Source organism: Lepeophtheirus salmonis, chromosome 6 (assembly GCF_016086655.4).
Source record: "Lepeophtheirus salmonis chromosome 6, UVic_Lsal_1.4, whole genome shotgun sequence".
Taxonomy (NCBI): Eukaryota; Metazoa; Arthropoda; class Copepoda; order Siphonostomatoida; family Caligidae; genus Lepeophtheirus; species Lepeophtheirus salmonis.
This window is the reverse complement of record NC_052136.2, coordinates 25,953,582-26,020,180: the sequence shown is the minus strand read 5'-3', so window position 1 is coordinate 26,020,180 and position 66,599 is coordinate 25,953,582. Positions and strand designations below refer to the sequence as shown.

Below are 66,599 nucleotides of genomic sequence, written 5' to 3'. Positions count from 1 at the left end.
GACTAGAATTATGTAATCAAAGACTCGCAACAGCGAATTATAGTTTCAAAAAAAAATGATTTGAATTTAATAATGCAATAATAAATCCTCCACAGTTTGCTAGGCCCATTTATCAAGCTGTATATGCTTCCGTGCCCTAAAAAATATGCCTCTCTCTAAGTTTATCAAATAATTATTGGTGGCAACTCAGCTTCAGTAAATTAATTACAAAATGATACAAAATGCCAATTTACGGAGAGAAAAAAACTTGCAGGAGGTGTACGCGGAAGTATAGAAGTGTTTTAGGGACTCTCATAGAAATGCTGGATTTTCATTACTTAAATGGGGAAGATCAATTTCACGACAATTATGTTTAATGTAGATAAAGTATTAATATTTCACCCAGTATATATTTTTTTTCAATCCGTTGCCTTGTTTAATCGCAATATTCACTGGAAAATAAGTAATCTCAAGATAGTTTTCGAAATTACAAATGAGGTGTAATGGATCAAATAAATAGTAAAATGGACTTTAAAAAATTTGTTTATCTAGTATCTTGTAAAGTTTCCAAAAAATTTGTTAATACGACGTAAATTAATTTTAACCTTTAAAAAAACCTTTTTTTTTTAATAATTCTCATTTATTGTCTGGAGAGCGTGGAACGATATTCATATACTCGAATTTCATATTATACAATTCAAGTGCATCTATTTAAAAGTATCATCTTTTACACAATACTGTACTTTTTCATTCCTGATTTTTAAAAAATTTCTTGAATTTTAAGAAAGTTGAGTTGTTTTATTGAAATATCATATTTTATTAGCGGACATGCATCTACTATACTATAATATTATATTGTTGTATGTTTGTTTGAGAGTTTGTCCGCTAATAAAAATGCCTAACCAGGGTTTTTATTTCAGAAATGGATGCAAATACAGGCCGTAGAACTCTGAGTTACGTACCTATGTTTCATTCTGATGAGACTAGATTTCTAGACTCTGGAGGGCAAGTTTGCTTTTCGCTAATAAGTTATTTTTTTTTTTTTTCATAAGACAAGATCGATTCCACGCGTGTCAAAGTTCTTTTAAAGATATAGGTTGTCAATTCGAAAATGCACTAAAAAATTAAAAATCCAAAAAAATCGAATTATTGTACTAACAGAAAAAGAGAGAACGTACATGTATTAAATACGAACTATAAAAAGGGAATTATGAAGAGGATTGGCAAGTTTGTCTTGGTATGTATGTTGTCTATCAATAAGCTTTACTAAATTCTGGAGTTATTTATTAATCATTAATAAAATAATTCTTAATAAATAAAATATATAATACGGGTACGTCCACCTACAACTAGAATATTACATTATAGTGTAGATGTTACAAACCTTTTTTTTCGAGCTGTTTATCCTATAACCTACACAAAAATCTGGGATCTAATAAAAATAATATTTCAATAAAACAACACAACCTTGATAAACATCAAGAGAATTGAATGAAATTTTCAGAAATTACTGAGAACAGTATTGTACAAAAGATGATATTTTTAAATACATCCAATTGAATTGTATAATATGAAATTCGAGTATTTGAATATCGTTCTACGCTCTCCAGAAAATTAAAGATATTTATTGAAAAAAAAAGGAGAGGTTAAAAATTAAGACCAAGTACTTTCATATTGCACAGTAATAAAGATTGAAGGTGCTAATGTCGGGTTAAAATTGATGTACATCACATTAACATATTCATGAAAACTTTATATGAGTATAGAAGAATAATTTTTTTACAGTCCATTTTAACTTTTATTTGATCCGTTACACTTTATCTGTAATTTTGAAGGCTATCTTGAGATGACTTAGGTTTTCTGCTGAAAATGGTGCGATTAAAGAAGTAACGGATATAACAAAATAAAAAAAAACTTGGTAAAAGATTTAAAATTTATGTATATTATATCTAAGTGATGTCAAATTGATTTCCCCAATTTAAGTAATAAACATCGAGCATTTCTATGGAAATCCACAAAACACTTTTCTCTCTCCGTAAATCGGCATTTTGTAAAATACCTAATTATTATCATTGTAATAGAAATATAATTAGAATGATCTTTCTCGACAAACACAATATATATTTTTTGATTTTCTCTCCATGATGCTTCTCTTTTCCTAAAGTACTCAAAGGAAAGGGAGGGCAAATAGTAGAAGAAGAGCATGCTTTTTACTTCTCTTCACTGATTGGCTTAAAATTATCAGCTGCCATTAGGTCTATATTAAAGGTCTTGAAGGCAATTTATGTACTACATTGTGAGGTTAATTTAATTATTTATGATAATTAGACAATACTCTATAATTGCAATATATTTTCCATAATAGTATCGAAGGAAGTTGTGGATAAATGTCATTAAACGTGCGAATTTGACTCCCACTAGAGATTCAAGAGTTTACCAAATAATACAATCAACTATTTTTTTACGCTGTGAGGTATATGAAAATTAAGGTAATGGGTTGTTTTATAAGGATGTCATTGCGCTCCATATTCTAATTATTCAATTTTTAATTTTTTGCTTTAGGCGGACTTCGAAGTATCAATGTTTCTGTGGAAGTCTCCAGAAGGATGATGGCGTTTGGTACATAATGCAATTACTACTTTATTTGAACAGGCTAATATAAAAAAAACGAAAGCTCCCGTTTAACCGAAAATTTCCTAAAAATATTATTTAAGTTTATAGTGTAAAATTCATTTAAGCATTTAATATTTAAAAAGTAAATTCGGCTCTTTCTTAACTTTATATTTATTTAAAAAAATTAATTTTTAATTGAATTCTTTAATAAAGATTCGCAAAGTATTAACAACTATTTTATAAAAAATAATCATTTTTAATTATGAGAGAATAACAACTGTATATCTGTCGGTGCAATAGCTGTAGATTTAGATCTTATTTATTTACTTTATATTTAAGTTGTTGATTCTTCAAATCGTAAAGGTGACCAAGTTAATTTTCGTTTTTTTTAGCACACTGTCAGATCATATTATTTTCAACTATATACTATTATTAATTAACATAGTAAAAAGGTGTCAGGGAAAATTGGAAAGGGAGAAAAAGACAAAGTGACAATTTGGGAAAAATAGGAGATATTCTTTTGAAGCTAATATAGTACTCATCACCAATATTAATATAATCATACATAATAATGAAATCCTTTATGTGAGTGTGTTTGATTTCCGTTCGTCCCACTTGGAAAAACAATGATAAAAACTTCAAAAACAGAGACATATAAAGACTTTAGACATAAAATAAGAGTTGTTCAAAATTCCATAAGTTACATATATAGGACTATGTTTCATTTTGATCAGACCGAATTCCTGGGCTCTGGAGGACAAGTTTGTTTTTTCGCTAATAAATTGATTTTTTTCCGTATAAAAAAATCAATTTCTCGTGTCTCAAAGTTTTTTTTTAAGGTTTGGGTTATCTATTCGAAAATGCACCAAAAAATTAAAAATCCAAAAAACGAATTATTGTCCTAACGGAATAAGGTTATTAAATATGAATTAAAAAAGGGAAGAAAGAAAGCAGAGGATTAGCGAGTTAGTATTAGTATGTATCTTCATAATGGTTGAAGAAGGAAAATTTTATATAATAATTGTATTTATTCCAAGAATCACCCTTACTTCTGATGGCGAGGAGTTTCCATTTTCACTTGTAGAAAACAGTTTTCAATTTAGTTAGCAATGGCAATGACGATAAATAAATCACAAGGCATTTGAAAAAAATTACTTTATATTTACCAAAATTAGTATTTTCGCATGGCCAATTATATGTTGTATTTTCAAGAGTGTCAAAAAGGGTTCAGCTTTGATTATATTTATATCAAATGGAGAGAACAAAAAATGTTTTATACAAGGAAGTTCTAGAATAGAAATTGACCTATTATCAATTTATAGTAGATCGTCTTAGTTTAGAATTTTCACATACACAAATGAAATATATATAAAATATTTTTAATTTTTCATTGGGTATCTTTAAACTAATTTGATAGCGGATTATTAATATTGGACAAGAATTATGGATTGACGAATAAGCATTAGCATAATATTAGGCAAGAGCAGAAATTTCTACTTTGTTATGATCCGGGATGTGTCAGACGAAGCGACGGTTTGTTAGTGGCGCGACAAACCACTGAGAGGATTTGGAGAGTCAGTCCAAGGTCGGGTTGTTGGAAAGCTCGAGGAAAATTATACAGGTTAGTACAGTTGGAGCAATTTGAAATTGCAATATAACGATGGTCTTCGTCTCTTCATAGACATTCTTTCTTTTCTAAAGAGAACAAAACAGTAGCCTTTAAGTCACTTGTTATGGTCCTCATAATTTGGCTTGATATCCATTTGGAGTATGAATTCACAATCCTAGGTATACAATTTCGAGAATTTGAGTAACTACGTAATGCAGCTTGTTTCGTTCTATTGCAATTTCAAATTGCTCAAACAGAACTGAGTTTTACAGTTTTCCTCGCGCTCTCTAAAGCGGCTCATAACAAAGGGGAAACCACTGTTCTTGCCTAAAGCATTAAACCATGTAGAACATCGAAAGTAACGTCATTATTAGTGGGGGAAAAACAACACCTAATAATCAAAATTTACTTTATCTTCCGCTAGAGGTACCATTATGTTAAGCATTTTGGAGAATCATTTCCTATTCTCTCGTAAATGAGTCAAGTACTGTACTGTTTCTACTTTTATTTACTTCATTATTCATATACTTTTTGCTTGAGCAATTATGGAAAGGGAATTATGATTCAAAATGATTTTCACATACAGAATGGTCTACAAGTTTCCAATTATAAAGATATTTAAGATTTGATATCCATTTTTTTTCTTCATGCGACTTCTTTTGGATTTGTGAGGATGAGAAATTTTAAAAAGCAAACGTTTCCTTGAAGCTTTTGGAAATTTGACTCAGTTCAATTTTTGCATCCTCGGACATTGCCCCAGTATTTTGAAGTAATTTATTTCAAATTTTCTTTATAATAATATGCAAATATAAAATATTTGAGATAAAAATAAAACATATATATAATTTAAAAGGATTATTTATTCAAAATTATTAAAACACAAGGTACTACTATTTAAAACAAATCCCTAAATTTAAAAGAAATGACAATCATAACAAAATATAAAATATTTGAGATAAAAATAAATTATATATAATTATATTACTTATTCAAAATTATCTTGGGAAAATATTATGACAAACATTGACTATACTATTTCCTCAGACTAACGGTGCTCGATGCGCCACTTGGTTTAATGCTTTACTCTTGTCTAATATTATTTTAATGGTGGTTCATGAATCCATGAGTCGTGTACAATATGAATATATCATGTTCAATATATTATAGCTGAGAACGGAGAATTAAGTGATTAGCACTTCGAATCTCTGTCATGTATGTTTATTTGTCTTAATCTTAATAATAAATATACACGAATTATATTGGTGATAATTATTAAGTCGGTTTAAAAGATTTTTTTTTCATTCCAAGTTGATGACTTTAATCACAAACAGAAGTCTTCTTAAACCTTGGAGGACCATATTGGCATAGAATATAACATTTATGTATCCTTCAGTTTAGTAAAAGTAATAAAAAATGACTAATTTAATTTAAAAAAATAAATTATCCCCGTTTGGTAATCATGTTCAATAATGGGGTAAATAAATATTTTCCCAAAAAATATTTTTTTAAATCAATAGTCACCATTCAGTGATGTAATGAGCAGTATTTTTTTAAGTAGTAGTATTTATCAACACTTTTAGTGGTGAATCATGCATAGTCACTGAAATCTACTCCGAATAACAAATCCTGGATTACAGCATTGCTGATTGAGAGGGTTTTTTTTCATTAAATGTATTTTATATTAGTTAAAACACTAACAAATAAGATATTGGATGTCCCTTGCGTATGTAATGAAATATTCAATATTTTTTTAGTTCTGAGGATGTAATTTGAAACGATATTAATAGAGATTGATTCACTCATAAAAAGCAATATCAGACATGGTTATACTTATTGGTTGATATTTTACTTAAATTCTACTACACGTACCAAAGGTATGGTATAAAACTCGATTCGAGGATTTCTCTACAGAATCAGACTTCAACATAAAGACTCGAGATTTCAACATAAAGACTCGAGACTTCAACATAAAGACTCGAGACTTCAACATAAAGACTCGAAACTAAACTCAGACTCATTAACACATTTGCTAATTAATTAGTTAATTTGGATTGTAGAATATTTTTCATTCTTATTTTTTAACAGTGCTATACGTGGTATGTTTATTATTTTTTTATTTTAAACTGATTTTATTTCTTTTATAGAAATACAATAATGAAAAATAAATTTTCCCAAATAATTAATTTGTATGATTTAAAAAAAGTATTTATAAGACGTTATCTGCATCAGAATTTTCAAATATTATGTATAAAAATGAAATCTTCTTTTTTTAGTGAGTATTTTTATGCAATCTACAGATAATGAGTTCACATGATCATTATTTCATTGTATAATGATGTAGTTTTTGTTTCATTTTTTTCGCTTTAAAAACTTTCTCCGGGATTGGAGGAGAGAGAGAAATAGAAAGATAAAGAGACTGTCATTCGAAATAACTGTTTAATAGAAAGAAAGTACTTTATAATATACAGCATGAGATTAATACAATATCAATTAATAATACCTATGAATTTTCCTCCTGAATCCTGTGGACATTACCTATGTTGATCCCCTGTTGTCAAGATTACATACATAATAAAATGTAGGTACTCATTATTTTTTCAAGAAATTATCGAGTAAAACTTTACTTTAGAGGAGTATTCTTATTTTTAAACAAGCTAAAGCCTGAAAGACCTTTCATAAACATAACTATAAATTGTTTTCATACTGGTACTAAAAAGACAAAAGTTGGAAATTATAACTAAATCATAGTTCTAGATACTAAATAAATAAGAATTTGTACATATTATATGAAATTTGAAAAGCAGTTGGTTAAAAAGAACTGAGTACAAAAATAATTCCAGTACATACATACATTATGACACATTTTGTATGCTTAAGTGTAACGATAAATAAATTCTCTTTACAATTATTTAATTTAGTTCTAGAATTTCCTGGAGATATTCCAATTGTATTTTTTCTTACTGCATATATATATATGTACAATGTACATTATAGCAAGGTTACGGGTCGGTAGAGTATTTTTTTAATACATAGTACATATAATCTTAACCTGACACGTCGGTACATATATGAGAAAGGGTCAGGTCTCTCAAAAGCTCTCTCTCTTATCGCTTTTAGGTTTTTTATAAGGACAAAAACCCTAATCTTAATCTTTTTGTGAGTGCACTCAAAAACAAGAATCAGTTAAATTACTTTATACGAAAATTAGTTTTGATTGAATACAAGGGATCCTAGGAGACTTCCCTAGTTTTGTTTGAATCGGTATTAGGTATATAAAAATTTATTGTGATAAGCTAACACTTGTTGACATTTTTATAATTTATATTAATGCTCTAAAAATCCATCTAAACGTGTGTTGGTAAGATATTTTACTTTATGTTGACCTTGGATAATTAAGTTCACTCCAGGAGTTTTATTTAGTATGTATTATTAACTATTTATTGCATATTAAATGTTTTATTCCACTCACCAAAGATTAATTTTTGAATCTATTATGTGTTATTTTTCTTCATTGTAAGACTTAAAAATAGTAGAGATGTAAGGAAAGTTCTTGGATAGCAAAAAAGAAAGTAATTTTTATTTTATTTTATGCATATGTATGCATGAGCCTATATTTAAATATAAGGGAGGATCCTGATTTTTAATCGAAGAATAAGATATTATGAAATATAATAATGAATATTCACACTCATTCCTTCATTCTTAAATAAATCAAAAAACATATTTGATATAATTCTTAAACATCCTACGGTCAAAATATTTTCTCACGTTGTCAAAGTTCCAGGTTTTTTTTAAGTCACAAAAAAACACCCCAAATTCCTATTCGTTGTCCTTGGAAGTGTAATTATTGGGAAATAAATTAATTATTTTTCAGGAGGGAAGAAAATGGAGAACGCAGAGGCCTATAAGGTGATGACAGATCACTTTGAAGGGATCGATAAGCTCGTTCCTGAGGCCCCTCATACAGAGGGTGCCCCCAATTTCAGACGTGTAAGTTGTAAAGCACTAATATACATATGAAATAGCTAAAATGAAATACCATTTTATAGCTTCCTGGATTTCCAGTCTTTGGAGCGGGACAGCCTACTGTTGATGGGTTCAAAAAATGCTTAGAGCCAATTCTAAAGAAATACGGGGATGAAAAACATATTTTCTGGGTTAATCTTAGACAAGAGCCCGTCATTTATGTCAATGGAAAGCCATATACTGCTAGAGATCCTGAAAAGTAAGGGACTTACATTCAATAAATAAATCACTTTATTTTGTGTTTTTTTTGTTATTTTTTAGTTTAAATCAACACTTGGAAGTTAAGGAGGCTGATAATGTTTCAAAAATGGAGCAAACTTTTGCTGAAATTATCAAGAAGAGAGGAGATGAGTTTGTTTTTTTCCAGGATCAATATGGGGAGCATCCAGATGAGAGAGCAGTCAAGAATGAAGAATCCAAAACTAAGCTAGAAAGTGTTTCAACTTTGACTAATATCTTTGTTGATTTAAAGAACGAGGTAATGAAATAACAATATTAATTACTTTCCATTAATTAATTATCATTGTAATCATCATTCTTGCTTTTCCAATGCTCATTATATCACTTATATATATATATAATTAATTATGATGTTTTATTTTACTTTGCTTTTTTTGGCTATATTATAACAAAAATCTAAATATCTTTTTTGTTACCCTTTAGATGGACAAGAACGGAATTGTAAGATCTCATAAATTTAGGTTGATTTACTATATTTACAACTCTTTTAAATTCTAATCATTATAACTGCATACAATCTCATCCCTTAAAATCCCCTTATTTGGATTAATTTCTAAATTTAAATTTTAAAAAGCATGTGTAAATGATTTTTTTTAGAGAGATATAATCTGAAAACTAAATAATGGTTGTAATTTGTTTTCTTTTAAACAGATTTTTGCCTATAAAATGATGTTTTTTAAAGACTAACTTCTTAAATTTTAATCTCTTTCCTCAAATAGGACACAATAGTTTATAATTATTATTTCTCAACCTTCTACTATAGAGAGGGCATATTATCTAATTATATATTATGTATGTTGTGTACAAGAATAGAGTAATTATATGCATCTTGGAACACATCATTAAAATTGCATGAATTTGGGGAATTCCAATTCTTTTAAAACGTAAATTAATAGTCAATCGTAGAAACTTGTTTGATTTATAACCAATAATAATTAATCGTATGTTTAATACAATTCATAAAGGACAATTGATTAAAATAATATGCCTATAATTCAAAGTCATATTTATTATTACGAGAGATAAGTAAGAGAGAAACGGAGTGTAACCTTCAATTCTTGCTTTACTCTCCAACAAAGAAACAGTATATAAATGAATAAATACATCAAGTGTACATTCAAAAACTTGTACATGTAGAACACAAAAGAATTAAACACAAAATAGATTTTTTTAAATTTTTTGCTCCTCAATCAACTGCTCATTATTCATGTACTTTGGGACAGAACATGTTAATCGATGATGCAGAAACATATTTTCTAATTCTTCTAATTAAAATTTTCTTACAAAGGTATCAAAGGTGGATGCTCTTCGAATCCCATTGAACCAAGACACATCTCCTGACGAGAATTGTTTTGATCAAGTTGTTTCTCTACTTAAAGATACATCTGCTTCAACTCCAATTGTTTTCAACTGCCAAGCTGGGATTTCCCGAACTACCACTGCCATGGTCATGGCTGCTCTCATGAAGGAGTTTCAACTCGCTACGGAATTGAATTGTATGAAGGGAATAGTTCCTGATGATATTTTGGAGGCTCTCAAGAAGAAAAAGTTGGGTCTGCCCGGAATTGATTCTGATGCACCCAAAGAAAAGAATGCCCTGACGATGGGTGAATTTGAAGTTATCAAGGAATTAATTGCTAAATATCCTGATGCCAAGATTGCTAAGGCCCAAGTCGATAAATTGATCGATCTCGCTGCTCCTCCACCAAAGGGAACCGGTGTTCAAAATATTCGTGAGGTTATCATTCAAGATAAGATGACCTTCGATGTAGCTTCTGATGATTGGCAAATCTTTTTGAAGAACAAAATTATGAACAACATTCAGAGATATTTCTATCTAATTGTATTTGCTCTCTATATACGTGAAGTTGGACCTAAACAATATCCCGTTACTTTTAAAGATTGGATGGCTAGCCACGAAGACTTGAGTGCCATGATTGCCGAAGGACGTGGAAATCTTGAATGGGAGAGAAAGATTCCAGATGAGAAACTCACTGAACTCAAGGAACTTCTTGCCCATGCTGACTTCAAAAAAAATATGGCTAAAGTGATCAAGAGGATTTATGAACTCGCTTGGGATCAATTCAGCGATTTACCTCGTGGCAAGCATAAGAACAATTCTATGCACAAACTTGCATCTAAAACCATGATTGAAATCCTACCAGAGAAACTTTCTGCATATGTTGAATCCAAATGTGGTAACCTCGCATCTACACCAGACTTTTATGATGTCATTGGTCAAGTGAGTTGGTACGAAGAGACTGTTGCAAAATAATAAGACGCATCCTTACTGCAATCATTAAATCATTCAAAACAAACACAAACATTCTTTTTTTTTCGGAATCATCAACAGGTTAATTATTAATTATACTTTATTAAGGCATGATTTTTGTATCTCTACCTACCTTAAATAAATACCTATATTATTATTTCCATTCATTATTAATTATCGTATTAGCAAGAACCATACATACTACTTTGAGTATCCTCATAATAAAATCTCGCTGTCGATATAAACAATACTCTAAATACACACATAGCCTTACTAAATTTCCAATACTTCTTGTGGAGTTTAGAGCTTAATTGTTCCGGATCCGTGCTTCATTATGAAAGGTGGACCCACATAGGGTAGATTATTTTAAATAAAAAAATAAATGTCTATTTTTTTTATAAAAGCTCATTAGAAAAAAGAAGGAATGTCTTTTCTAAAAACAAAGTCATTTGAAAAAGTATTTACCAATTTTTTTTTTACAAATAACACAAGAAAGGACCCTTTATTTTATTTTACAAACAAAAAATATTTGAAATTTCTTTTCTAAAGGAACAAAAGTCGAAATTAAATTCAAATTAAAATAGAAAGAAAATGACCCGCAAATTTATCTTAATCCTCGGGCACCACTCAAGCTATAAGCCACCCCTGCCTCTCTGTATTATGATTAAATATCATATCACTTTTCAGCCACATTCTATAAATGGATATTTTTAGGACTACGGATCCGTAGTTGGTGCATATTTAAAGGGATTAAAAAAAATTGATATAAAAATTGTCATGCAAATAATAAATAAAACATAGACATTACAAAATTTAATCCAAAATACACTATTAGGCTTATCATTGAAGAATATTAAAAAAATCCTGATTGTTTATTGAATGTACATAGGTAGTATCTAACACTTTCAAAATAAAGCCATTGAACCCTTCCAGCTGTAAGAGAATTATGAATATATTATTTTTGATTCTAGGCCAAAACGTAAAAACAAAATTCCATGTGAATTTTGTTTTAAAACAATAATACTTATCATTTCTTTAAGAGTTACGTTATATTTTAATAAACTATATCAATTTATTTTAATGTCAGTATTTATATGAATTAATTAAAATTAATCATTCAATGGCACAATACAATTGAGTATATTAATGAATAATGAGTAATACTCCGTTGTATAGAAGTTGAATCTTGAGTACGTGGTTACTTTTATAGTACCTCGGAACTTTTCCAGCTGAAACAAAAGGTACAAAATCTGTTGGTAGTTAGCCAATTATCCTAACTATGGAATTATAATTCAATCATTACTGATAAATAATTCTAATTCGACTAATCAACATTCAGAACTCTGATTGTAAATTAAATAGAAATTTCAACCACAAACAACAAAATACTATGTGAATTTTTGTGTACGTGATGTAATTTCGTGTGAGAAAGCCAAAAATAAGATGGAGAGCTTAAAAGGAAGAGTTAAATACTATATATTTGTATCTAATAAAAGACCAATTGAAATTTTATTAGATGCTTTATTTGACATTTCTGATGAGCACTACAAATTTTGCCTGCTGGTTCATAATATAAATAAAAAGTCAAAATAAAATTATAATATGAATATGATTCCATTCATAGCTGGTAATTAAAATTACTGATGAGGGATGTGGCTTTCGAAGGAAAAAAAGTGTATATTTTTCTTAAACTTGTTATAAATATATTAAATTTCAGTAAAGGAACTAATTAGGTTCCAAATATGAATTAATGAAGGATACTCTAAAATTGAAGACGCACCTTTTTTCCTTTCTTTTTTTGATCAACTAAGGGTAATTTTTTAAAGAGGATAATAATTTTGAAACGAATTTTTTGCAAATAAATGTAGTTTTTTCATTTAAATTTTTAAATTTTTTTCACAAAAGTTAGATTTTTAATTTTTTTTTCACAAAAGTTAAATTTTTAAATTTTTTTTCTCAAAAAAATTGTAATTTTTCAATTTTTTTTTAGAAAAAATCCAAAATTCAAGCTCTCCCCAAAATATAATCCTGCAGACGCCCCTGAGTATAGAGTTGTATAAAACATGAGCTTACTTTATGCCTACAAGATTTTATTCACTTTTACATACTATTTTTATACAACTCTAATCATGCATACTCCTTTTTCTTTTCTTTTTTAATATGACGTACATGCTCCATTGCATTATTATTTCTTAGATCAATTATCTACGGCGTCCCAAGAAACACTCAAAAATGTTTGTACAGAATCCAAACAAAAATCCAAGGATATATACAGCCAGACAAACTTTGCTCTATTAATATAGATGTTTATGATATGTATGAGGGAGTGCTATAAACAGTGATCCTTTTATACATATGTCCTTTTTTGTTTTATTTTTTAATATAACACAATGATCAATAGCTACACATCCTCGTAGTTAAAAATGAGTTCTTTTGAGACAATCAAGCAAACCAGCATGCACATAAACTTTGTTTTATTGATATAGATTAAATAGGGTAATTTTTATTCTTCTGATTAGGGATGAAAATTGCGTGTATTTTTTAGCTCATCAGGTTTTTTTTTGTTTTATTTAAAATTGGAAATCTGAAAATAAATGATATTTTCCTAAGACCTGTAAAACTTGTAAACTTCCTTAGCTACTACATTAAATTATATTCAAAACGTAATTAAATATTCATGTGTGCTCATAAAGACGGACCTTCAGGATTTGTTGCAGAAATATAAATGTAAGTCCTTGTTGAACTCAGAGTAGAATTAAGGATCGAGATCGGAGTAATTCTTGCCCATGTCTTTGTTTATTTTCTTCTTACCTTTCTCCCTCGTCACAGCTGATTGTAGCTGATTTAATGAAGATCTTAGCTGCTCTCCTCGAAACCATTCTTCAAATTTTTAGGGTCACCATCTTGATTTTCGCTTTCTTTTTTTAATGTCGAAAATATAAGGGATTTTCATTACTTTTACTGATAAATATCGCGTACTTTGTTCAGATTTTCAGCCACTCCATTGATTCTAACTTGTACTCTATATATACAATAATATCTCAGATTGTGAAATGGTTTTTTAATCAGGGTTTTTTTTTTGCACCCTCAGCAGTTTTTTACTGGAATGAAATAATGATTTATTGTTTGATACGTTAATGTCTTATTTTTGTAAATTTTTCCCTCCTAAATATAAAAAGTGGACAATAGTTAATAATATTACTGTTGATTATTTTCTTATGTAATAAAGTAAAGTTTATCTGAGGAAGTCTCATTTTTAATAACGAGCCTGAGTTACTAAAGCTCAGAGCCTTAAATAAAGAAAATAGAAAAAAATATATTTATGGCTGTAAATCCTAAGTATTTTTAGGGTGGAAGTTTTCTTGTTGTTGGAAACCTGAAAAATGTTTATTTTATTTTCTTAAACTGTCATAATTATTTTTTTGCAAATTTTGTCCATTTGTCTGCCCATAAAGTCATTTTTAATGTGGGATTGTTATCCAAAGGTAGTTTCACGGAATTTATTGCGGACATCTTTTCCTTTTTTTTTTTTTTTTGTAAATTAATATTAGACTTTATTTAATACAAAATCTCGCTCGAAATGCATACATAAGCAACTCAGTGAACCCACTTTAAGAAAAGCGTTGTAAATCGTAAACATTTTGGGCATGTATAAAAAAAGAAACCGAAAATCAAGATGGTAACCCTGACAATTTGAATAATGTTTTGGAGGAAAGCAGGTTATCTGTCATTACGTTTAGTTATATAAGCTACAATCAGCAACTATGATATAGAGGAAATACGCACAAGCCCTATTCTGTATCAAGTAAGTTACTCTCCTTCATTCATTCAGACAAACTTTGTTTTAATCATATAAATTTGCTTTATTGATATAGAAGAAATTTCCAAAAAAATATCATTGTTACTCTATGTTTTTCATGAGCACATACACACACACTTGTGGTTAAACTTTATACTTGGATGCTATTTTCCTGAATTATTCAAGAAGACTAATGATAATAGCTTTAGAAAACGAGAAAACACTGTTCAGGTTGGCAAGAACAAAAAAATCGGCACTAAAAAATGCTTATGATTTATAACTCTATGCGTGACTTCTTGATCTAAAATAAAACTATGTAGCAACGGGCGTGTGTAGGTAAAGGCACTCAGCACGTCATAATAAAAAATAAAAGGAAATGGGAGAACATTGTATATTTAAGGCTGGAAATCCTGAGCACTTTTTAAAGTTGATAACCTGGACAACGTTTTTTTTATTTTCTCAAGTGGTTATCATTATTCTTTCTTTCCTGAAGGCCAAAAACTTTCACCTCAAAGTGTGAACCAGTTCTAGGACAATTGCCGAGAGGTGAGCTCAAATTTATATAGGGCAACTTCTAGCCGGATAATTTCCTGGATTCAAAGCAAAGTCACAAAGTCTTTGGATGAAGATTAAACCTGCTCTTGCGAGCTGATGCAGTTCCCTCTTTTTTCCATTGTCAAAAGTGAAGCAGGGAGACTCAGCTCGTCATGATAGAGCAGAAAAACGACCTAGTATAATGGAAATAGACACCAACTTTTTTAATATTCAACCAAAAGAAAGTCAAGCTGAAGTAAGAGAGTTCTCATGTATAACTATCTTTTATTAGGCATATGTCTATGATATTCAAATGGGCGATCTTTCCATGGACGTGGAGACAGTGATGTTATGACTGAAAATGAGGATCAAGCATGTTCTGATAATACTCAAGACAAAGTACTTTCACAACATCAAAAAACGTTCTAACCTTCATTAATGGAGAAAATCTCATTTGACCCGTTTTTCCTATTGAAAATTTTGTTGACGACTCTTCTGGTGCGTAAAACAATTACAAGTTTGTCTTAAATATTGAAACTGTTATTTTTCAGCATTTTCTTACTATTCAAGGATGAAAGACATTAATTATTTTAACTGTCGATCATTTGAACTATAAAAATTATGATTTAACGCAAAACGATGAGCTTTTCTTGACCTTTATGAAGCTCTGTAAGATGATTTGGAGCTTTCAATTTTCTTCAAAATACATCGAACTTCAGTTAGGAAAGTTTTGAAGATGTGGCTCAATTTTTTATATTAGAGTAACAGTTAATACACCAACGCCAACACAAATTGCATCTATGCGAATTCATGTTGAGTGAGTCACAGGACTCACTAAGACATATAAAATTATCCAAGGAGAATTTGATTGCAATAAAACTATAAAAGGAGGACACATTTTATAAGTCTGCTTCGTTTTATGTAACTTTTTGGTATAATATAGTAAATATTAGTTCCTAGACAGTCTACAAGAAAATCAGAGTTTACCTATGGGTCTGGGATACGTACTGAACTGTTCTGAGAGAAGAATTCACAATCTTATTAAGATCACTTACTCCTTAAAAATAGATAATAGAATAGTATTTTTCCTTACTTATAGGAAGCTGCCCTTGAATCTGGTAAAAGTAATTATGACTCTTTTTCATCTTTCTTTCTCCATTTTGAATTTCTAAGAATGAACATTTGGGGCCTGGACTATTTTTTTAATTTCGTTCTGAAATGGTTAATTTAATTTTAAGAATAGCTTTTTTACTGACACATCCATCAGGAGAGCCAGCCAAAAAGTTATTTTCAGGATTAGTCAACAACCCACATTCCTTAACTTTGTTATCGGTAGCATAATAATATTTTATTTTGGCTGAAAATTCATGAGTAGACTTAGAATTTGTGAGATATCGCTGTATTACTCAAAAATTGATCGTTTTACCTTTTTTTTGTACTTTTGTTTTTCAACACTGGTATAAAATAAATAAATAAAGTTTGGGTTCTAGTTAGATTAGACTACAGCTTTTGATGATATTTTTCGAAGGAAAATCTACCTGCCAAAACCCACCTTCATCGGTTATATTTTGTCCTGTTTTTCTTTGATTTATACCTATATTATTATTTTAAGATCTGAATAAAACAATATTTTTAGAGTAAATCCTTTATTTAAGGAAACAAAATGAAAGTTCAAAATATAGAAGAAAATTTATCAATTTTTATCAAAAACTTGCATAATCACAATAAGAGTGTATGCTACTATTAGCCTCATTTATGAGATTTTTGCTAGATATATTAAAATATTTAAATCTAACATTAGCAATATAATTAGCAAAATGATGTTGTTTTTTACACTTAAGTTTCGATGAGATCTCGATCTCCGCCAGAAAATTCACACAACATAAGTTATTGATTTCTCGGAAATCAAATAGGTTCACAATCTTCAATTTTGAAAACTTAATTATGGAAGAGGCCATGTATCCGGATATATAAAACAATAGATTGATTTGAGATTCTATTCTTCCATAGTAAAATTAGAATTAGAAGAACTGAAAATGAATATATGAATTTGGAACAATTGGATCAGTCCTTACAAATTATATGATGTTTTTATTTTCACATTCATGCTTATTATTTGATTTTAATTTAATATTCTTAAGTTTCTAATTTTTTATCTTAACGTATGTACTAAGGGGTAACCGTTTATCGGTAATCTGATTTTCTATTATGTATTGATGAAAAAGATATATTAGAAAAGGTTTAGTTTTCCAATGACATTTTTGTAAACTCTAGTCATTTGAAAATAACATATTTTTAATAGAAACTATATATTTGTAAAAGGAATTTAATCTCACGGGGAAATTTGGGGAAACCTTGTGGACACCTGAGGCAGTGTGAAGGTCCTTATGATACAGCTCCAAAGTTCTTATTGCTATGATTGTTTCGTTCACTATGCAGTTTGACACGAGGGCATATAAAAGGTATGAAAAAAATAATTTACATGGTATTATATCCACACTATTTGTTGTCTATTAGAATAAACTCTGCTTGAAAGCAATCCATAGCAAGGCATCTTCCGATGGAGACGAATCCGAATGGAATATGAGACACAGGATAGAAATTCACTTGAGGAAAACTTGCTTTTGAACTTTTCTATTTGATCAAAAAATTACTAATGTGTTCACAACTCATCTGCTGGCAATGCATACTACTCGCATAGGTAGGCAGTAAACAATGATAATTCATCCATCCATCCAGGGAACTCTTGACGAGTTGATCTCGATCTAGGAATTAGGGAAGTGACTGAGCGAATTAAGTGGGCTTCTCTTATATTTGTAATCCACCTACCACATGACGACTGCTCCGATTTACAAAAATGAATCCGTCAAAATCTTTGATTTGAATTGAACGATTCGATTTCAAATTATTGTTATTGTATTATTGTTTTGCTTCTTTTCTCCTTCTTTCTTCCTGCAGCTGCTGGACTCAAGTCCTTGGGTCCTTTAGATTAGCCCAATTCTTCCTTCTTTTTTTTTTAAAGTTTACGCCTCGAACAACCAATTTTATCAATATTTTTAGGACCAGTATAAAATGATTTGATTGGTTTTCCCCATATGTGTCCATAAAGTCCAGCTAACCCTTCATCAGCCTCTCTTTTTTTGAGGTAAAATATGTATATAAGGAAATCAAGGTTATGATTACATGATCGGATATGTGAGGGAGCCACATTCCGACAACAACCAATTTGAGGACGAATAAAATTGGCACAAAATTGACTGTTGAATAATCCCAATTGAATCTTGCAACAAATAATAAATACTTTTGCGCCAAACTCCCTTATTCTGATCTTCCACTTATACAAAAGGTTAGACCTAATATCAGTGGTGGTGGTGATGATGAGATGCCTCCGTCTAACAAGATTCCTGAAGATCTCGCCAACTTCATTTTTTTTCAACTACTAATGTTTAAAAAAACTTGCACTCTTTTTTTGCCAATTTTGGTCCAAAAAATAGCTTAAAAATCCTAAGTCTACTCATGAGATTCACCATGGAATATAGCGACAGAAACAAAAGTTGGTATTCGAAAAATAGACTCAGCTAGTGTATTGAAATCTCATCATCCTGTAGACTTGCAAACGTCGCCAAGTCAGGATGCAGTGAACTGCTACTTTTTTTTTCTTTCCATAAGTTTGGTATTGATTGCTGCCTTGTTTCTACCTCAATACTTAGGATTTCTGACTCATATAATTTAACACAATCTTTATCTAAAAATGAGTAAATGACTGTATTAAATAATCGTGAACAGGTACGGCTGATTGGAGATCGGCAGATCCAAATGTATATCTCCATGAGATGTCGACGCCTGAACAATAGCTGCAATTTATTGTTTTAATTCGCAGCTCATCCGAATATGCTTTTCTATTTCGGAAGCCTTTAGGGTTAGGATAATCATCAACGTGGGTACCTTATATGTAGATTGCATTAATTAAGATATGAATTTTTGAGGGTGATAGAACTGTAACAAAGTTCAAACGATTTCTTCTATTTAAATAGGTTCCCCATGAGCTAATTTTACTTTTGAATAATTGCAACTGTTCTGTACAAGATTCAAGCACGTTAACGGTCCCATTAGAGATAAAGTCTTCCAAAACTATGAGGGCAGATACTATGTCCTTGCACATAGGGTGAGCCCCAATCCCACCAGCATATTCCCAGTTGCTGCTTAAAACCTCTTTTGATGTTGCTACAATAAGCTTTATGTTGTGAAAAACACTCTTCATTTCGGTTCCTACGATTCCCGTAAAGAACCTCTTCTCATCATCAGGGTTAAAAAATATCATAGCCATTACTGAGCTACATAACTTAATCCCTTTGCGTATTGAAGCCAGATCTTGGTTCTGAGAACAACTTCCCATCTAGTGTTAGCTAACATAGTGGCAAAAATGAATATTTGTCATAGGGTGGATGTCCAATCTATTGCATTCAAAGATAGTTCTGAAGAGTCTTGCCCGAATGGCATTGAATTCTCTTCAGTAATCTGAATAGATGAGCCGACGAAATCATCATTCTAATCCTATGATGGAAGACCCTCAATCAATTGGGTTTTCCTTCCATGAGTCCGGGCACCTATTCGTGAAAGTTCACACTTCAGCTCCGTCGATATTCAGTCAGAATAACTTGTTTTAAAGTCCATATTTTAAGAGATTTTAATCCTCAGAGCTTATCATAAGAAGTATAAAAGAAAAAATATAGGGCTGTTACAAATAACGTCATTTGGTGGATTTACCTTGAACCTCTTTGTTTACTTTAACCCCCTATTAGAATTATTCGTTAAATATAAAATTGAAAGAAAGAAAACACAATGACACTGTATATAATAATTAATGAGGACCGTCAAAACAAAAGCAAGCAAGGATAACTTTTTTCTATGGCTTCGTGGACTCAACAACGTTTTTGAAACGATGCTGTATTTCTTTTATTCGGATTCAAAAAGCTTCGCGTACACAAGAGGAATAAATCTTTTACATCTATGTCGATCAAGAATGTTGATGTAACTAACGCCCAAATATTACTATTCTTTACTTTTAACTCAATTTGAATTTTCAGAGCTAAGAATAAAAAAAAATCCTTTATAAAAATATATCTGCCTTATTGGAAAAGGATAAAATCCTTAAGTTTGAAGAAATCAAGGAAAAACTTGATAGTTCATGCTTGCCTCAGTGTATTCACTAAAACTATGACGGAGAATTTGCCATGTTTTTTATGCTATTTCAACTCCTTTATGGCCTTCAAGGCAAAGTTATTTGTCTTTTAACATATTTTTCAATGGCTAGCCAGTTTCCATTAAGAGGTTGATCATATTTGTAGGACTGAATTCATTCAGTGATTTTCCTATATAAGCACTATTCTTTCTTTTTTAAATTAAAAACCAACTTTTCTACCCTCTCTAACATCAAAATGGTGAAAAAACTTTTGTAGTCAATGACAGAAGAGGAAGGATCATTTTATCCGTTTTATTATTAACCAGCTATATTTTAATTTTAATTTATCCGAAAGTAAGAAAATTTTCTTCAAAACTTTTGTGAATGTCTACTTTATGGCAAAAAACTACTCCAGCCCTTCACAATCAAATTTGAGACTCAGCAATGATCATCTTGTTATCTGTAAAACATTTTAAAAAACTGACGATTGCCTTTAATTTTAAAGGAGAAAAAAAAACGTGACCTCCTATAAGGGTACTTCAACTTCCATTTTTTTTAAAATATGAAACGCACGCTGTATGCTTCATACAAAAAGTCTAATTTCATCAATATGACTACATTGTTATTATTTAAATCAAAAATGATTTTACTGCTTAGAGATACATAACAAACTTTACTTTAATAATATAGATTAAAAATTAAAAAAAACACCAAAAGTAAGGAGGAATTCCTCATTCAGAGGGAGATGTTAACACTGCGACGATCTATTAAAGAATGAACCAAAAAAGGAAAAAAAATAATAATAATAGGGACGATGAAATTTTGATAAAGGAGAAACATAGTTTAGTGATTGGAAATGGAAGTGCGTTTGTTAATTCTTTAATATATCTATGTGGTATTATAATCTTCAACTGAAAGAAGAATTTGCCCCTATCTTTGGTGTAAATTGTTTTAAAAATACTTAATATATAGGTAAATATACTTATAATATTTTCCCTGTACTAATGCTATTTTAAATGTAGATGGTTCTCCTCTATGTGCCATATTTATTAACTCTACAACAATCTTTTTGCCTCTGTTTGTTATTAAGTTTGTTTGTGTTGTATCTTGACGAAGTTGATAGACATAAACTATTTATAACCAGGGATCCAGGAACGACCGAAGAGAAAGAGGTGTAATAGAGGAATAATACGATAGACGACTTATAAGGAACCCATATAGCAGGATTAAGCTAAAAGTTAGTGATCGATTTTGATCAAACTTGTTACGAGGATTATATATGGTCAAAGTAGATGTCCATTAAATTTTGAGAAGCCAAGGTAACAAAACATAAAAAGTACATAATCGACCATAATTTTTGAATTTATTGAGATTACAACTCGATTTTATTTTAGGGAGAGATTTTGCGCTCTATCGAGCGCCCATTATAGTATTATATATATAATATAATGATATTTATGTGACGTAATAGCACCGCCACTGATAGTCGGGACATCATGCGTGATATCATCAAAATAATAACTTTGATCTCTAAGGAGCTTTTTTACTGACGTCATAAATTGCATTATAATTAAAGGAGACGGTATCTTAGGGGCTCAAAGGTGATATTTTTACTAAATAAAATGGACAAATTTTCAATAAATTTTGATAAAACTTCATTAGATGGTTTTTAGAATACAAAACTCTTGTAAATAATATTTCTATGATTCATAGCTCATTGAAAAACAATAAATATATTTTTGACGCAATTAGACTACCCTTGACATTTAATTGGCATTGGAAATACATTGACTAAGAGGGATTTGAATATCTAATAACTAAAGAACATAAAAAGAGAAAGAGGTCATGGATTATATTATTTAAATTATAATTTGTACTTATCTGACATTTAATAGATAATAGTTAGCGCACGAATCTCTCAAGGACACAAGGAAGTTTTTGATGCCTCAGAGATGTAAATTGCCAAAAAAAATGTTATTTTTTTCAAGTGCATTTTTACTCCTTTATTAATAATATTATAATTGAAAAGTATTTAAGATATCTAAGAATTGTATCTATTACACAATCTTTGGATTACGAACGCTACATCATTAGCTAGGTCGAGCTGTGTATTAAGTTTTTGCAATAATACCTACTCTTAAGTACTATTTATGTCACGCTTGTGAAGTAATTTGACTCTATTCAAAGAAGTCGTCAGATTGGGTCCTCATAACAATTTAATATCATAATAACAACATATTGTGTGTACAAATGCAATGCGTGATTATAATAATAATTAATAACCATATGCTGGCTAAAAAAACCTTCATTTTTAGATATTAAATAATAAATACGTATTTATAGGTACTAGAGACAAGATAAAATAGTGTTACGTCTCAAATTTAATCATAGAAATTAAAATATAAAGGGTACATAATTATTTTTTATTATTGAACTAGTATTTGACTTAATCAGGAGATTCAACTTTACTATTATTATTATAATGATTTAAAGAATATTATATCAATTTACTAATTGTCATAAAAAAATCAGAGATTGGAGCAAAAACAATAAATAAAATTAAACAACACGTAATTAAAATATTAATAATGATATAAAATGAAAGCATGAATTTCCTGGATCCTGCTCCAGGAGAATCTCGTTTGAGTTCATCATAATCAGGATAGGACCCACGTCCCAAAAATACTTCATTATTTTTATCTCGATTGCAGCAACTCAAAAAGTTAAAAATGAGATGAACAAAGAAATGAAATCCAACAAATCCCACAAGGATCCAATCCATTTCCTTAGGTAGCTGTGCTTTGTTTAAATCAACAGCAAAGAAAATAGTAACGATGGCAAGAATATAAGTGGAGTTTCCAACTAACCAATGAATCCAATTAAATATGGATCTCCTAGGATGTGTTGGTCCACATCTCATAAGTGCAATACAAAGCTGAAGCAAGCAAAGGCCTGCGGTAATAACGCCTAAAAGGGCGTGAGGATTCTCTTTAATTGGAACTGCAGACCATGAAAATTCTAATTCCATGAAGATAAAAACGACTGCAACAATGGTTAAACTGATTACGATTATCATGAGGAACCAGTGACATAAGAACCAAGCGTCTTTTTTGATAATCTTTGTAGCTGTCCATGTTGTTTTAAAATATCTTGAAATTATCATTCCAATAGGAGCAGCGAAAATCCAGGCTCCAATCATTAAACTTCCATGCAAAATTAAGTATAATCTCGACTTTCCAGAAATCTTTTCTGTGAGTCCTAAGGCTTGCTTTTCTCCTGACGATAATTTTTGATTGTGTTGACGAATGGATCCGTCTATGTAAGGGCCATTGGCAATAAACAAAACATAAGCATCTTTGAGAAGTGAATATGATTTCTTAGGATCATTGAGAACTATTCTTTCTTCTCTCTCATAGGTACATGATATAAAACCATCTTCATAAGATCCACTAAAGCTACCAGGTACAATCCCCAATTGAGGAGGCTTCAAAACTTTATTCGAATATCCAATATTATATCCACTAATTACATCAATTTTATCCAATCCATAGTCATAGAAGCATGAAGTCGTTAGGTCATCTCCCATTCTTGAATCTTCGGACAAAGCAACTGCTACATAACCGGAGCTCTTTCCAATCATACTGAACTTTAAATTAAGGCCATTTAGTTCGTATGCAACTATAGAAGAGCAGTCCTTTGTGTTTACGCATCCTCTAGGCATTCCAAAACAGGATTTCATCAGCCCACAACCTTCGTAAATTGAATGGTCAGATTCAACTTTTGTTTTTTCTGTTGTTGTTGTAGTCGTTGTAGTCGTGGTAGTAGTTGTAGTGGTTGTGGTTGTTGTTGTAGTTGTTGTTGAAGTAGAGGTAGAAAGGGTTGTTACAGTTTCGGCTGTATCAGCCTCGACTGCTATTCCAGGGCCTTTTTTATTTTTTTCTATTTCTGCACTACTCAAAGTTGTAATTGGCTCCTGAGTTGTTTCTTCAACTTCTCGCTTAGAAAAAGTAACGGGATCACTTTCCATCCTTACCCAATAGGAATCGTAGAGGACCAAACCACTGTATCGAAAAACAATTTGTTCTCCTTCAGATACATCAGAAGGAGCGAACCATTTAGCACTCACTTCAGATTTAAGATTATTACCTTGATGAGTTATGGAATTATGAATTCCCTTTCCACAAGTCATATATTTTGACTGACCAGACTCTGTTTCAAAACTCCCAACCTGGGTACTTAAATCTGACATGTTTCGTGCTTGAATAATGAAACCTTTAAATGGAGTGGAGGAACGCAATTTCAATTCCAATGAGCCACCAGGTTCCACGACATTACTTGCTAAAATAATTTCAAACGGAGACTCATTTAAAGGCTTTGGGTCGAAATCATGCCCTGGTTGCATTTGTTTGCACGCACTATCAGGAGCACCGATCGTGTATCCTTTGATAATTTTAATGAAAAATAGAAGGCCTAAAATTCTTGGCAGTAACATCTGAAAAATGATCAAATCATGAAAATGACAGTTGTATTTTTATACTATATACATATACGTGTCATGCTAAAACATTTTTGTTTTCAAGGTTATATTGGTTTAACTTACACATACTTTAGCGAAGTAATTTGACCAAGAAATGATTTAAAATAATGATTAATAAACCATGCATGATATAAATTAATTTATAGAAGTCTGGTTAGCTCAACACAAATGAAAATTAATATGAGTGCGTGAATATAATTTACCTCTAAACTTTATAGATGATGTTACTATCCAAAATAAAGATGGTTTTGGTCAAACTTGGCGAATTAAAATATTATCAATATTTTAGAGAATTGTACTCCATTTGACCATAAGTATTCTACGTAATTATTGTACTATGAACCTAGTACATATACATACACTGAAAAATATCACCTTTTGCTGCCCTATTATGACTGTTTACAGGTAGAATAATTTTGAACTGTGATGGTTCTATCTTTCTTCTGTAACTATGTATTTCTTAGGAAAGTAAAATGAAGGCGCGTGTGGGTTGATAACTGTTAGTTTATTTTACTTTTTTTTTCTCTCGAAAAGGCGCGTTCATGCTTACATTATGGGCTCCATACATGTATCATCATGTATGGTTGTATTCACTTGCCTGAGGTAGGGATTTTTTCTGTAATTCGTACGAACATGAGTAAGAAATAAGCATGTACCTGTGTAACAATAAAATATTCAAGCAATTAATTAATTATTGATTATTATTTAAAATGTTTATAATTTAAAGAAAATTCAAAAATCTCTGCTGTTCTCAAATAATTTAATTTTATGGGAAAAAAATTTCTAAAATTATATTTTTAATATTCAGATATTAAATTTTTGGAGAAAAATTTCAAACATCCATAGCTATTCACAGAAAATTAAATTTTTTGGTAAAAAAATTTGAACAATTAAATTAAATTTCAAATAGTAAATTTTTTAGTAAAAATCAAAAATTCCTTAATTTGGTGTGGGCTACAACCCTTCCAGCCCATTCCAAAAAATATATGTAATATTGGTTAGATGAATATCAAAATGATTTAAGGAGTATTTGTTCAAAAGTGTACATCTAAAAGAGAGATTGTGTGTCTATGTTTAGATGCCCTTTATACGTTCCCACACCCTTGAACCTAGGGGGATGAAATTTTGCATGGGCCCCTCTTTTGAGCTGGGACGTGCTAAGACGGGGTGTCAATTTTTGGGCGTGTCATATAAGGGGGTTTATGCTATACCCAAAACACAAAAACCTTTTTTTTGCAGCTCAAGGGGGTTGAATTATTTATCAATAAGTGATTGGAGTTTCAAAAAACAACTATACGAATAACTACGTTTTCTAAATTTATTCAAAATCAAAAAAGTTATAAAGAGTAAAAAAAAGAAATTGGTGAAAATTGCAATTTCGTTTATTTCAGGTGCAAAAAAAATAAACTTTCAATGGAATGTGGGATTGGTAAATAGAATAAAGTTTGAAGAAATTTGTTTGGAGATTGGTTTGCATATGCATTTGCCAAATAAAAATCGATTTTGAACTGAAATATCTGTCATTTTCTGAATAATTTTTCAATTTTTCTCTCTTTTGCCCCCATTTTTTCATCAAGCGTCCATTTTCAATATTTTTAAAAGAAATGCCATAAAACGATACATTTTGGACATAAAATTTGAGGCTCTAACTTTCCGCTGAAATATTTTCAATTTTCGGAATATTTTGTAACATAATTTTTATGTTATATATTAAAAGATTTGCAAAAATGAACCAGTTATCTAGAGTTATTTTTTCGGCAGCATTATTCTTCAGAACTTTTTTGTTTTTTGTGTTCAATAAATTCTATTAACTATTTTTTTTTTCAAATTTTGTGCAAAAAAGGTTTTTTCAATTTTCTTCAATTTTTTGAAGTAAATAGAAAATAGACTTCTCTTCTAGACAATTTTTAGATACATAAATGTTGGTATGTTATTTGAAGTTTATAGCACACTATTTTTTATATATTCATAATAATAGTACTAAGGTTACAAAAGGCATAATAAGAGTATTTTTTTGAGGGGAGGGGGTTTGCGATTATGAGACTTTGTAGATTCCTTTACTTCACCGGATTGATATAGTGTGAAGAATCCAAGAGAAACAGAATTATCAGGATCTTTTTAGACAACAACGAAACATTCATATTATAATTCTTAGTATATAGAATTATTTTCTGAATAATTTTTTAATTTTCTCAATTAATTAGAACATTTACAACGTGATCTCCCTCTCCCTCCTTAGCCCGAGGAACGCCGGATAATCCTTAATTAGTACAAATATAATATTCTTTGAATCTTCTTTCAAATATCAATAAACAACGTCAATAGTGTAAGTTAATATTTAATACTGACAAGTAATTGTTGTAGGTACATAAGAAGAATTCGAACTATGAAAGAACTGTTAATTTGCTAAAAATTGCACAAAAGTATAACATAATCTTTTAAATCATTTCATTAATTAGCAACATTTGGATATAGACATGGTCTATCACTGATGATTCATATATATCTCTTAAAGCTAAAATGTTTTAAATCTTTATCACATAGTGATTTTAATGTTATGAAAGTTTTCAGTTGAAAAAGAGATTTCGTGAGCACAAAATCACGAAAAATCTGTAAATTAGTATTTTATAGAAATATACATGTCATTGTGTTACACGTATTATATCCCACAAACTTTCATCAAAAAAGAAATAGAAAAAAAGCAAATTCTTCTTAATTATGGAATTACTATTTATTTTTTAATTTTTATTTATATATTTGGTTGGTTTGCTAAAAATATATTGTCGACTCATGATAAAGTATAATAAAACAATATTATAAAATATAATGAAATAATATGTTAAAATGAAATGATATAATGTTGTGTGGAATTAAAGTAGATGTTGATTATTTTTTAAAAGTCTCTTAAAACCGCAAGGTGAATATGTTCTTCTCACCTCTTCGGGGAGGCTGTTCCATATCCGTATAGTTCGATTAAAAAGGCTATGTTGGAGGTAATTAGTATTTGCCGATGGCTGAACTAAGTAAAAATTGGAAGACAGCCTAGTGTTGTATACCTTACTACATACATTGGGCTTGATATTACAATGACAGAGCCCATTAATAACTTTTAATATCATAACCACATCCTGCAGTTTCCTCTTCTTTTCAAGCGACAACAGCTCAAGTAGATGTAAACCAAACTCATAGGGATATATCGTCGCAAACCATCTTAATCAAGCGTTTCTGTACATTTTCAAGAGCTCTAATTTCCTTTCTATACATTGGATCCCACAACTGAGAAGCGTAGTTTAAAATAGGCTTAACATATGCTTCATAAAGCTTCTTCATCAGCTTCATATTTCTGGTTTTAAAACTCCTTTTAATAAATCCAAGCGCTCTGTTTGCTTTTCTAACAATATTGGAAATGTGAGTGCTGAATTTCATATTAGAAGATGTCAGCACTCCAAGATCCTTAAAGACAACCACATTCTTCATTTCTCCAAGATCAATAGCACCGCCAAAAATCATAAAGAAACTCTTCTCAAGATTTACAGGAACTCTCCAACGGTCGCTCCATCTCAGAAATTATCTGAGGTCATGTTTGGCCTCCTCTTTTGAGTGGCAAGCAAGCTTTGTGTGGTCAGCATACATATATATTTTGGATCTGAGGTTATCACAGGGGTCATTAAGATAGACAAAGAAGAGGACAAGTCTAAGGACACTACCCTGAGGTACAGAGGATGGGACTTTCTGAAGCTGATCCAATGCCTTTTATCAGAGCTCGATTTTCTCGATTTCTGAGCCAAGATAAAATCCACTCCAATAGTTCACCCCCAATCCCAATACAATATAGTTTTTGCTCGAGCCCATCATGCAGCACCTTGTCGAACTACTTGCTGAAGTCAAATTATAAGACATATGTATTCAGTGAGGAGTCCTTACTTCGAGCAACATCATCTCAGAATGATAACAGGTTTCTAATACAAGACCCTTCACTGCAGAATCCATGTTGTCTGGGAGATATCAAATTGTGTTTGTACAAAAAGTTTCACACTTCAGAGTTGATTAACTTCTCCATTAGTCGAGAGATCTGGCTTGTGATGGAAATTGGTAGGTAATTACGAACATCCTTATGGCTTCCTTTTTTGTATATTGGGATAATATTGGCGCATTTCCAGTCAAACGGCACCACTCCCTTCTGCATTGACTTGTTGAAAATCATTGTAAGGGGGGAGTAAATAACATTACTAAGCTTCTTCCGGAAGAAAGCACAAATACCATCAGGAACCTACGAGAAAGAACTATTGAGGGATGAAATGTCTTTTAGGACAACTGATTCTGCAAAGAAAATCTTGAATAGGTGAGGACAGTTATGTGGAGGGGTTGATCAATGTAGGAAGTCTCAGAATCTGTTGAGTAAACTGAGTGAAAGAAGTCTTTAAAAGATTTGCTATGCTATGGTCGTCGTTCATTCGAGTACCGTCAACCAATTCAAATTCGTTAAAAGTCATATTGAGAGGCCCCGATTTGTATTTCATGTAAGAGAAAGCAGGTTAAGGTTATTTTTATCAAAGTTAAATAACAATTTATCTTCAAATTTTACGTCTACTCGAAGACACCAGAAGTTTAACATAATTTTGGAGAGCTTTATACTTTTCTAAGTTTTGAGGACATAGGGGTTTTTTGTATTAACACTAGGCTTTTCCTTTCTTCTTTGCTAATAAGATGATACTCCGATTAGTCCATGGAGATCCTTTATTATTATGAGATTTTTTTTGGGAACGTACTTATCAATAAGGGAGTGAAGTATATCACGAAATGTAGAGCACATATCCTCGACACCTGGTACCATGTTCGTGGAGATATTCGAGGCGGAGAAGAGTGAAATACAATATATATACTATATAGCCTTTGATTGGGCAATATTGAATTCTGGTATCAACACTTTTGAATACAAGAGCTATCAAGAAAATCAAAAATCTTCAAACAACTGTAGAGATTCTAGGAAGGAGAATGAGATAATTATTCTCCCTTTGTTCATATAATCGTATTATAAATTACACAATTGAACAATTAGGGGGGGGGGAACAAATGAATTCAAGACAAAAGAAAAATTTATCTTGTAGCACATAATCCAAAACTGATGTCCGTTTATCTCTGAGTCGTCTGAATTAGTTTCTATAACCTTTTTTTAAATTAAATATAGATCATTTTTCTATAATATAAGCTATGATATTTCTCATCACTATATATTATGAATAAGTTATAATGATCTAAAGAAGAGTGTCGTTTTTCATCATTTTTCAGCCTAAAAATGGAAATATGTAGAGTTCAGAGCAAGGTACAGAAACAATAAAAACACTTTTACCTAAGTTTGATTCATCTTACTTTTATTTTGCTGATTTTTTTAAGAGTAAAAAAGGATAAAATTTTTAACGCTCAATTATAATTCGCTGATTAAATTGGAGAGAAGGGTCCGCTTTATTGAGACTTCTACGACATCTTGATTACCCGGGCATTATAATATTGCCCCATACAAGGTGTTGTTTAGTAAATCATTTTGTTTTCTGGACTTTTATCTAACTTTCAGTGCCTTCAACAAGCAACTTTCAAATTCGAAACACGAAGTCACACTGCTAATCAACAAGAACTTCAGACCAACAGTTCAATTTCGAGAATCGGATGCGAACCTTGTAAAGGTATCCTCCAACCTTTCGGGAATTTCTTTTGATATTCTGGGAATTAATGGCCCAAATTCGGACAACAATAATTTTTATAGTAAAACACTTTTGCCAATAATTATAAGTGGATACTTTAATATAGAACTGGACACTAACAGGCGCTTTACAAATCCTAAGGGAAGCACGAATTCCTGCACAAAGAAAATACTTTGATCAATCATTAAAGTAAATTATCTCTATGACGCAGCCGAAACTGTAGAAGATTATAGCCCTACTTTCTTTTCATCTGAAAAATCCTCCAACCCCGTGTCCTCAAGAATTGACCTATTTCTATTCAGTGGTATTCAAAAGCAATCAGTCACGGTATATAAAGCAATCGATACCAAAATATCCGACCATAAGGGACTACAAAAAAATTAATTTGATACATTTCCCAAATCATATACATAAAAAAGCCGGGAAACTCAATTCAACCCTTTTAGATCTACTCAAAGTCAATGATGGAATCGTGGAAACAATTGAGACCACGGGATGCAAAGTCTTCTAAGAAGTACAAAAGATACCATCAAAGATCTAAGCTATATGCAGACAAGCTGGAGCCCGAGAAGCTTCCAATAGGAAAAGGAAAATTGATATCATTGAAAATATAATTAAAGAGGACATTTCAGATCGTGAAAAGAAATTCAAACTGGATCAAATCTTTCGAGTTTCTGACCAAGCATTTCGAACCAGATTAAAATGGAACAACATCGAAGACTTATCTAAATTGAGGATAAAATGTGATATAATGGAGAAAAAAGAAACAAAAGCAAGGATTAGTAATTCATGCTGGAAAGTGGAGAAATATCTGAAGATCCTACAGAAATATGTAAAGAAATAAAAACCTTCTTCTCTGAGCTGTATGTACTTCGATTGTACAGCACTTAAGAAATCTTCAGATGTAACCATCAATCTGCATTCTTCTGCAAAGAACTGAGATGTAATGCGAACCTTGGATTCACAATTCTTCCGGATGATAATAATTACATTGAGAAACATTTAACGATACAAGAAATCATAACTACTCTGAGAGAAAACGCTGAATCTAAGAAAACTCCTGGACCATTTTGGTTTTTGTTTTGAATTTTACAAAAAAATATTTACTTTATATTGCTCCTATTGTATTACAATTTAATGAAAAGATAATGAGCGCCCGATATTTTCCTGAATATGCGTAATATCCTGATATATCATACTGATTCCTAAAAAAAAAAATAAAGATGCAAAATTCATAAAAAATTTGAGGCCTCTTACTATGCACAACTGTCTTTACAAGATTTTTACATACATTATTTAAAAATGGATAAAATTTTACATGAATCTCAGTATGGCTTCTTGAAACATAAGCTAATGGACTGCATTCCTTTCACTCTACAAACGTGTATAGAAAGTAACAAAGAGCTGACGTAAATGGCTGTGGACTTCGCCAAGGCCTATGATACTTTATAACACGAATATATTATCAAAACCTTGTACAGAAAGGTTCTTGAAGACTATATCATTCGAATGGTCGGCGTAACATTAGTAAGAAACAGAACAGCCATAAGGTATGGAAAACAGTACAGTTATTTTGAGAGTAAAAGGGGTGTCCGTCAAGGAGATTCACTGTCTCCAACAATTTTCATGATATGTTTAGACAAACTTTTTCGTGATGTTCATTCAGAAGCCACGATAAAAGGACTTCAACTATCTGACTGAACTTTAAAATGTCTGCGCTATACAGCCGACCTAACTATGGTGCATTCAGGAAGTCCTATCAAAACTTTAAAATCAACTAAACATTTATACGCATACTTTAAAGTTTTTCCTACAAATCTGGTCTTTTGTGAATGGAGAGAAAACCGAACTTTTATGTCCTTATGGACCCATAATATTCAAAGAGTGGCCACTATTTAGTTTTGGAAAAAATCTCAAATTATTAGGATCATGGGTTGGCCCGATAGTATGTTGATGAATTATAAAGAAATCTTCTAAAGGATAAAAATAGCTTTAAGCCACTACACCTACCTAAATATATGCACATAGATTAGAATAAGCGTATGGAACACGTACATTGTGCCCAAAATCACCAAATTGTTGCGAATATCTCCTTTCTTTCCGAATATAGCTTATGAGATTAATTTAATTGAAGTCTTTCCTTAAAATCTTAAAGAAGAAAAGTATGTCAAGTCAAAAAAACATAACTGATCAAATGTGGTGGCCTAACGTGATATCCTTTGCTAATTTTTGAAAAGGCCTCAACTCCTAATGTATCAGGAAATTGTGGGACACACAACACTTTTGGAGCGCCCAATTGCATCACTTTCTGGTTACAAAATGATTAAAATATACAGAACGCCCATATTCAGGGATATCCAAAGCCTTCGAAAAACTGGGCAGATTTTCGGTTCGACTCAAGGGATTTTGTGATGGGTCTTCCGAAGTAATCAAAAAACATGAAGTCTCCTTGGGATGGGGGATTTTTCATTGGAAGTAGCCGCAGATTTATAAGAATCAAAATCGATTTTAAAAGGAAGTACTTTTAAAATCTAGATCAGTACTTTTTGTACCTGGTACTGGAAGTAAAGAAGTGAGCCTCACCCCTTTTGAAAAGAGAAACTAACTACGTTAGAATATGTGTTTAACGTAGTTTCCTTGTTTTTAGATTGATTTGTTTATTTTTCCCTTGATCGATCTTTCCCTAGAGTCCTTTAATATTAACAAAGGTTTTCATTCAGGAATAGAATATGTCTCGCTCCCTCCTTCTCCTCACGCTCTTACAAAAAAAAACATATCTAGTTTTGAGGGCAATATATATTTTATATATTTACTTTTTCGTTGCTCTTATTTTTCATGCCTTATTGATGGGTCTTCTCATGTACCCACGAAACCTCAACTTATATAATCAAATATTACAAGTTGCAAATTCGTCGCCTTAAAATAAATTACTTTATTATTAGATTTGTAGTTCTAATGACAGTAGAGCTAAGAGTTAATAAATTTCATAGAATCATAGTGTCATAGAATCGTCAGCTAACAACAAAATATATAATAAATTTTTGAGTGTATGAATTTTCCTAATTTCATTAGAAGAATTTAGTAGAATTGACATTTACAAAAAAACAATTTGTATCAACTAACAATTAATTAGTTAATGAATCAATTTATTGTGCAGTATGGAAATATAATTGATTGATTATTATTATCTAAACGCGAAAATTATTCTTTTTCACATCCTTTGAACAGGATCGATACCAAGAATATGGAAGCACTGGGCTAAAACTTTAGAGGTTGCGTGACATAGAAGAATCCTTTCCATATTAATTTTAATAATTTTACCAGATTCATTCTTTTCAACACAATAGCAATTATCATAGAATTCAGTGAACACTCCTGCAACCTCATACATGTACTCACAGAGGGTATGAATACATAAGTCATCAGCAATTTTCTCAATTACATCCTGAAATCTAAGCAATAACTTTGATAATTTAAATTCTTTTTCATGAGAAAGAGAAATCTCTGTGGATGAGGCCGCAGATTTAAGATCATCATCACTCAAATTAGCGTTTCGAGCAATGGATCGTATACGAGTGTAGGCGTATAACATATACACTGCTGTATTTCCTTTATCTTCGAGCATACGATCGAATGAAAATATGTAATTATGCGTTCTGTTATGACTCAAATCAGCGTATTTTATGCATCCATAAGCAACTGCATCTCGTGCCTTGTCCAATTCTTCTTTCGATAACACCTTATCTCTTTCTTTTTCCAAGAGTTTAGCTTCAGACCTACGAATACCCTCATCCAGTAAATCAACAAGTCTCACGGTGTCCCCACTCCTTGTTTTAAATTTCTTTTTGTCCTCGCCAAGAACAACTCCAAAGCCAACATGGTCAATTCTGACCTTAGAGGGATCATACCAACCAATTTTTTTAGCACAAGCAAAAATAGATTGCAAGTGAGTAGCTTGACCGAGATCAACAACATAAATTAACCAATTTCCACGCTCTTCTTGAATGCGATGGCGGATTGCTGCCATGTCCGAAGTATCATACGTGAACCCTCCATCGGATTTAATCACTGTCAGAGGGATATCTGCTCCATCAGCAAACATCACTTTGCGACCCTCATCCTCCTCCAGCATGTTAGCTGCTGTGAGGTCCTTTACAACCTTTTTCATCAATTCCTGGTAAAATGATTCACCCCGCTCAATTAAATCTTTCGTACCGAGACGAGCATATACTTTTTCAAACTCTTTTCTGGATACATCACAAATTGCATGCCAGGCTGTTATATATACAGGATCCTTGGACTGTAGACTAACAACACATTGATATGCTCTCTTCTTGAAAACTTCATCCTCGTCAAAACGCTTCTTTGATTCTTTATAAAACTGCATCAAATCTCCAATAGGGGGTGATTCTTTCGTAAAATTAGGGAACTTGTCTTGAAGGTGAGCAATGAGCATACCAAACTGAGTCCCCCAATCTCCGATGTGATTGATTCTTACTACTTCATGTCCTAAAAACTCCATAAGACGGCTTATAGATTCTCCAATAATAGTAGAGCGAAGATGTCCAACGTGCATTTCTTTAGCAACGTTCGGAGAGGAGTAATCAATCACAACCCGGCGAGGAGTAGTGTTGGGCGGGGGTTTGATACCCTCTGTTAGGATCTCCCTGACACTATGTGATACTTGTTTTCGATTAATTTTAATATTAATAAATCCAGGGCCAGCAATTTCAGTTGATTCAATCCACGGGTTGGGAGTTTGAAGATGTTGAAGGATATTTTGAGCAATTTCACGAGGGTTTGTTTTAATATTTTGTGCCTTGAGCTTCCCATTGATCCCCATGGCTCCATTGAATTGATAATCGCCAAAGTTATTGTTTGACAACGTGATTGGGCAGGGGAAATCTTGGCCATTTGGATAGGCACTTAATACTGCGGCTATAAATAGTCAAATAAGTTATAACTTATAATTAATGAATAATAATATCTAATATTGAATTTAGAAATAATATTATGATCAAATGACAAATACCTTTAAAAGCAGCCGTTAATTTATTCAATATGGAGCCATTTCCTTCCTTGACAGGAGTAAGAGAATGAGGATTTGAGCCCTTTTCAACTTCTGAAACGGATCTTTCCAAAATCCCTTTACGATATTTCAACTTGGAATTTTCATTTCTAAGTTTCTCTAATTCAGGAGGAATCTCTTGAATTTGAGTCTGAGCCTTGGTTGTTCTATTCGTAGCCTTTTGAAGAGATTCCAGTTCCTTCAACAGAGTCTGTAATTCCTCTTCTGCTTTATCTGCTCTATGAGATAAAGAGTCTAATTGGGATTCCATCCTTGAAAATGATCACAGAAAGAGAGAATTAAGAGAGAGAGTCAACCTCTTGCTTCATTCACGTGTAATATTAGTTATTTTATCATCTTAAAAAATTGTACATAAATAAAGAACAAGACTTTGTACGTCATACATTCCAATCTAATTACATCACTTCAAAAGTTTTCTAATATCTAGTTGCTGCTGGAAACCTAAATAAATAAATAAGAAATTCATCAATGAGTACTTTCTGGAGGAGCACAAGCTCCTATCACGCAACCTGTAGAGGTGATAAACATCAATTTTTATGACAAATTCTTGTTGGTAAACTCATATGATCTTTGTCTAATTATAAAAGAAGTTTTGAAGAAGTTTTGTCGTTGTTGTAGTTTTTTAACATCATGTGGTGTTTTATTTAACTCTTACATTTTGGGTTAACATTTTAAATCCCCAAAAATTTGTTTTTGGGCCAAAAAGGATGGACTTACTTCACGTTCACTTCTCAAAATTAAAGAAGATATTTTGTAAAAGGTTTTCTAAAGTAAATCGTCAAAAATAATTGAACTAACTATTTAAACAGATAAATTTGCCCTTCAATAATAAATTATCAAAAAATAAAGTTCTTGTTTGTAGAAGATTATGTAGTATCAGTTTCACTCACATGGTATTTTATTTATTTAATAAATATTAATCTTGTAATAATAAAATAATTCATTCATTACCGACTTTATAATTTTTTTTTTTAAAACTTAATTTTCTTCTCCTCGCAGACATATCTGGTAGAATACGAGTATGTTTCTGTAAACTTTAGGATTTTGTCTAACAAATAATAAAATTTTGAGAAATTATATTTACTTAGCAAAGACATTATAGGACTTCCAAAAATTGTTTTTTTAGCAAAAATTAAGTAGGTTAAGAGACTTAAAGAACTAATTTATATATGATTACGAATACTTTTTTTGTCCGCTACAACTCTGTGTAAAAAAGGTTTGAGTTTAGACACTCTTAATTACTCTTAACACTCGACTTTTTAAAATACGTTTAAAAAAAAAAGTTAATTTTCCTCCACTTCTGGACATCTCCGTTATAATACCTGCAAGATTTCGTAGACTTTAGGATTCTGTCAATCAAATAACAAAATTTTAAAAAATTATATAGATTTGAAAAATTATGTTTTTTAAGCATCAATCATGAACTATAAAAAGGGAAATTTACATCTTATTTTCATACTATACAGACTCTAGTAGCTATGAAGAAGCTAAAAAAGGGAACATCTATCTGGTAGACTACCATAAGGAGTACTTTATTTATTTAAATAACGTACTCCTAGACTATTATTAGTGACCTTGTAACTTTCAACGACGGCATTTAAGCTATTTATGAGTATTTTCCAACAAATTTTCTTTGAATAGAAGATATACATCATTGTCTTAACAATAAGGTATATTTTTATAGTAAAAAAACCATTAATAATAAGGAAATCAATAATATATTAAGAATAAGTATTATACACTGAACATGAAATGCTCATGTGAAAAACATAAACTAAAAATAAGATCTTAATTTGTCATTTATCTTGAATATAATATATATAGAGTTTAATGTAATTATCTTGCTAACATAACTGAATATGATGACTTAAATAAACTTTTTTTGCCTTGTGATTTTGACAATTTTCTCTAGAGAAATATATATTTTAGTAATACTCGGGCAATCAAATTTTCTACAACATCCCCACTTTCATATTGCTTGGAATAGTTTTTAATACAGACCAATTTAATAGTTCTACAACTATTAATAGGAAAGATTTTAAAATTTCTACTCGCCTGACAAAAATCATAATAACAAAATAAAACTGAACGAATCAATGACAATAAGATAAAAAAATAAAATAACAGGAAACCTCATAAATAGGGAATTTAAATATAAAAGAATATCATTGATGTTCTAATGATTTTTATTTGTTCAATTAATATTCAAACAATCATATTAGTATTGATACATTTTAACTATTGTCTTCAATCAAACAACTTTTAATTATATCTCGTATGTCACACATTAAGTAATTTTTTATATTTTTGTAAAAATGCTATCTCTTCGAGAGTAATAGTCCAATATGCTAACGATCAATTTAGCTGTTCAGAAGAACACTTCTGAGTCAATAAGTGTGGGAATTCTAACAAAATTCAGATGTTCCAATAGAAATCTACAGAAGTTAAGAGGTCTCCTATATTAAAAAACAACAACAACATATAATCACTTAACAGTTCCCAATAACTATTTATAAGTAATAGCAGAATTTAAAACGCTTTACAGACCAACATATCGAGAAAATAGAAGCCCATTATCTTTTACGCGTCTAGAATCATATTCCACTTGTTTTCTAATGACAAAAAACACTGTAGTAATAAAGAAATCAGGCATGGGATTGAAGTATCCAGATTATATAATTATCCGTATAGACCCTACATCACGTTACATTACTGGGTCTTTGAGTTGATTATTCTGTCGTTTTATGGAACTCCTTAGTTCTTATATGTAGAAGTATACGATGACTCCGTAGAAGATCTAGAGCAATTCATATATAATGACAATGATTAACGATATCAGTAGTCATTATCATTGACTTTGATATGAAGAGTCTCCTGCACAATGAACGATCCTTCCATTAAAGGAGATCCACTGAGTGAAAGGCCCGAGATCTTTTGAATAGACCATAAGAGAGTTTCAGAAGACGTGTAAATAGGATATTCCTAGGAACAGGAAGGATGGATAGAGGCAGATCCATATATCCGATTGCTCAGTAAGAAAGATCCATCTAAATGCCCATGAATGAAATATCAAATATCTTTCCACGAAGTTCCAACTTTTCTAGAGTAATTTATATAATGAAAGCAGAAATGGCAAGTGCTACTTACACGCGTCTCAAGGTTTAGTGAATCAAAAAGAAGTGGTGAGTCCCCCTTCACACTCTAATCCCAATCTTAGAGAACTTAGTACCAGTATAATTCGAAAGAACAAGAGTGACGTCATTTTTTGAGGAAGCGTGAGAAAAAATTTCGTGTTTAGGCTTAGAAAAAGTGCAATAATTCAGTGCTTATTTGACAAATAAAAGTCGTTTTGCATCAACAAAATTCTACACTCAATAAACATAACAGAGACTTATTTAAAGTACTTGATTAAGTAATTTTTGAATTTTTTGTAACCTAGCTACTAGACCCTGAATGAATCTTGAAAGTGAGTCAATGAAGTCTGTCAAGTGAATTCTCAATTCTGAATCATTCCATAGAATAAATAATAGAAATTGGGAATTGTAATACATTCTTAATTCTACTATTATTCTACTATAGGCACTAGTGTATACTCCTCCTACTAATCATAATTTATATTTAATATTTGATATGAGTGAGTGAATGGAATCACTCTTCTTTCCCTTGGTACTTAAGTCTCTAGTCTGAGTATGGATTTAAAGAAAGGAGCGGATTTGGGAGATCTTCTTCCCCAATTTATTAGTCAAGTAATTGTATGATTCAATCCCAACATTCAGTCACTTATTTTCAGTTATTTCATACTTATGTAGAATGAATCCTCCAAGGAATTTGATTTGGAGTACAAAACTCAAATGTGGGAGCTTATGGTTCAAGAACTGTCTTCTACTAAAGTTCCTTCCTACCATGAAGAAGCACTGAAGTCATTAAAAATTCTTAGGTAACTTCTAAATTGTCCCAAAGTTAAATCCAAAAATCATTTGCTTTCGTTATCATTCAAAGTTTTTAATTTTTCCTATAATTTATTTCTATTTATAGCCGAGATAAACAAAATTTAAATGAGCTTATCAAAGAGGAAAGCATTGGGGTCCTTCTTAAATACGGACTAGAATTGCCATACAAGGAGTCCCAAATTCAAGCATTGAGTTGCTTAAATAATCTCCTACTTCAAAATGAAAAAACATCTGCCATTTGTTCAAACTCTGCAGTCCTCAAATCGATTTTGCATAAAATTGAGGTCTCTTACTCCTCCGATGAAAATAAAGATAATCCACCTCTACAGCACCTCCTTGGAATTACTGTAATCATAACCATACTCAAACCCATTGCAAGAGAAATCATAGTTAAAGAGTGTCGAGGCAATGAGATTCTATTGAACTTGTATGAATTCCTTCTATACAAAGACAAGTCCAGTAATAATGTGGGGGTACTCTGTGAAACGAGTAAGCTCTTGTACAATATTTGGCTTCTCGCAAATGGAGATAACTCCAAGGATCAATATGAAAGAGGAGTCAACCTAATAAGAAATGTATTTACAACATTTGGATCTCACCCCGAGAAGGAAAAGATTATTAAAAATAGTATTAACTTACTCTCTGCTATCCCTCCACACTTATACAGCAATCTCCTCATCGTTTCGTCTGAAGAGGAAGTATCAATGACAGTGCCCAAGGAGTGCTTAAACTATTTACTTAGTCATTTAGATGACGTAAGAAATTCGTTTAACTTGACATTTTTTCGTTCTCTTTAATATACACTCATTTATTTTTTTAAAGGATGAATTGGAATTGGAAGAGAGTATCTCACCAACTCTCATGTTCTTATGTCAATTTTCAAGACAAAATCGAAATGTCAGAAAGTATTTAAGAAGGGTTATTTTACCCCCCCTCAAGGCTGTTCAAAATCGTCCTGAGATTGGAAATGAACCTAGAAATAAGCTTTGTAAGCTCCTCACTTCTCCTACTACAAGTATAGAAACACTTTCTTCTGAATTTTTATTTGTTCTCTGCAAAGAACAAGGTAATGTTTGAGTCAGTCCAGTACTTATTACTGTACATATAGCTAACTTTTTATCCCACTTAGTTGATAGAATGGTCAAATACACTGGTTTTGGCAATGCTGCAGGCTTATTAGCTCGCAAAGGTCTACTAAATAGAACAGGAAGAAATACGGATTACTCAGATGAAGATTCTGAAACTGAAGAATATGTATCTAATTCTCACAAAATAAACCCAGTTATAGGATGCATTGACAAACCACGTCCTTCTCCATTTGAAGGTATGTCTGAGGAACGGAAGGAGTATGAAGCCATGAAACTAGTCAGTCTAATCGACAAACTTAATGGACAAGGGTTGATCCGTCCAGCAATGCCAGGCCCAGACGGACAACCTGTTCCAGTTGATCATATGATGCAGATTACTGAAAGAATCCAGGCACAAGACTTATCAAATGACGAAAGCGACTAGACTTATACACTTAAGGGAGTTCGTTAAAGACGATTTTTAAAATTTTATCTTAACTTTACTCATGCAAGATTATTTTAATTTGAAGCATAATGTATTTTATACATTGAGAATTAAAGATGACGAAATAATATATCAACCATTCCATTGAATTTTCCTATACCCTGATCCAAGTTGTTGCAAGAAACTCAAAATTCAATTATAGAGCGACGATCCTTAGTCTTACTTCTATTTTAATGTCCAAGTCCTTTACAAACACTATATCCTTTTCATTGAGACAACACGTCGAATCCCTAACTGTCGATACGACGGCAATATAATTCAACAGATTAACTTCCTGTTTTTTCTTCTTCCATGATTAAGATTTTAAGCCGTGTTGGGTCCTTAGATCATTCATAACGGGCGCAATAATTGATAGATTTTAGTTAAAGCGACCAGTCGTCATAAATTTGATAAATAATGCATCTTTGATATATACAAGGAATAATGTTTACCAATATAATAACCCTGTTGAAAATGTAATAGTTTTCATTAATTTATTAAGATTTAAGATGAGTTGGTTTTTTTCAGTTTACAAATTATTAATCAGAGTGATTTTAATCGTTTTAATATGTTATATAAGAGATGAGCATAGATGGTTGTTTGTTTTAACAGTGTCCTCGGTCTACATCTCTTTTGCGAGGCGCAGCCTTAATGATATCATCGACCCTGACGATCATTTCAGCTGCCTCAGAAGCAGATACAAGTACTTGATGCTTGACACTAAATGACTCGGTGATACCCAAGTCCTTCATATTTCCAACAGACCCCTCATTCATGTTAAGTCCCATCTCTTTGTTTCCTTCGGTATGAAGAGCTCTAAGTTCGGAAACGAGTTGGGCAGCATCATATCCACCATTCTCAGCAATAATGGAAGGTAGTTGACGTAAAGCGTGTGCGAAGGACTCCATGGCTCTGGACTCTTTTCCAGGTGTTTTAGCGGCAGCTTCCATAACAGCATTTGCCATTAACATTTCGCTACAACCTAAGAAAAGTCATGAGATTAGTACAAATTTATCAAATGGGAAGATAATATAATAATCACCTCCACCGTAGACAGTTCTCGTTTCTTTGACAGTTGAGGTAAGAACGCAGAGAGCATCATGTAAAGATCGCTCAGCTTCTCCAATAATTTGCTCTGTTGCACCTCTGATGATGATTGAACAGGCTTCTCCAAGTGGGACACCACTGAATTTCAAGAGGTTTTCTTCACCAATCATGACTTTTTCAATGAGATCGCAGTGGCCGAGTTTAACCAATTTAGGATTTCCAAATGTGGAAACAATTTCACCTCCAGTGACAAGAGCTAATCTCTCAATACCATCAAAGTCAGCATGCTCAATGGCCATGACTCCCTTATCCGCAAATAGTTGCTCAGGATAGTTGTAAATCAATTGTCTAAAGAGAAAAAAATATGAATAAGAATAAAAGATCCGCTTGATAATGAGAGAAAGACCGACCTGTTGATAAATACGTTGATGCCATGATCACAGATCAATTGAACCTTGTCTTTCATTTTTTCCTTTTCTGCTAATTCAATTTCAGCCACTTTGGAAACAGTTTCAACGCGAACTCTTGATCCAAATACTTTGATTTTGTCAGTATCCATCGGAGTATTGGCAATGAGGATTTTAGCATTTTCAATTCTTTGGGGTTGATGTATACCAGGCATCTTACTCAGAATGAAACCTTCATCGAGGAAAGAATCTTGGAGAGTTCCACCAGGGACCTTAATTATTTGAATAGCATCCAGATTTCCAGATTTTTTGAGTCTGAGAACGGCATCCACGGCCATTTCAGAGAAGAAGTCCTTGTGTTGAGAAAGGATTTTGGAGCTGAGAGTGGTTTTGGCGATGTTGAAGAGGTCTTGACGGAATTGCACTTCATTATCCCCGTGATCCAGAGCAGCTGCTTCCAGAGCAGACTTGGCCACTTGTGTTGCCTTTCTCCATCCAGAAACGATCGTTTGAGGATGAATACGAAGCTCCACGAGTTTTTCCGCCTCCCGAATAAGCTCCGAAGCCAAAACAGTGACAGATGTGGTTCCGTCTCCGACCTCGTCATCCTGCACCTTGCTCATCTCCACTAAAACCTTGGCAGCAGGGTTGTCCACACCCACGGCCTTCAAAATTGTGGCTCCATCATTCGTTACCTCCACACGCCCTTCATTCCGTCCCATACTCCACAGGATCTTATCCATACCTTTGGGTCCCAAGGTGCTCTTCACAAGATCTCCAATGGCCATGGCTCCAACAAAGGATGACAAACGGGCCGTTTCAGCCTTCTCTTCATCGGCTTCATGCTTTAAAACTCGAACTGGATTCAGGGATGTCATTGCGGATGGATCCTTCTCTTCTCTTCTCTGATCTCTAGTACAAACGACGAGGGGAATTCAATTGGAATCTTCCAGAAACTTCCCGAAAAACACCTTCTATCACTATTTCTATCTCTTTCTCTCTCTCCTTCTATCAGCTACCTCTTCGTTTCTTTCCCGGCCCTGCTTCCTTCTACTAGCACGAGCTTCACCCGGCTTTTTAAACACATGTACGTACGTACTTTAAGAGGCTTTTTTAAAACTATTTTTTCAAAAATAGTCACTCAACCTTGATACTAGTGCTGGGAATTGTTACTCTTTTTAGTGAACAGAATCACTTGAATCAGCTCTAAGATACTCCCTCCAATAAAAATAATCTTCTGCTATTTTTCTGAATGATTCAAATTGATATTTAAAGAATCTGTTTTGAATCAATATAGCAAAATTTTAAAGATTAATTAGTAACGGAAAAATTGTAAACCATTAGATATCAATTTATCTAATATATATAAAATATACTTAAAAAAACATTATGGTATTCATTCGGATCGAACTGCATTTAATCCAATTTAGTACTAAATAATACAAGCTAGCTGACTTTAGTTGTACTTAAACAACTTCTGTGTTCAGAGATTACTTGTCCTATCTTGCAGAAGAATCGTTCCGATGGGAAATTTTTTTTCATTAAGTCTAGGATAAATAATCCGTCGACTTTGCCATCAGACTAGAGGGTCCGAAGTTCTTGATATAAATAAACTACTACAAAAACGACGAACTTTTAAATTTGCATCTGAACAGGGATTACAATATTCTAAAGTCTAGGTTTAACTAGTTCAAAATTGGACGACCTCACTAACATGAATTTGAAGGGATGAAACAAGCTTGGGAGGTTTTAAATCCCTCTTCCTAATGTTATTCTATAGATTTTTTTCTAAAAAAAAAATATATTATAATAATATCTTGAAATTGGGCCCTTTTGTTCGTGGGCTTTGTTAATTAGCCTCTTCCACCTGCTATCTTACTCCAAAAATGCCTACTCAATAGGATAATGTTACCTTCCAATAGCCATGCATTTCTCAAAGGATAAGGATTAGGGATGCTATTGAATAGAAATGGAAGGGTGCCGAGGCTGCTCCCAAAAAAAGGGTGCCCGGTAAAATTATTGTGTTAAAAAGGTTGGGATAATATCGTTGCGTGATAATATTCGGGTAAAGCAAACATTTGAATGAAAAAAAAATCCATCTTATATACTAAAACACGGCAGGTTAAATTCTTGCATAGAAGCTACTCTGAACATCAAGGACCCTTTGCAATATCCCATAATACAGTTCGGTTCACTAAATAGCTTGAGGTAAAACTTCAAATGTCACTTCAGCATTCCTTATATCCTAATACTTCAATATTGCACGAATAATGATATAACATCTTTAACTTGTCCTCTAGTTAACCCATTATGGATGTACGAGTTCATTTCACTAATAAATGATTATAAGTCAAGATCATCTGCACATCCCGTGGGCCGGGGTGTATTATAGCATATGAGAAGAGGTCCTTTATGCTTTAAAACGTGACGACGGTGGAGTTTAAACTACCTTGGGGCTCAGCACTTCACTTGCACAACCTGTGGGCGGGGTTGTATTTTTGGAAATTATTATATGTCCTATGGCTATTAGTGAGTTATTTCTTTTGATGATTTAGTTCTTTTGTTCAGGAGCCCATTAAGAAGAGATATGTCACAAGATTTCAGTGCCCCCTTGTGACATATATCAAATCACCCAAAAAGAACTTAATACAATATATAAATACAAAAAAAAATAATTTTATTGAGCTTAATTATTATGAAAAATGGAATAATTACTTAAATAATAATTTTTTTTGATAATCGCAGTTCGTATTCGTAAATTTATGTGCATTCTTATACTCAGACATAGTAAAAAATAAAATTTTATAACATTTGGAGACATTTATAGACGACTTAATTAATGGAACCGCTACTTCAGTTATTGAATTTACAATTTTTTCCATTTTTTTGAATTGATTTACATATGATTTGAATAAAGCCTCTATTTTTGCAAATTGATCCAAACAGTACGAAGTCGCAATAGATTAATTGGAAAACATATAGTTACTCAACGAATCTTAACTGAATTGAATTATCGAGGGTTTTATTAGACCAATTTTTGGAATGTGAAGACTTGCAACTTAAAAATTTTATATGGTTTGAATTAAATACCGAAGAGAGGCGCATTCTTAAAGACTTAAACTTTGATTCTGCTTCTCAAATTTTGACATCTTTCTCCTTCAACTTCTTATTTAACTCCTTTATAGACTCCCAAGTTGGATTTATATGTTGATGTTTATTTCGTTTAGATGTTTTACCTCAGGAGAAATATCTGTAATACAACATACAATTATAATTTTCTAATAAGTAACTAATACAAAAAAAAATATAATTATACGAAGTTTCATCTTCTATTGTTGATGAAATTAGATTAATGTCCACTAAGTCTATTTCTCTATTTTCGGAATTAGGAGGTTCCAAATAAGGAGTAAAGTATGTATGATCCTGAAATTATGTAGATCTTTTTTTACCTAAAATTCGAAATAAAAAAGTTCCTTGAGATTTCCTTAATTATTAAATTTCCTTAGGATAAGCATTGTTCTCCCGAATGAAAATGGGTTTGTTTGAGTTTTTTGTGAGGTTTGGAACTATAGATTTTAGATGTTTAAGCAATGTTGGAATGGCGTGAGAGTTGGAATTCTTTATTTCTTCAAAATGTTTAGAGCACAATCAAGAATTATATTATGGTTTCCAAAGATTTCATTTCATTTTTAGGACCCATTGCCTTCCAAGGAATTTGTTGCTTGGTGATGAAAAAAGGGTCATCCCCTCAGCTCAAGAACGATTCTTGTAATCCACGGCGCACGACAAGAGGGCATACTTGGGGTATTTTAACAAAATATATCGTCTTTGTTGGGTTCTTCACCTAAAATATAGTTTTTTTGGAATATTTTGGGCCGTAACCCAAACACATGAGATAGCCAGCTATCGTCAACCCGGATAGCCGGTGACGTAACTCTACTTATGGGGGTCTGCTTTTGTTAAAACAGTTCAATTGGTGACTTTGTGGTCGTTCGTGTAGGCGAATTAGGGAGCACTCAAATTATCAAGATTCAAGCTAATGAATTACTGTGGGATACTCGAATATATCCCTCATGCAACTGAGACGTTTCAATACGTTAACTAAAAAGATTTCAAAAAAAAGAGATTAAAAGTAATTTTACTTTTACTTTTATTTTTACGAGTAAAAGATTTTACTTATTTTAATCATAATAACTTAACAAAAAGGTCAACATGGATAGAAATATTTGATTGAGGTTGAGTGATATATTCTATATATGGGAAACTTACGCTATAAACGAACAAATCCCTCATGCAACTGAGACGTTTCAGTACGTTAACTAAAAAGATTCGTTCAAAAGAACGAATCGTTCGCGAACGACACAATACTACTTGATACTAGTCTGCTTAACAAGGAATATAAAGCAATAAACTTGTTCTATTTCTTATCCTTTTTGGAGGGGGTATTTATCCCAATTCTCTTATTATATGCAAGGTTAATAGAAATACATTATATTTCTATTAACCTTGATTATATGATAGTCTAACACTAGGACAATTTTTGACTTTGTCGTGAAATATATTATAATGTTCAAATCCAAGCCTGAAAAAAATTTGTACTTATTAAGCATGTAAATATTATCTCTAAAATAAGTTTTGGAGCCATAGTTTTCTAAATTATCCTTAAACAATTTATGCTACCTCAATGGACATTTTTTCACCTACCGATATTACTCCTTAAAACATGTACACAGTCTCATATATATCGAAATTCATTCTTTTGATGATTTTTAGCAAGTTAATACACTTATTAGAAATATAACCGAATTAGTTATGATATGAGAAATCCGCGAAACGAGATAATAAATAGCGTTTTTATGTGAAGTCATGTTGGCCATTTTAGGACCCTATACAATCAATAATGCCCAATTTTCATATATATTAAGAAAATAGTGAAATATTGGATGTCAAAACATGATCCACAAATAAAAGGACTTATATTGTCTTATCAAAAATATATGTACTCCTCTAATGCCTTGTTTTATAAAACATCAGATCCCAATGTCTATCAAAAAATCATAATTGTACAAATTTAGCCATTTTTAGGGATTAATTCAAACTTCACTGTTTATCATTGTATCAAGTCGTATTCAATACAAGTGTTCCATCTTTTTTAATTCTTAAAGTCATATTAGAAATTGGTCTATTTTATGTAGTAAAAATATCAACTTTAAGGCCAAAGATGGGGTCGCCTTCAATTATGATGCAGTCTATTACATCAGTATCTCTTTATACAAACATATTTTATTTCTGGACTAGATTTATTTAAATATCTTATAGAATATTAGAGACTGAGTAATCCAGATTAAGTTTCAAATTATGTCAATTTATTTCTTTTGACGCCACTTTTGATCTGGCCATTCTATAAAAATCTTTATGGCCAAATTCTTACTTGTAAAAAAAAAATATATATATATATAAAATGACAGATTTACAAGTTACTTTGTATGCTTAGGATTTTATATAGGAAGTGTTTAAAATTTATCAATCTAAGTAATTAGATTGACAAGGCCAATACTTTAAAAAATAGGTATCGAGATCATAATTGATCTCAAGAGCTATAACACTAAAGTTAATTCCAAATTTATCTAATTTAGGGTGGTCGTATGTTCATTTCTAAAAAAATGACATTTGGCTTTGAGGAGAAGTATGTTCCCATATTAAATTGTAAGAGCAACCTTTTCAATTAACAACAATACAATATACATTGATGTTGGCATATCATTTTTGATCTTTTAAAATTACTTATTCATTATGTTGGTACCAGGTGTTCGAAAAGTTGAAATTTTTGGGTGGGATATTTTTATAAGTGAGGCGAGCTGTTGAGGTTAGATTAAATATTTTAAAGTGAAAAATGGAAGCCATTATAAATGAATTGCCCTTCCAGTCCGCGCCGGCCGCACCAACATCATGAACAAGCTTTCAGTCAGCAACCAGACGGTCTAGAGGGTTTCTCAATGACTTGAAGCTGGAGATAATATTAAAAACAAACTTCAAAGTGGTCGACCTACCAAACTAATTGTAGAAGCTGCCTGAAAGGCCTTTGAAGGTAACCCAAGAAGGAAAATGACTTAATTGTCCAAGAATAAAGCTCTTGCCAGGTCCTAAGTGTCAATAGTCGTAAAAATTACTGATGGTGAGTTCTTAAGGCTTCAGAAACGACCCTTGCATTGCCAGTTCCAATAAAAACACACGTCTGTAGCGCTATAAACGCACCTTGAATGATCTTAAACATCATGGAAACAGGGTCATTTTCTTCAGTGTAGATTATTTTGTTAACAGGCAAAATGATCTATATAAAACCCTTGATAAATCCCAGGAAAACGGGATCCTCAGAGAGAAACCTGTTTCCTGGCCCTCTAGACCGTCTAATTTCTGACTGAGAGCATATTCATGATGTTGGTGTTTGTGTTACCGGAGTGGACTAGAACGGCAGTCCCCCTTTCTTTTGGCTTCCATTTTACAATTCAGAGTTTTTAATCTGACCTCACTTCATATTTTATGAATTATAATCTACAACATAAAATATTTGAGCAGCCTATTTTGATCAATAGCAATCTTTTGAGAATAAGATACTGATAAATATAATAGAACATTGTGAACACGTACAAAATCCAAATTTTTTTACTGCGACAATTTTTTTGTGTTAACAATTGAATTCATCTTTAAATGTAATTAATTTACACCAAAATTTGTTTGTTTATTTTGACTTATCTATATACATATGTATCTGTTGTGTACAATTGTAAATTCGCACTTTTTGTTGTTTTTTGGTTCGGAAAAAATGATATTACATAATTTTAAACTGGTTATATTCTTGCACTTGACTAAACAACTCCATTTATAAAAATATAATCCTCATATTAGACATCCAATCCTGCTGAAAAACCCTTTTTGTAAGAGTTCGAGTCAAGTACTGAGTCTTCAAATAAAGTCCCAGTCAAATACTAAATCTTTACTTTTTATAACAAAAATTCTACCTAATAAATAAATCTATTTCGACATACGTATTGTTAAAAATAAGGAATAAAATAAAAATGATAACGCATGTGAATCTATAAATGTTTAAATAACAAATTAAGTTTGTTAAATTTTTTTTTTTTTTAAATTGGTATATAAACATTTATCCATAGTACACCTATCTCTTGAAGAAGAACTCTAGTACTTACGAACTATTTTTGAATTCTTTAAATACCTTGTTAAAAAAAATTATATTAATACAACCGTGTTGTTGAAGGATCCCTTTTACTGGACTAAATATCCTAATTTATGACTTAGTTATAAAATAAAAACAATCATTTCCAAATGTATTAAATGCATTTTGATTCCGTGAACAAATATGGAGTCTAATAGTAATAATAATCCAATAAAAAATTTACCATTTCTTTACGTCATGAACAGGAAGCAAAAACATTGGATAATAACACGAGGACAATAAATAAATATTTAAGTCATTTTCTTAATTTTTTCTCCTTCCTCAAGAAGAAGGAGTCCTCTTGGATTTGATTGAATCCAATTCCTCATTACTTTGTATGAACTTAGATAAATATTAATATTCAGGCGTATAGTTTAGGCGGGAAATGAGTGCCGGTCATGTTTTCCATAAATTTTTGAGCGTAAAATTAACAAAATTATTTTTGAATGGTCCTCTTAGGCTGCTACCTCACGAACACATTTATTTACACTCGATTTTTTTATCCTCTGTCCGTGTTTCTGTTCCCTTTTCATTGTTCTGAACATTGACTGGTTGAGTTATAATTTTCTCCTGATAAGTTGTCAATAATTCTCTACATCTATAATTGTAGGAAGTTGTTTTTCCCAACTAAGAAAATATTATTCCATGTTAGGGAAGAATACATTGGATAATACCAGATGATTTGATGTCTTTTTATGTTTCTTTTCGGGGAAAAAATAAGAGTAATGACGTATCTTTGTTTATTGTTCCCTTAAAAACATATTTTACCCTTCAACACAAAGCTACATCATTAACTTTTGTCCCCTAAGGGTGCTCAGGGTATTATGAATACTAACTCATACAGGTTACAAATTATTAAGATTTGTTAGGCTTAATATCAAGTATCCACGTTCTTTAATTTGTAATCGATTTTTTTTTCTTAAGAAAATAGGAGACTCCTCTCTAGGCCCTTTCCACGTGGTATGGAGATGGTTTGGTGGGAGAACTCACATTTTCATGGTGAACAATGATTAGTCTTCTCTTGTTCGTTTTCAGGACAAGACTTCAGGAAAACAAATTGTGATGTACTACCCAGAATTGACGTCTTACGATGCTCAAGTGGAACAGTGGCTACATGACTAGTTTTGCCGAAGAAACAGGCGACCATTTGCTTCGAAATGCATCTTCCACGAACAACTTTCGTTGGATTTGGCTCGTCTTCGAAGACCTACACGGGCGATTGTTTTTTTTTTTCGGGCTTATACACATAGATCCATGATTCGTCACCTGTGACGATCTTATAAATGTCTTTTGAAGCACCGTATTTTTTCAACATTTCTTTGCACCAATCGATACGAGCCTTCTTTTGAGCGATTGTCAAATTGTGCGGGATCCAACGAGAACAAACCTTTTTTAGAGCCAGGTGTACATGCAATATCCAATGTATGCTGGCGGAAGAAATGCCCGAGGATGCTTCTATCTCACGGTATGTCACATGAAAATCTTGCATTATCATTTCAACCACGGCATCAATGTTCTCTGGTGCAACAGCCGTTTTTGGACGACCTTCACGGAATTCATCTTTGAGGTAGCGTAGGCCACGATTGCATTCATTAAACCAGTTTTTCACAGTACTATAGGACGGTGCTTCATCGCCATACAAAGATTGAAGTTCATCAATGCACTTTTGTCTTGATCATCCACTTCGAAAGTCGTGAAAAATGATTGCACGAAAATATTCACGAATTAATTCTATTTTTTCGCCAAATTAATTTTTTCAAGTCACTGTAATGGTCGTACTTCAAAACATTCTGAGTGCGATTATGCTATAAAAATGTCAAACTTACCAAAGGAAATGTCAAATTGCACATGGAAATATTTAGTGTAGTCTAGGCCAGGAATATATATAGCAGTCTACGTATGTAAGCCCCCAAATTATTATTTTTCTAACATATATTCCCAAAAACCTATACATCGACCCCTATTACATATTTTAAGGAATTCAATTTTAGAGGTTTCTGAGAGGTTGAAGGATTAGAGTAATTGCCCTTATATTTTTCATGACCTTTATCCTTTCATCTCTTTCCATGAGATTTTTCATAACCCATATGACCTGTTTTACATCCCGGGACATTCTAAAATTTCATATTATATTAATTTTAAGAGTGCAACAACTCTTATCAAGGATATAATAACATACCATTCAAAGGGCGTCCGCAAGATTTTTTTTTTTTGAAGGAGGCTTGGTTTTTGGAATTTTTTCTTCAAAAATCTTATTAACAAAAAGTATAAATTTTTGGAAAAAATTTAAAAAAATATGTTTCAAATATTAAATTTTTGGGAATTTTTTTTTAAAAATCCATAGCTATTCACAAAAAATTAAATTTTTGGTAAATAGTTTCAAAAATTAATTTTTTTGGAAAAAAAAATTTCAAAAATTAAATTCTATATTAAGTTTTTTGAATTTTTTTTTTTAAATTCATAACTATTCAGAGAAAATTACATTTTTTGGAAAAAAAAAATCAAACATTAATTTTTTTGGAAAAATATTTAAAAAATCCAGAAGCTTTTCCCATAATTTAAACTTTTTGAAAAAAAAATTGCAAAACTTAATTTTAATTTCAAATATTAAACTTTTTGGAAAAAAAAATTATATATTAAATTTTCTATTAAAAAGGAAAAAAATTCTTAATTGGCTACACCCCCTCCAGTTCTACCGGTTCAGACGCCACTCATTAATAGTACCTGAGTATACTATTATATTATAGAAAATAAGAAAAGTATATTATGACAACTAATGTTTAGCATGCAAAAAATAATAATAATAATCTTTTGTTCATATTCTTCTCTTTTTTACTCCATCTTTGGTGAAAATATTGCATGTAAACTTCCTCCTCCACACAAATAAAATTACCTAATAAAGAATTAATCCTAAAGAGAAACATAAAATTGTTAATACTTTATTAGGCTTTTGTAGATACAAAGTTTGTCTTGAAGGTTTTTACATGTACATGTGAGTAGATTTATGCACGCTACATAAGCAGATTTAAGCTGTATGCGCATGATAAATTGTACAACTTACTCCCTTTAGGGATTATATGTGTTACTTTATATTATTTCATTTAATTGTTTTAGTCATAGTAGCTACTAAACCAAATAACAAGTTATTATATTATTAAAATGTCCTATGACATGCTTAAAATATTTATTATCAGTTCAGTTAAAGTATTTAGTTATACGTCATGTACATATATTTTTATGCACATATACGTAGGCTTATTATTAAAAAAGGAAAAAAAAAAGAATGAATAAACAGAAAAAAACTTTACTACCTTAGACTGTTTTAGTATGGCAATCACAATAGAAAGATCAATTTAAGCTAGATAAATAACACTAGTCAACAAAATTTCAATTTTGTTTCCCTTTTGAATGAGATGCTGTGTTCTTGATTGCTTTTATCCAGAGAAAAAATGAATTTGACACTTATAACCCTATATTTCTGAGTTTTGTTGTCTTCATAATGCTTTTTTGAAAAATATTTTTTTTCTAACATCGACATGATTTATTATTATTTTTTCGTATTGAAAGAACATATAAGAAAAAAGTATAAAATATAGTCTTTAAGTACACATATCCTAAATTAATTTTTTTTTTACAAAATTATTTCTGAATCGGATAAAATGCCGTGTAATTACAAAAAAAAAAAAAAAAAAAAAAAAAAAAAATTGACCCTTTCTTTGTAAATCTTAATTAATTCATCATTTTTTATCACAATAACACAAATCAAAGTTTGACGTAAAGTGAAGACATTTAGAACAAAAAGAAAAGTATCTAAAATGTTAATATTTTAAAAATTACTGAAGATTTGTTGCTTGAAAATCAAGGCTTATTGATGGGTTATAAAAAGTATGCTTAATGTGAACCACAAAATCATAAATTTTGGGGTATTAAGGTTATTTTTATGTTTCTCCAGATATAAGCAATCAGAAACACTTAATTGCAATCCAAAGACAAAAATTTGTTGACTAGTGTAATATTTATGCACTGTTGATATTGACAGAGCACATTTGGGTTACAGATTTGAATATACGAAGACGACATTTAAGCGTTTTTGAAGCATTTATATTTCATTTATTTGTTGATATAAATTTAAAATTGTCTAAAAATTATTATTCTAATTAAATAATTACTATTTTATAAATAACTGAATTAAACAATTAATTGTACAACTAAAATGTTTATAAGGTTCATTTGTCGATATAGGTCCGACGTTATTACGACGGCTGTTGTTTTAATTCAGCTTTAATTCAAATTGGATAATTACTATTTAAAAAAAAAATAGAATACGATAAGTATATCGACAACTAAAATGCCCATAAAGTTAGTTTATCAATATACACTTAAAGTTAGTACGAGAGATGTTGAGAGGAAAATCCAAGTGTATTCATATTTCCTATTTGTCGATCGATAATTAAAACTAAAAAAAAAGATTTTAGTATATGTAGCCATGCCAATTAAATATGTACTTAATGTATATTTGAAAACTTAAAGCAAATGGGCTTGCTTAGGTACACTAAAAAGATCAACTTGAACAAATTGATCCATTCTATTTAGAATACTTGTTAATATGAACTTTTATGAGGAATCATTGCAATAATTAATTAATCACACCCATATCAATGAGGGTATTTATGTAGAGAAACGACTAGTGGCTGAGAGAGGAAGACTTAGTACATATATACATTGCACTTATTATTCTCTACATGAAATATCCCATAGGTAAATCACATACGTGTGATGAAAATCCAAAGTTTCAAATTGGCCTCTTATTATGTAGTCGTATTGATTATCTAGTAAAATATGTAATATATCTAACCTCTTGGGGATGTATGTACAATATTATTTAGTTTTTTCAATGCCTAGAGGAAGTTTCAAAGAATGACATTCCAAGGATTCATTACCCATCCTCAACCCAATATATATATTCATAACATATGTAGGTATGTATGAATAAAACCAGGTTAAAATACTCACCACATAAATTGTTTTTTTAAAGTCGTCAATGTACTCGTAAGTATATTAGATAAGTCTGGGAAGACTTTATTCTCCTTGAATCCTGAAGGGATTAGTTCATATTAATGCACAAGGTAAATACATAGTAAATTATGTTAATGTATTATGTTCAGTATACCTCTATAGAAGGACACCACAAGCTAATCGTATACATATTGTATAAGTACAAGCGCAGAAAATCGGGAAGAAAAATTATAGCCGTATAGGGGGTTATAGTTACTCGCCTTACACCCAACTTTTAAATGAGTTTTATGGGTACTAATGATAAAAATAATTCTGTATTTGTCTAACACATAAAACATTTAACGATGCAGTTAATTGTACAATCAATTAGTAAGAAAAATAAATTGTTCAAAATCATCATCAGATCTTCGTATAAAAAATGCCAGACTATACATTTCCGAATAATCATTTGTGATGGCCGATGATAAGGATTTGTATTTTGTAGAGCGCAAGGAGAAGGCGGGAGCAAGACTGGACAATGGACATGATACCTTTGAATTAATAAATAATTACTTTTACCCTTGTCAAAAATACCTACCTATTGCATAATTTTAGGGGAATAATAATCATATATACTATAGGCACCCTATAGGCTTATATCTTATAATCGCTTGTAAGGCGCCTTTATCTAAAGATGGCAATTCAAGAACCGGAAACGATATAACCATAAGACCGAATAGCATCATGACATTTATGATTTACTATTTTTAAAAAAAAGAAAAAATTAAAACATGTACTAATAATACTCTAGCCAATTTTCTCTTTTTTAAAATTACAAATACAGTCGTTATCTATATTTTATCTCGCAACTTTCCTCCAAAAAGAAATAAAAGCTCAAAATCAGTTGGTAATAGCCTGAATTACTGAACTTTTCATTTTTGTTTAGAAATTCATGGTAATAGTAAGCTAATTCTTCCAAATATAGACTTATTATTATTTCAAATTGTTCGGTATTGTTTAGGTTTGTACAAGAGTTATTTGAATTTCAACCAATCAATAAGACTCAAAACACTGATAAGGGAAAATTAATAACATAAGGGCAGGGAAAAATCGCAATTATATTTAAATATATATTTAAGCACTTTTAAAACAATTAGCACCAAAGGTAGGTGTGAATTCTTTTTCCAGAGAAAGAGAGAAGTTAACCTAATGACGATCCATTAAAAGATGAATAAACAAACTAACCGTTTTTCCTTTTATAATCGCTAAATGGTCTCCAAAAAAATCACATTCCTAAATTGCTATGATAGTGAGGTAACACTTTGTCTAATGTAATACCTTTAACGACGTCTGACTTGAGAGCATGTTTTTTACATCTCCATTCACACAACTTGAGGATTTCTAACTTATCACACCAAATAAAACAGAAACGTATCTTCAATATTCCATTTAACGTTCGTTTGGGCGTTCATAATATCATGAACATGTATATAAATAGTTCATGATTGAATATATTATGTCCTTCCAAGTAATTATTTTATAAAAGTATTTAATAGGTATAGGTATGCAACTGATATGTATTGTATGTTATGTAGGTTACAAAGAGAGATATCATTTCTGTACATATTCATATGTTTTTGTAGTTCTATACTCTCACTTTATAGATTCATACATTATTGTTAATCTACTCCAATGTATATCATGGAATGCTTTTTTTTGGATGATTTTTTTTTTTTTTGCATTGATGCATGTTAGTATTATGCCTATGCCTTGTAACTGCACATACTTATCTTCATCTCTATTTAAGAATACATTTCTTTGTTTATTTATGTACAAATGTGCGTAATTTCTTTTTCATTCAAATAATATCTGGATGTATACATGGTGCAATATTACTTACTCGTACTTGAGGAATAAGGATTATTAATTCAATTCGGCATTGTTCCTCTATCTGTACAAGGAACTCTTGTATTAATGATGCTACACAAATACATACATCCAAGTGTAGAGTTTCGATCTCAAAATCCTTGACCAGTTGAAGACAGTTATTACTTTAAGTGAACTGCTCTAGTTCGGTATGGACTGGTCTCAAACAAAAATTCGATATAGATGGATCCCAAAGAAAAATTCGATATAAATCGATCATGAAAAAAATTGGTCTGGATCGGTTTAATTTAAAATTCGGCATGTTACCGATTCTATAGATGAATTTTTGATGACATCATGAGTGTTTCAAAATAGTAAACATTGGTATAATAACGTCATATGATGTTAAATGTGTTTGCATAAATCAATCATATATATGCAACTCATAAATTAGGAGGTGGGAGAAAATCGATCCATAGATTGAGACCAAAAAAATTTGGTCAATATATTGGGACTGAAAATATAAAAAAATCTGCGATTTATAAAAAGATTAAAATACGGTATAGGGTCTTAAGATCACGTACTGGACCGAAATATCAGTCCATATCGGTCTAGAAAAAATAGTTTAAAATTGATCTAAAAAAAGGGATCTTAACACTAATACATATACATGAGAATATAATTACTAGATGATAAAAAAAAAGCTCAATCTGCACTTACATTTTGATCATGTTTCCAAAAATAGAAAGAAATAGTTTGACAAATAAAAAAACCAGAAATCCATACTTATTTATAGAATTAAAAAAATATAACGACACTTTGTCATTTTGTACCTATTTAGATAGAAGGAATGAAAATACTAAGTAGTGATGTATAGTGTTGAGACTCGATCCACGACCGAGTTTTTTCTCGTTTTGGTCATAAGTAGTTTTTCTTGGATCGATATTTTGGTCTAGATATAAATAAAATTTTATCGTATTCAAATCGTAAATATTTTTTTCGTTCTGAATCAGGGCCATCTGCAGGGGGAGGGCTGAAAAGGCCTGTAGCACATCCCCAAATTAAAGAATTTTTGATGCTTACTAGAAAATTTAATATTTGAATTTTTTTAAATTTTAATTTTTTCTTCCAAAAAATTTACAGTTGAAAAGTTGAGAGATAGTATGAAAATTAATATGAGTTATAATCTGTATTAAGTAAGCAAAGTTTGAATGAGGAGTGTAGCCAAGGCTCAGCGCTTCATATTAGAAAAAAAAATTACTTATATACGTATAAAATAATGAATGTGACTTTAAATACGGTTTAGTAATGAGCATGCGTAGCACAAGCTGAGCGAATCATATTAAAAAAAGGAAAAAAGAAAAAGAAAAAAGAAAGAAAGAGGAGAATAAGTATTTTGGATTGTAAATCCTAAGTATTTTTAGCGTGCAATTTTCTTTGTTGTTGTTGAAAAATGTTGTATTTTTATTTTCTCAAGTTGTTATCATTACTCTTTCCGTCTTGAGGAGAGCACATGTAGTGAGTGCAGCCATGAATAAGGGAGACTAACACTGGGGATTTGCTGGAGATTTTATTTCTATATTAATCATACTAATGAATATTGGTATAGTTAGGTTTAAGTCTGTTTATTCAACCCCTTATAAATTGGGGCAAACTTGGGTACTAGCGCTAGTAATAATATATGTCTGTACACAAGATATGACTAAAAGGATACACATTATAGCATATTGCCTAATTAATATCACACAATTGATGCAAGGAAAAATTCCATCATTAAAAAAACTTCCTGGTTTTCTCATTGTTTATTGATATATTATTTAATATTGTGTATTCGCTCAATTAAATATCGCATACACCATCTGCTGTTTCAATTATTTATAATACACTATCATTGACATATTGTTAAAGCATAACTCAGATCCTGAGTATTAGAATTACATACAAAAGCCATGAACATGTAGTCTAGATACCTTGAAACTTAAAGGAAACGAAGGGGAGCATGTTTTGTAATTACTGATAAATATGTGCATTTTCTACTTTTTGAAATAATTATTATTTAGGAATATGTACACATATTGTAAAATGACTTATTTAGCAAGGACTCCAGCCATGATTCAAATATTATGAGTAAATACTCTCCGTAATGTATGTAAAAAAATGTACATAATAAATAATATTCAATGCTTCTATTTAGAATAAAGGAATTATTCCCACAGTTTCCAATAAGCCACAGATCCTTCTAGGAAGAAACAACACCTTTTTTTAAGTAGATTGTTGTTCCTACAATACATTCTACATTACCTGTATAAATAACAGTTTATAACGTAAATTTTTAAGGAAAAATAAAGCATTAACAAAAAAGAGAAAAAGGGTTTATGTATGGTGAGTTACCACAAAAACTATCTTGAACACATATCAAAGGAAAGGAGAAATGTTCAATATATTTTCAAACTTAATATAGAGTTTTCCAATTAGAGGTGTTATTTTGATATCCAAAGAAAAATGACATTTTTTTGAGATATATGATCGGATGTTTATTTCAATGTAATGTATTTATTATCAATGCCATTAATAATTGAAAACAATATGAGCCAAATGGCAGCCACGCCTACAGAACTGTATCCTTTTTATAAAATTTTACACCACCAAAACGAAAAGTGGCCCTCAATAGCTTCACGAATTTCATTTTTGAGGTCTTGAATTGACCCTGAGCTGTTGGCGTATACCTTATCTTTTACGTGGCCTCAAAGGAAATAGTCGTAAAGTGTTAAATCACAAGATCTCGGTGGCCAATTGCGATCCCCTCTTAGAAAAATAACTGGTCCGGAAACTTTTCCTGTAAAAGAACAATGGGTTCGTTGCTTGTGTTGCACGTAGCGCCATCTTGTTGAAAGTGAACGTTGTTCTGATCAATACCATACAATTCCGGCTAAAAACTAAAACAAACCATTAATCATCTCTTGATAGCACAATCCATTCCCCGTAACTGTTGCCCAAGCTTCATTTTCGAAAAAAATAAGGTCCTATTCTTCCTTTTATTTGATTTATGTTACTTAGTTCGACCCCGAGATTGTCTTTTAAAAATATAAAATCTTTCAATTTCTAGCTCTTTCAGTTGGCTACTTTAAGTACAAAGAATTAATCAGAAAAATTTGTTCATATAAATTGATAATGATTCTTAAAAATACAAATGTAATCACGCCACAATTTTGAGAAGCATCATTTTAGCTTATTTTAGTATTGACGGGCCACATTTAGAATAGTTTTGTCTGTTTTTTTTTTACTAATATGAACAACAAGAGGAACACAAACGAGAAATACATACAAAGTTAAGCTCTGTTACATTAAATTTGATTCAAAACATTACTTAATAAGAGCGTCTATTATATTTGGAATTCCTTACTTACTAATTTGATGCACTAACTGTGTCAATTTGACTTAGAATGTGACGATGAATAATGCATTCCTTATTGTCTATTAATAGGAATACTTTCATGATTCGTTTTCAAAGATCAGAATAGATTTTTCAACAAGTGGGTTATGGGAGCTGATCAAAAATGTAGAAAAAATATTCTTCATTTTCATCATCTCCTGTAAAAAACTATTTCAACCTCAATTAAAGAGAAGTAATTAATCGAAAACATTGACTGCTTAAAATCCCATTAAATAAATTTGGCTTATGGTTAATGATAGCATAAACATTACAACCTAAAAATGTCATAAAAAGTTATTAGAAAAATAAAATAAACTCTCTGTCTAAAAAACGTCACTCGATAATAATTTTATGAACCAAATTATTCATAAAAATTCCTTTTATTATGTTGGGTGAAAATTGAACAGGCCTATTTTTTTTTAAAATGAAACCTCATTTATGACTTGGAAAAAACGAAATCTCATTCGAAAAATTTGAAAAAATATTCAAGCAGAAAGAAAAATCCTAGCACCGGTCCTGGTTGTGATATGTAATACAACAAGTGACAACTGACTTGATAGTACATTTTAACTTCCTAAGGGAAAGTGCCTCTCCACATAATTAGTTGAGGACCCCTTCCCAGTGGTGGAGTTGCACGAATTTCATAGAAGGATCCATGTGTAAATTTTAGCAGCTTCTAAGGAAACAGATATAAAAAGTGTATTAGAAATTCATATTAGCTCTTTGTTAGGGGGAATTTTGGATCTTTTTTTTTTTTTGGAGAATACATTTAAGATCTTCTTTCTATTTGGCAAAACGCTTCAGAATATATTTTGATGCCACCAGGAGAGATCACTTAAATAGTAAATATACAAACTCTGGTCTATATTTAAAAAAAAAAGGAAAGAATGAATAAATAATTACTTCTTAATAATTTACTATAGGATAAATCCATAATTTAAAAAAAAAAAACAACAACTTTTAAATCAAAACATTTTCATGTATTAATATTGGCCAGCTGGCCTTTTTAATTTTATATGCGAGTATAGAGTAAATAAAAAGACATTATTACAATTGAATGAATATTTGTATTAAAACTTAGAGCCAACAAAAAAATTCAGACCCTTCATGTATTGAAATTAAATTACCACTTATTATTATTAAATGATTAAATCACGAGTATCCCAGAAAAGTAGACTAATTTCACTGTTATAACAAATAGTTATATTATGATTGGGAGTATTATGCCATGTTCCTCCACGAAGAAATAACGTAAGCCAAACTAAGGAAAGGGCAATTAGTAAAATTAAATATATGTAATCCTTCTTTCGAGTGCAGACTCCAAAGTAAGTTCCCATTGTCCATTTGGTGGAAGAATGAAATATATTGACTCATGAAAAAAGGCTGGTCATCTTACGTATAATCCCAATATTGATCCTTAAAAATGTTGAAACATAATAGATTCGAATTCTCCCTTCATCTTCAAGACTGAGTTGCTAGTTCTTCCAATTTTGGAGCACATATTAATTAATAATGATAACTATACACTTCTCAACGCACTCAATCCAACATAATGATATATATATATTTAAAACCAGCAATGAACAATAACGTACTTTAGGCATGAGCTCGTAGAAATGAAAAAAAAAAGAAAAGAAAACTGCACTTCCCTACATTTATATGTTCTTACCCCTTTAGCTTTGATTTGATTTTTATTTTGCATGATATAAAAAATACAATCTAAAGTATATAAGATTTGTTTTGTATTTGTTTCATGTGTGTAATTACGGATCTTTCAAGGATGGTGTAGTCCTGCTAGGAGAGTGAGTGTCCATGAATTCAAATCATTTTTTTATATAAGAAATAAAATACACGTTATAAACACACACATAAGTAGAATTATTGTATTTCCTAATTAATCCGATAAAAACAGTCTTTTCTTACTTATTTACTTACTTACTACTTATTCCTATGTGCTTTGGTATAAATAAATAAAATAAGCTTTTTACTTGTTGAAAAGTAGGAAATGTTATGTTTTTATTATTTATTTATTTGGAATTGGATTTTATTTTTGAGACTGCTACTACTATCTTCTGTTTTGTCCTTGAGGAGGATACAAATGGCTTTAAATAAATAATATGTAATAACGATAACAATAAGAAACGTTATTTATAATATGTAGGTACAATATACATACATATTACATACTTTGGTAAGTTGTTGGGGGAATTTTTCGAGCAGTAACATTGTCATTCACGTCAAGTTGAATAATAAATGAACAGATGGATGGTCATTATAGGTACAATTCATAGTACGAGTATGGTCTAACTGTACCAGAAATCCGAAAATGAAAAAGTTAATTCATTTTTGATAAGATATAAATTCTTTTAAATAGATGAATTGTACGCGAGTTGGATTTTAAACTAAGACTTCACTACATCATAGCACAACAGACACACTAGCCCATGGCTAATGAAAAAACCAAAAAAAACATTTGTGCTAGTACAAGGTGGCCTTTATCTTGCCCGTTAGGCTACATAATGCTGTACCTTAAATACTGCATATACATAGGCAACTTTGGGCTCAAATCATGAGTATTACCTTGTGTTCACGTTGACACATTGACAAAAGATATTACGGGGGATTTTTAAGTAAAATATATTTTAAAATACAAATTTCGCAATATTTCACTTCCTGTGTAGTTCGGAAATGTTTTTTAACGACGCTGATCAATTACATTCCAACCAATCCATTAAAGAGATTTGTGTTCTGGTTTCTGATTCAACAAACTGGTATGTATTTGAATATATGCCAATAAAATATCTCCGTATATATATCAAGTACATAGGTAGTTCATATTTTGTGGCATTTTAGCCTAGTAAATTTTTCCCAGGGGTAGTAATTATTTTTTGACTAGCCCTGTTGTCTAGTGGCTACTTTTAACAAACTTCTAACTCTGCACTATATTATATAATATGATTACAGTTTAGTAGTTAGTACCTGAATTAAGACTCTTAAGAAGCAATAACCATTTTTCTTTTTCTAATTTAAAAAACAACAAGTTTTTTCATTACAAACGTCTCACCTCTAGATATGATGTAATATATTTTTATTATATATCTCAATTTTTCCTTTAACAAAAAGAGAAAGGAGGAAAAAGCCCAAAATTTGTTTTTTATATAGGTAGCCAATTATTCCCAACATTTAATTGATAGTTGTAAGTTATCCATAACTTAACTTTACGTTAGTGAAGTTAACTTTTATCACGCAGTTAGGGAACTGGCTAAAAAAACTTCAAAAATACAACGCATTTACTAATATATATACAGTAGAACAACTACGTTTTTAAATTTCGTAAAAAAAAAATTAACTATCCCATCCATTTTGCTCCCATAAATATTAATTGAAATGCTAAATATACTTGTATAAATATAACTTATAAGACATCGCGAAATATTAACAATTTGAGTTTGGGGTTTCTACAAGATATAAGTTGTTTTTCATATATTAAATTTTTATTTTCGGTAAAAAATTCAACAAAATATTCTTTACTATATGCTAATTTTGGGAATCAAATTAGTACTCATCAGTTTTGATGAGGTTGCGCATGTTATATTTAATAAAAGCTATATATTACATTCTCTCGCATTGAAAAAAATAAAATATATAAAAATCAATTAATATTTGCCAAATAATTTAATATTGGCAAAACTTCTTAGCAAAACAATTAATTATATTCACGAAACCTCAACTAAAAATGACTAAATATACGAATATATCCTAAACAAAGCACCATGAAGGTAAATTAAGTATTGCGTATAATCTGATTTGATGGTTCAGGAGTAAACTGAAAAATATTGAGGATACAATGTAGATTTGAAGGAATAATAAGCATTTTTATGAAGCTGAGGCTGTACAATATCCTACTTTGCTAAAGGAGGGTTTAGAACAAGATATAATTCCCTTGCAATCAATCAACTCTTAGAATATAACTTATGTCTAAGATCATGTGTTGTAGAAAACACTCACATAAATCAGAGGTAGGGAAAATTCTGCATCCCCAATTCTTTCCCAAGAAGTCCAAGTCCTTGAATATTTTTATTGAGTCCTTAGATTTCTTTTGAGCTTATTTTTAATCCATAGTTAGGTATAATGTTAAAGGGTCTTTTAGATTTTCTTGAGGTCAGTATAAACTTGCTATTGAGTTCAAGTTGAGTTGCGAGTCTTAGCTATACATATAGACGATAGTAGTCAAGTCGCAAGTCTTAAAAACATGATCTCAAACATGTACGTGAGTCTCAAGACTTATTTAAGTCCGAACATTTTCAATTCGAATGTATTTAATGCGTCTTGTTCTTCATAAATCAAATGAGGGTCTTAAAATATTAAGACATTATTAATTTGGGTCAATGAGCTTAACTAATTGCTTCTTGATTATGAGGCCATTATTATATGTATGGTAACCCTGAGAAATTTTAAAAAATGTAGTGCTTAATAGATACACTTTATGTAGGTATGTAAATGTTAGTATACTTATGCGAAAATGTGAATCGGATATCTATTTTTCGATTATTGACTTTTGAATAGGAAATTAGAAGACTCAAACTTGAGTACTAATACCCAAGCATGAGGCTCACCAAACTTTATTTATAAATTTTGAAATTATCACTCTATCTCATATACATTTTATTATGATGGAATTTTAAGTACTGATTGTTTCGACTGAGTTAAGGCTCCGGACTCGTACTTCTAACATAGACTTTTCGTAAAATGACTCAAGAATAGACTCGGAATGGTAAAGAATGACTTGTGGACAGCTATGTTTTTACTTATGTTTTTTTTTTTTTTTCATGTGTTGATAAAAAGAACATGAAAGTTTCAAGGATGAGAAAGTAGAAATGAGACAAATATCCCTAATACCTTGCATTACATATATTTCCCATGGACAATTAAAAAAATAAGTTGGTATTTTATCTTCGAATCTAAAGTAAAGGACTTTTGGATCGTGTCTTGAACATATTGTACAAAGATATATTAAGTACGTAATAAATTCAATTAGATTGAGATCAAAGTGGGTTTTTAGAATATGATGAAGTTTTATTTAATGATTGTATCTGTACTTATTCATCAACGAGATGACTAAGAAGAAATTGTTCCTTGTCAGGAGTAGTAGGGACTCCTCCCATAATGTATGTATTTATATTGTATAGGCAATGTTGTTTTTCTTTAAAATAGAAGAAATGTGATAATTTATTTATTTACTGTTGTAGAATGAAAATACAATAATAGAACCTAGTGATTAACTGATAAGGATATATCCGCATTTTTGGGGCTCTTGGAAAAAGAATGTTTATTAATTTCTATTTGACATTTTTCTTAAATCTTCAAAATAAAAACTTCACATACGTAAAAAAATTACACGGGTTTCTCCTCTGTGATTTCGTTTTCCTGAGATTTCTTAGGGTTTTACACCTACCCGATATTCTGGGAATTTTTTCATTTCTACGGGAAATCTTGCATTGTATTATTTCATGGTATAAGCTTCATTTAGTGTTACATCACTTATTAAATGTAACGATGAATAAGTATTAAACTAGAATGCGAGCCCGGGGGAGCGCAAAACCTCCGCCTAAAATCAAATTGAGTTATGTATTTCAATGTCATTCAAAGTAATTATGAATTTTTTACGTTTTGTATTACCTTGACCTCTTAAAATATCATATTTAATCTTCCTACCAAGTTTGATCAAAATCAATCCGTAACTTTTGCCGAAATCCTTGTGACTAACAAATAGAGGCAATAACACAAATTCCATTCTACTTCATTGCTAGAGGTAACGAATAATCAATCCATATTTGCATCGTTAATAAATGATACACAACAGGATATGACCCTTGGGATCTAAGAAAACTAACCCATTCACTATTTGCCATATTGATTGTATGTAGAAAATTGAGAATATGTTAAAGTTAATACTAGCTTAAAATCTATTATTTCTTCTTAAAATGTAAAAAGAAATACTTAAGTTTGACGGAACCTAATTTCTAAACGGAGTCCCGCTCAACGACAATTTTTTATTCAATGAGAAACCCTTAAAACACTAACTCTCTCTATGTTTTTACGTGTTGTCCTTCCCATCATTGATGACCAGAATTACATTATATAGAGGGCCTACCAAAGTCATTTCAAGTACTTAATTATATGTAAATTGTACATACATAGGTCTATTTATCTATAATGATATTCATTCTACACTCAGACTAGTCTCTCATAAAAGAATGTCCTTTAAATGAAAATGTTCTAAATATTGATTTATTAAGCTAAAACCAATATAACTCCATAATTAACAAGAATTGTCCAACTACCAAATGATTTTGTACTGCCTTTTTGTTTATTTTTAAGCGAAAGGTTGTGAGATACAATGAGGTAACTGAATCAATTAAGGTGTCAATTTAGAAATAAGCTTAAGTCCTCCTATTCGTCATACGACAAACCATAGTTTTCCTGTAATAAGAAAAATCCAATCAATTTAAATAAGATTAAAATTTTCTCAAAAAG

General features: G+C 31.0%; 5 protein-coding genes and 1 long non-coding RNA gene across 12 annotated transcripts; 2 read left to right on the top strand and 4 right to left on the bottom strand.

Annotated features, from left to right (window-relative positions):
- The first annotated feature begins 7,196 nt into the window (after window positions 1-7,196).
- On the top strand, window positions 7,197-10,896 carry LOC121119491 (paladin). 6 transcript variants are annotated; one of them, XM_040714162.2, is made up of 6 exons: window positions 7,197-7,469; window positions 8,076-8,191; window positions 8,251-8,426; window positions 8,489-8,705; window positions 8,891-8,908; window positions 9,756-10,896. In XM_040714162.2, the coding sequence occupies exons 2-6, from the start codon at window positions 8,087-8,089 to the stop codon at window positions 10,740-10,742; spliced, it is 1,503 nt and encodes a 500-aa protein (XP_040570096.1). In that variant the 5' UTR covers window positions 7,197-7,469; window positions 8,076-8,086; the 3' UTR covers window positions 10,743-10,896. The 6 variants fall into 6 exon arrangements, with proteins under 6 accessions (XP_040570096.1, XP_040570098.1, XP_040570097.1 ...); XM_040714163.2 differs by having other exon boundaries at window positions 7,408-7,559; XM_071889760.1 differs by lacking the exon at window positions 7,197-7,469 and adding an exon at window positions 7,826-7,985.
- An 11,694-nt stretch (window positions 10,897-22,590) lies between these two features.
- LOC121119877 (putative ferric-chelate reductase 1 homolog) lies at window positions 22,591-31,485 on the bottom strand. The gene is made up of 2 exons (XM_040714698.2): window positions 24,995-31,485; window positions 22,591-24,746 (listed from the first exon to the last, which is right to left on the bottom strand). Exon 2 carries the CDS (start codon window positions 24,744-24,746, stop codon window positions 22,752-22,754), a length of 1,995 nt encoding a protein of 664 aa, XP_040570632.1. The 5' UTR covers window positions 24,995-31,485; the 3' UTR covers window positions 22,591-22,751.
- Window positions 31,486-33,596: 2,111 nt separating this feature from the next.
- On the bottom strand, window positions 33,597-36,373 carry ArgRS (arginine--tRNA ligase-like protein). Its single transcript, XM_040714328.2, has 3 exons — window positions 36,089-36,373; window positions 35,523-36,020; window positions 33,597-35,428 (listed from the first exon to the last, which is right to left on the bottom strand). The coding sequence occupies exons 2-3, from the start codon at window positions 35,827-35,829 to the stop codon at window positions 33,702-33,704; spliced, it is 2,034 nt and encodes a 677-aa protein (XP_040570262.1). The 5' UTR covers window positions 35,830-36,020; window positions 36,089-36,373; the 3' UTR covers window positions 33,597-33,701.
- Window positions 36,374-38,777: 2,404 nt separating this feature from the next.
- Window positions 38,778-41,190, top strand: ric8a (ric8 guanine nucleotide exchange factor A). Of its 2 annotated transcripts, XM_040715838.2 has the most exons (6): window positions 38,800-39,045; window positions 39,159-39,325; window positions 39,389-39,516; window positions 39,615-40,284; window positions 40,352-40,595; window positions 40,659-41,190. In XM_040715838.2, the coding sequence occupies exons 2-6, from the start codon at window positions 39,269-39,271 to the stop codon at window positions 41,039-41,041; spliced, it is 1,482 nt and encodes a 493-aa protein (XP_040571772.1). In that variant the 5' UTR covers window positions 38,800-39,045; window positions 39,159-39,268; the 3' UTR covers window positions 41,042-41,190. The 2 variants fall into 2 exon arrangements, with proteins under 2 accessions (XP_040571771.1, XP_040571772.1); XM_040715837.2 differs by having other exon boundaries at window positions 38,778-39,325.
- A 370-nt stretch (window positions 41,191-41,560) lies between these two features.
- Window positions 41,561-43,613, bottom strand: CCT2 (chaperonin containing TCP1 subunit 2). Its single transcript, XM_040715836.2, has 3 exons — window positions 42,538-43,613; window positions 42,123-42,475; window positions 41,561-42,062 (listed from the first exon to the last, which is right to left on the bottom strand). The coding sequence occupies exons 1-3, from the start codon at window positions 43,410-43,412 to the stop codon at window positions 41,686-41,688; spliced, it is 1,605 nt and encodes a 534-aa protein (XP_040571770.1). The 5' UTR covers window positions 43,413-43,613; the 3' UTR covers window positions 41,561-41,685.
- Window positions 43,614-45,785: 2,172 nt separating this feature from the next.
- Window positions 45,786-46,858, bottom strand: LOC139905653 (uncharacterized). The gene is made up of 2 exons (XR_011780586.1): window positions 46,804-46,858; window positions 45,786-46,635 (listed from the first exon to the last, which is right to left on the bottom strand). It is a non-coding gene; the product is annotated as an uncharacterized lncRNA (long non-coding RNA).
- Between the last annotated feature and the right edge of the window lie 19,741 nt (window positions 46,859-66,599).

Coding starts and splice junctions, on each gene's coding strand:
- LOC121119491 (XM_040714162.2), top strand. CDS start 8,087: ATGGAGAACGCAGAGGCCTATAAGGTGATGACAGATCACTTTGAAGGG. Junction 8,192..8,250: donor GTGCCCCCAATTTCAGACGT/GTAAGTTGTAAA, acceptor ACCATTTTATAG/CTTCCTGGATTTCCAGTCTT. Junction 8,427..8,488: donor ACTGCTAGAGATCCTGAAAA/GTAAGGGACTTA, acceptor GTTATTTTTTAG/TTTAAATCAACACTTGGAAG.
- LOC121119877 (XM_040714698.2), bottom strand. CDS start 24,746: ATGTTACTGCCAAGAATTTTAGGCCTTCTATTTTTCATTAAAATTATC.
- ArgRS (XM_040714328.2), bottom strand. CDS start 35,829: ATGGAATCCCAATTAGACTCTTTATCTCATAGAGCAGATAAAGCAGAA. Junction 35,429..35,522: donor ATTAACGGCTGCTTTTAAAG/GTATTTGTCATT, acceptor GACTATTTATAG/CCGCAGTATTAAGTGCCTAT.
- ric8a (XM_040715837.2), top strand. CDS start 39,269: ATGGATTTAAAGAAAGGAGCGGATTTGGGAGATCTTCTTCCCCAATTT. Junction 39,326..39,388: donor TTCCCCAATTTATTAGTCAA/GTAATTGTATGA, acceptor ATACTTATGTAG/AATGAATCCTCCAAGGAATT. Junction 40,596..40,658: donor TGTTCTCTGCAAAGAACAAG/GTAATGTTTGAG, acceptor TATCCCACTTAG/TTGATAGAATGGTCAAATAC.
- CCT2 (XM_040715836.2), bottom strand. CDS start 43,412: ATGACATCCCTGAATCCAGTTCGAGTTTTAAAGCATGAAGCCGATGAA. Junction 42,476..42,537: donor ATCAACGTATTTATCAACAG/GTCGGTCTTTCT, acceptor TTTTCTCTTTAG/ACAATTGATTTACAACTATC. Junction 42,063..42,122: donor GAGAACTGTCTACGGTGGAG/GTGATTATTATA, acceptor GACTTTTCTTAG/GTTGTAGCGAAATGTTAATG.